At 39.2% G+C, this 72,089-nt stretch overlaps 1 non-coding gene across 1 annotated transcript; it reads right to left on the reverse strand.

The window, feature by feature from the left end:
• Positions 1-70,759: 70,759 nt before the first annotated feature.
• LOC111760132 (U6 spliceosomal RNA) lies at positions 70,760-70,866 on the reverse strand. Its single transcript, XR_002793913.1, has one exon. It is a non-coding gene; the product is annotated as a U6 spliceosomal RNA (small nuclear RNA).
• Between the last annotated feature and the right edge of the window lie 1,223 nt (positions 70,867-72,089).

The following is a 72,089-nucleotide window of genomic DNA, read 5'->3' on the forward strand; positions in this document are numbered from 1 at the left end:
AACTCATTCTTCCCTTTTAAAATTGTAGTACTAGTTCCTTATCTTCCCACAAATCCCTTTGGAATGCCCCGTTGTCTTGGTCATTATAATCCCTGCCCTATACCTGCCCCACAATGCCCATTTGACTTTTTTCCTCTGTTTTTTTTTTTTTTTTAATACTTTCTCTTTCATTTGATATATAAGCACAGTTACAGAACTACTTTTTAAATATGACAGTCAAGTGGCTAGTGAGTGCTTGTTATCCAATAGACACAAAATAACGTTCTTACTGACAGCTATAGCCAGGGAGACCGGGACCTTTTTTTTTTTTCCCATAAAGCATCAGCAATTGGATGTTAATAGTTCACAAAGTGGCATTCATCATTCACATAATCTTAGGTTCTGGGAAATGTGGAAAGCTTAGTGTCTAGTTTTGGTGAACATATGCCATTGCTGGTTATGGCTGCCCCATCTATATCTGCTTCCTAACAATGTCCTGATGGGGGAAGTATTCTTTTCCCATGGCCTATCTTCTTGGATTATGAAAAATCCATACAACTCCCTCTGGCACCATGGAAGCTGGTGGGTCCCCAAAGTCCCTTCTTCAAGCTTTTTCTTCTCACTATCTGAGACCAAATCGACAAGCTGGCCAAGATCCTAGGTTGACACAGATTTTTACTTCTGGTGCATTGAATCTCTAACAAAAATGTACCCAGGGGAAAAAAAATTGCTAGAATTCATTAATTCCAAAGGCATATAGGCGGAGACGAGGTGGTCAATTAATTCCTACTGCCTAGATGCTAGGAGTTTCCCTGCATCCTCTCCTGGGTCCTCTTTTGCTTCCATGTGCTCTTCTAGTCTCCCATTCAGGCTGTGAGCTACATGATATCTCCCACCCCCAAGTAAATTCTTGTTCCCCCTCTTAGACATAAATTAAATACTGTTGCTTACTGTTACTTGCAGCCAACGGTACCTAATGTACATTATTTTCTCTCACCAATTTGCTAAATAACAGTTAAAAATTTCAAGATTAGCCAAGGTTTTAGTTTAACTACCTCAAAAGGAGTTTGGCCTAGCAGGATCATGTGATAAAAGCTAATTTTATTTGAATTGCACAGGATTTGAGGATCTGATTACTTTGAAGAAATAATTCTGTTTTAAACCAAATTCAAGAATAATTTTTTGTGTGCCTTCCTTTGGAGTACAGGACAGACAAACCAAGGAGGCATCCAAAACTTCCTTCTTTCTTTGATTTGCTGGTGAGAAGGGGAAGGCTTCACTTAAATGGAAAGGGCCTGTCACCGTTGGAGCTCTGCTCAGGAAGAGGAACTGCTTGAAGACACTGGGCATGTGGAAAGGACCAGTGATGGATGGGAAAGAGTTAGGGCAAGTCTTTTCCCATAACGAGCAGACCAAAGAAACCCTCAAAGTAGCCAAAAGTCTTTTATTCACCAAAGAATTTCCTGCAGATGTCAGCAGTCCTTCCTAGATAGGAGTTTTGGTGGTTAAAGTACATGTGAGGCTGGCTAGGGACAGTGACCCAGCCTTCCAACTCTGGTAGTGGGTACAAAAATATACTAAGGAAATTATAAAGCTGCATATACCTCTGGAACAAAAAATGTACCTGCTTGTGTAGTTTCTGAAACTTCCACACCTGACTGAGGACCAGGACTTCTGTGACCACAGAGGCTTTGCCAGGAATAATTTGGTAGTTTTCCCCATGCACATAGGCCCAGCTGGCCAGGCCTGGATGGCCACAGTGATGTGTTTCTGGATAAATGAGTCCATGTTGAGACAAATAATGAATCTGCATTGCTGCACCTTATCTCCAAATCGGCTGAGAAAGGCACTGGGCTCAGTAGACTGTTTACATTTATAACTTACAGAGGAGTTGAAGAGGGGAAGAGACTTTGAACATGATGATATGGCTAATTCATTTAAAATATCCACATATTCAGGTAAAAATAAAACAATCACAATGAGACTTAACTTTTGACTATTCCCCTTCAAAAACCCATTTTCTTTTTTTATCTCCCAAATGAAAATTGGAAACAAACCCTCATTGATGTTCAGACAGATGAACAGGCAGGGTTCCTGTTTAAATTTATATTGTAAAAATTTTCCTCATTAACTATTTTGAGCAAGGGAAAAAGTGACAAATATTTTGAACTGCACAAATGATTGATTAACACTGGAGATTAAAAAGTCAAAAAGGATTGTAGACAAATAGGGAGAATGAAAGTGTCTTGATAACTCTTTTGTGTGATGCTTGGAGAGCCCAGGCCTTCTCAGCACCAAGTAGTTAATTGTCTTTGTAGACACCCTTGAGTTTCTCATAGGAAAAGAGGAAAAGGAAGCAACTGGAAGCACTGACTTTTTCCAGAACTGGGCTCTACAGTGAGAAAATGAGGTCCAGGAGGGGAGGGTTCAAGTAATTCACCCAGGGGCCCTCAAGAAGGAGAAAGCTGCAAATGTATGTTCCATTGTATTGCTCAACTCTACTCTGATCTCCTTTGATAGGTTCCCTTGGAAATGGAGACAGCTCTCCAGAGTGGCAAATTCCTCCTAAGAAAGAGTCCACCACTAGGAAATGTCTGGTATAAGAAGATAAGTCCCTTATTATTGCCTCTTACAAAGTGCTTATACCAAGCTTTGGGTCCAAAGCTCGATACTGGTCCAGTTCTCAAGACTGTTGGGAGGTTTGGGATCTCTTTTTTCCATGTGGAATACATATACCCCACTCCTCCTTTCTTAGCCCCCATTTGCTGACCAACCTTCTATGTTCTGCTTGTAGGGATTGGAGATGAATAGTTGCTTTGCTTCTAGATTTAAAGAACCCCCACTCCAGGTTTTCCAGGGGACAAAGTAGGGCCTAAAAAATCAATGTCTGAGATATCTAGGTTCCATAGCTCAGGAACTAGAGTTGTAGTGAGGCATAGAGCTGGCAAAAGGAGACTATTACTGGGTGAAGAATTATGGGGAGGAGTGCAACACAGGGTCAGGGTACCTGGTAGGCTGGCTCTCAAAACAATCCAAACAGAAACAATAAAGCTGTGATTGGTAGCATATACCAATTTCCATGGTATAAATCCTCCTACCACAGCACCATGGCCTGTTTCAAGCTACTGATAGTTTAACACCCAATTCCTGATTATTGAATGAATGGCTTTGCTGAGCTAGTAGGAGCCATCACCAGCATATCCCTGACTCAGTCCCCAAGAACTCATGAACCCAGCTTTGTTCCAACCAACTGCATCAAGAACCTTGCAATTGGAAGAATGTCAAGTCCAAGATGAAGGAAGCAGAAAAGACACAATTCAAACTCATTTCAAAGAGCCATGGGAAAAATAAAACAGCACCTCCTTCCTGAAGTGGTGGGGCAAGGAAGACCATGAAGGGTAGTGTTAGAATCAAAGGTTCAGTTCTTTAAAAATAGCTAACTGTTTTCAAGCACTTACTATGTGATCTGCACAGTCCTAAGTGCTATACCTTTATGAATTCATTTGATTCCCAAACACCCCTGTGGAGTTCCCACTATTATTATCCCCATTTCGAGAATAAAGTGTTTATGTTGAGGAATGGGGGGAAATAATTTTGGAAACCATGAAGGTGCACCACCTCCATTTGTCCATCCATTCTTCTGGCCTGAGGAAAGCCTACTAGGGTTTCTGGGCTCAGTTTTTTCTTTCTCTAGAAGCCTTTGCTGCTTGCCTTGAACTTGTGTGCATATCCTACAAACAGTTGCTGAATGAACACACACTGTGAAAGAATAAAGCGAGGCCAGACCTGTGGCTTCTATGAGATTTGGCTTCTAGCTCCATCTAAATGATCTTGCCCTGGGCGAAAGGCTGAGGAATTTTTTTCCTATTTCCTTAATTTGCACCAATAAGGGTCCTCCTCGGAGGGTCTTAATGTGAATTTCTGAGTAAGGACATGGGTTGAAGAGCGGGTTTTAAGCCCCAGAGAGTTGTGTCTGGCCACTGATTTTGTGAGCACATTCTAGGCATGCAATGCCTTTTGAGTGGCTCAGAAAACGACAATCATGAGGAACATGACGTGAAAGTGCGGTCCTAGCTTTTTCCTTAAAGTTTAAAAAACTGAAACAGGAAACAAAAACAGAATGGCAATAAGGAAACAAACCAAAACTCTAAACCCCCCATGTCCCATCAACAAACACACCAAAACAATACAAAGGCATGAAAGTAATGTAGATACTAAAGTATTATTTTTACAGATGTGCACATTCAAATAATTCTACTCAAGCATGCGTTTCCCCTGCTTATTTGCAGTTGTATTTGTTTGAGGAGCTTTTGGAGAGAAAGGGAGCCGAGATGAGCAGGCATGTAGGAGGTGTGGGGGTTCAGTTGGGAGAAAGACATCCATGTACTTTCTCATGGATGAGAGAGAGACATAAAACCGTGTGTGCTCACAAGCAGCAAGATGGAACGGGTGTTTTCTGCTGATGTCTTTGCAAAAGTGCACAGATCTAAAAAACAGGGATGAGCAATTTATCCAAAGCGAACAAAGAGGTATGAGTGTGTGTGTTAGCAGGTCTGTTTCTAAGTCTAAATATGAACCATGAAAATTAATAAAGCCATTGCTTTATTAATGTTCTTTTTGCTTTTGCTTATGTTCAAATATAACATTTCTATTTTCATTGTCTCTCAGCTAATTTTTACCCTTCATGTAACAGTTGAGCCCAACTGCAAAATCAGTGTTGGCCTAATATGAATACTCTGACTTATGAAAATGAACCAACAAAAACGATTGGGTCTGAGGGCAGAGGACACACTGTTGGTTTCTAACCCTGAATTCAAACTCACCTGCTTCAAAGTGTCTTTGGCCTGACCATTTTCAAATAACTTTCTCTGCCTACTTTGGAGGATATATCATTTCCAAAATACATGAAAAAGTTTTCTCATTGTATTTCAAACCAAAAAATGTTCCATCTACATCTGGAAATACTAAAAAATGTGCTTTCTTACAGTATTTTTTTAACTAGGTATGGACAAGGTTCTGACCCTTATTATTGGAACTGAAATCCAGATGGTGTTTGGTAAGGTTCTAATCATTTGAAGGGTATTCTTTTTTGAAGATTTGTACATCTTTAGGGGAATTTCTACTTTAAAGAAGTTATCATGTGTGGGAGGTCCTTTATGAAGATTTTAAGTAGTTTGGGGGAATTTCTCTTTCTTTGAAGAGTTCTATAATTCAGTGAAAACATTTGCCAACCGAGATGGTCTCATTTCCCTACTACTAAAATCTCTCCTTCGAAAATGAATCAAATCCCTCTTTTAATGTATTGGTTGTAAGTTGGCTTCAGGTTTTTCTTTTCTAATGTTGGAAACACTGAAAAGTATATTCTTGTAATTGAGTGAAAGTGAGATTTAAAGTGTTACAGGGAGAACGAAATAATGAAACGATAAACACATATGTTAATATCTTTGAGTGGAAGCTTCAGAAAATGAACAAAGAAAAGGGTGGGACAATGTGAGACATTTCTTTCTTGCAAAGTATTTTGTCTTTTTGGAATTCTTAATGTCTGCAAAACAAAGGTTCAAAGGCAGATTTTAAAAATGCTTAGTTAAAAGCTAAAACTAGTATAGTTTAAAAGGTAACCAATCTAAAGATGAATTACTAACAGTATCATTTATTTTTCCAGCCTGTAAATGGATACACTCTCTGTTCCAGGGTGTAATGGATTGAAGTCCTACTGCCTGGATGGAGGCAATAGTTCACAATGATGTCAGCCCTCAAGATTCTCAACCTCCGTATTATTTGATCCCTAATAACTGGACCCTTCTAGGCTGCAGATTTACTCTGCTTCAAGGCTACCTGGCCATGGTGATCTGGTTTGCCCTCCACATTTTCCTTATGATGTGATACCAGTATTTGTACTATAGTTAGGTGCAATATGTTAGTCCCGCAGTTCATTCTCCATTCAAAAATATTTACTAAGCAGTTACTGTGCAACAAATATTGTTCTAGGTTCTTGGGCTACCACCACAGAAAATATAAAAAGGCCTGCCCTGGTAGACCTTACCTCTCTCTCAAATGAGGGCTTCAGATCACAAACCAAGTGGCAAATGCCTTTAGTCCATCCATTTCTTCCTTTGACCAACCTTTGATTTCATTTGCACCTGGGAAGGACAGTTCTTGCAAGCTCAGAGTCTTGACTTTGCCAGGAAGTGCCCACCAGGAGGACTTGCAGACTGTCTCTCTGCTTACCTCTTCAAGGACTACTCTAAACTGGGGGATTGGCTGAGAAGGGAAAGGGTGCTCATACCTCCAAGGTATTTCCAAGCCTCTTCTCTGCATATCCAACAAAAGACACCAGACAGAAGAACTGAGATTCTTTTTGTTCCCAAAAGCCATTTTGATTGTCCAGCTTCTAAAAGTATTTAGAGCATGATAATCTCTTAAGAGAATGCTGGATGATAGTCCCAAAGGAGGGAGATGGGAAAATTCAGGCCCATTTCACTTTGGAGATTTCAATTAGCATCCTCTTTTGCTGTTTTATCATCTAACTATGTACTAGAGTATGAGTGTGCTTTAGTGCTTTCTTCTTTCACATATGTTGATTGTACCTATTAAAATTTAAAGTTTAATTTAAAAATTGGTGTTGATGTAGGAATAACTTATTGCTTGATATGTTGTGGCTTTGATATTACTTCTTTTCTGGTGGATTTCTTTTTCCAAATGCAAAATATAGCTTTTAACTTTTGTATTAACAATCATTTGAGAAGCTGAAAGCCTTCCTTCCGTTCACTATCCTTCCCTCCTTCCTTCACTTCCTCCCTTTCTAGACATTTGTCTATCTACACTTAGTAATCTGTACAAAGCATATGTCCCTAGAATTGCATGGAATTCCATACCGTGGAAAACTTATGATTCCAGTGACATCTGTATCTAAACACATCACTCATTAACTATTGATAGAAATATGCATTTGTGTGGGTATATGTTTCAGTATAATTTTGAATGGTGATATGATTACCACAAGTTACCCATTAAAATATGCAGATTTTATATAGCTATGGAAAAGAGCTATGTACAGCTGGTTGTGAATAAGTTACTGAGGCTTTGGGAGATAAAAGGATTATAAGTCATTATTCTCATGAACTAAAGAACTAGAACAAGAAAGAAATGACTTATGAAAACAATGTTATTGATTTCTGGTTGACTAAGATGGCAGCATAAGACATTCCGATGTTCAATTCACACAGAGTCTTTGAACAACTGGCAAAAACTGGCAGAACCATCTTCCTCAAAACTCCAGAAAACAATGAAAGGTTTCCAGTAACTGAATGGTTGCCAAATAATGAAAATGGAACTTAAAAATGTGGAGAAATTCCTCATCCTTCCTCAAACCTCTTTGTGGTAGAATGTCAAGCTGGCCTGTGCTCTCTCTATGGGCCCTTGGCCCTGTTCTGGAGGAATCAGAGTAATCTTTATGTGCATAGTGGGGTGACTGTATGTCAGTATCAATCTATCAGATGGCAGCATGAAAGACTAAACCAGGACTCTTCTCTCTGGCTCATCCTCCCAGAACTTGCCTTTTAGGATGGAGGTGTGAGGGTTTTTTCCTCAGGGGAGGTGTTTATAGGTTTTTCAGGCACATCAGTGTTAATCTTTTCAGGTGGAAGCAGGATAGCTTAGTCCTCAGGACAGGCCATTATGTTTATTTGACAAAGAGGAATCGCAGAATTTAGGATTTCAATGCCCCCCCCCCCCCACATCTTTGTCAGCCTATATGTCCTCATTCCAATTTTTAGGACCCTATTCCTTTCCAAAATATACCCTCACTTTAACAGCAGACATCCTTCAAGATTCAGAATTTGATTTATGTTTTAATTTAGCCATTCACACAATGAGACTTTCAGTCTGGTTTTCAGAAATCTCAAGTCTTCAGTTAAGAGAAGTAAGTTACTTTCAAGGCATGCATACAAACTTTCATGTCCTTCACATGTTGTGTGTTGTGTGAGCTGGGAATTTGAAGCCTTGACCTCATCCCTTTCTTTAACAATATTGTCCAGCGTACCTAGGCTCAACCAGCTAACATCATTATAATTTTTAATTCCACAAATCTGTTAAGGTATCAAATACACTGTCATCCAGAGCTTTGCCTCTTCTATGCATTTGAGTAGCAATATCCAATAGTGGTATTTTGTGTAGTTCTACTGTCAGTTTAAACCATGGACTATCAATGCCATCTTTACCACTGGAAATAGAGTCATTAGTGGCTTTTAATATGACCAGATTAGAGAACTAATTCCCCAAACCCCAGAATCAACTCAGGAATGTCATCCTTATTTTTTTTAAAGACTTATTATTTATTTATTCCCCCCCCCCCCTTGTGGCTTGTTTTGCTGTCTGCTCTCTGTGTCCACTCACCGTGTGTTCTTCTGTGTCTGCTTGTGTCCCTTTGTTGGGTCATCTTGCTGTGCCAGCTCTCCATGGGGTGTGAGCCATCAGCTCTCCATGGGGCATGGGTCATCAGCTCTCCATGGGGTGTGGACCAACTTGTCTTCACAAGAAGACCCTGGGATGCAAACCCAGGGCCTCTCATATGGTAGACCAGAGCCCAATCAGTTCAGCCACAATGCTTCCCTTTTTTTCAAAGATTTATTTTTTATTTATCTTATTTATATATATATTTATTCACTTTTTTAGAAAAGATACATAGATCACAAAACTGCTACATTAAAAAATATGAGGTTTCCATATATCCCCCAACCCCCCCACTCCTCCCACATCAACAACCTGTTTCATCATTGTGGCACATTCATTGCATTTGGTAAATGCTTTTAGAGTACTACTGTACTGCATGGATTATAGTTTACATTGCAGTTTACAGTCTCCCTGAGTCCATTCAGTGAGTTGTGGCAGGATGTATAATGCCCAGCATTTGTCCCTGCAATAACATTTAGGACAACTCTAAGTCCCCCAAATGTGCCTACATCACTTATCTTCTTCCCTCTCTCTGCCCTCAGTAACTACTGTGACCACTGTCTCCACATCAATGATACAATTTCTTCCATTGCTAGAGTCACAACAGTTCTATAGTAGGATACCAGTAAATTCACTCTACTCCATATTTTATTCCTCCATCCTGTGGACCCTGGGATGGTGATGTCCACTCCACCTCTGAGTTGAGAGGTGTCTTAGAACCCATATAGCTGATGGATGTGATTCTCCTGCTTGCAGTTGTAGGCATTCTTGGTACCCTGGTGTGCTAATGGACCATCTTCACCTCCCTGTTAGCTGATCTGGGTAAGTCCAATGAACTGGCGAGTAGGAGTTGTAACTCTGCTGAGGCTCAGGGCCCAGCTGCCACATGGCCAGCCCAGAGATTCAAGTTTTCTGAGTATACACCAACCCCAGAGCCAACAACAAGTTCAGTAAAAGTGACAGAAGAGGCATGTGTAAAAAGGTCACATCTGAGTCCAATGCCATCATACTCAGGAGCACAAATTCCAAAGCAGGGCCCACTGACAAGGCACTGAACTCCAGAGCCGTCTGCCATGACCATAGAACCTGTGTGTCTCCGTAACCCTCAGGAGCACCAGTACCTGGGGTTGCATCTACTTTGGCTGTCTCTGAGATACTGCTGAGAAGTGCATAAGTGTGACCCCTCTGATGACCTCCCAACTCATTTTTAAAAAAAGATTTATTTATTTTTATTTATTTCTCTTCCCCCCCGCCCCATTGTCTGCTGTTTGTGTCCATTTGCTGTGTTTTCTTCTGCATCTGCTTGCATTATCAGGTGGCACTGGGAAACTGCATCACTTTTTGGTTGCATCATCTTGAGTCATCTTGCTGCATCAGCTCTCTGTGTGTAAGGTGCCACTCCTGGGTGGGTTGCGCTTTTTTTCACACAGGGCGGCTCTCCTTGAGGGGTGCACTCCTTGCACATGGGGATCCCCTACGTGGAGGTGCCCCTGTGTGGCAGGGCACTCCTTGTGTGTGGCAGCATTGTGCATGGATCAGGAGGCCCTGAGGATTGAACCCTGGACCCTTCATATGGTAGGCAGACACTCTATCAGTTGAGCCATGTCTGCTTCCCCCAACTCATTTTGAAGTCTCTTAGCCATATAAACTCATTTGCCTTTATCGTTTCCCCTTTTTATTCAAGATCTTTTTATAGTTGCATCATCAGCTGGTGATTGGTAATTACTACCCTCAGTGCCAGGAAGGCTCATCCCGGGAGTCATGTCTCATGCTGGGGGGAAGGTAATGCCTTTACATGCTGAGTTTGGCTTAGAGAGTGGTCACATTTTAGCAACATGGATGCTCTCAGGAGGTAACTCTCAGACACCCTGCAGCTCTCAGCTTAGTTGAAATTTCAGACACACAGGCTCATAAGCATAAGTCATCAGTATCAAGGGCTCATCATTGAGCCATCCTTCTTCACTGGTCTTTGCCCTTGCACTTGGGGGATTGTTGCTGTTCCACTGGGGACTGTAACAGAGCTCCCCTGGCTAGGAACTCAGCACTCCCTCAGTTATCATTTGTAACTCTACCTACTATGCCAATACCCAAGGAGTATCTGAACATTTTTATATACCCTATATACATGCCTTGGAGAATTCCCTCCCAACTATGGTGTACACCATCAATAACACCCCACACCAGTGCTACTCCCCTGCCATAGTTGAACCCCTCTGTGGTCCAAAACTTCTTCAAAAATGAAGCCTAATATATTGCCAAATTCAATTAGTAGGAAAATGAAATAGTAATGATAGGGTTAAAAATTAGAAACGGAATACATACTAATTTAGAAAAACTAAAATAAAGTAAAAAATAAATTGGGGTATTAAAAAATGAAAAATATAATAAACCTTTGTTTTTGATGCTTTGCCTTTTATCACGGTAGTAGGTGTTGCCCTGCATGTACATTCCTTCTTCAGTTTCTGCATCCTTTTTAAATTTTTTTCTTCTAAAAAGTTTTAGATCACATTAAAGTCATATATACAATATAGGGGACTCCCATATATCCAACATCAAACCCTTTTCCCCCTTCCCCAACAATGATCTTTTTACATGTGGATGTTATATTTGCTTCAACTGATGTGCAGATATTGAATCATAGCTACTAACCTTGGTTCCATTTTGATTTACATTGTGGTTTATATTTTAGACTGTACACTTTTGTACATTTTTGGTGAAATTTAACAGGTCCTATATTCATCATTACATGGTTTGTGGCACATTTCCCTTGTCCCCCACTTACCCCTGCTTCTGTCTATTCTATTCCTCTTTCCCCTTCCCCTCAGGGCCCATGGTGACAATCAAAATTCACTGCTTGAAGGAACAGATTCATAGATACTTGCAACAATGCTGAGGGCTTGACTAGACAGAAATGTCATTCTTAAGGCTCTGTTTCTTAAGAACCACTTTTGGTACTAAAATCTGTATCAGTTTGGGTTCTCCAGAGAAACAGAACTGACATGAGGAATTGGCTCACATGATTGTAAGGGTTGGCAAGTCTGATTTCTGTGGTACAGGTGGCAAGTTGGAGATTCTGATGAAGGTTACAATGTATTTCCCAGGAGAAGTTGTCTGGGTGAAGCAGAGATAGAAATTCTCTCTTTTCTTCTGACTACTGAAATCATCAGTTCTCCTTTAAGGACTAACTGATTGGATGAGATTTCTCTCATTGCTGAAGACAATCTTCTTTGTAGACTGTAGATGTAATCATAGATAGAATCAACTCATAATGGTTTAAATCCACAAAATACCTCCACAGAAACAATCAGGTCAGTTCTTGCTTAATCTAGCCAAGTTGACACATAAACTTAACCACCACAGACAGCATATAGTTAGATCATTTTTACAATCCATTATACTAATCTCTCCCTTTAAATTGAATGTCTTGATCCAGTTTGATTTAATATAGTTACTAATAAGGTAAGATTTACTTTTGTCACTTTATTATTTGTTTTCTATGTCTTACATATTTTTGTTCCACTGAATTTTCTTCCTCATTCCTGCCTTCTCTTATGGACTAGATATTTTATAGTGCATTAATATAATTCCATTGTTATTTGCATTAAAATATGAATTATGTCATTCATATTTTAAAAATTAATTTCCCTATGGTAGCCTGGGGACTAATATCTTAATTTATAGCAATCTAGTTCATATTAATACCAAATTAACTTCAATTTTATACAAATATTTGCTCTTCTATAGTTCCATCTCTCCTCCTTTATGCTGTTATTGTCACAAATTCCATCTTTATACATTGTGTGCCATTAACATAGACTTATAATTATTGTTCTTGTAGCATTTTGATATGGTTATGAATTCCAAAAATAGATATTGGATTATGTTTGTAATCTGGTCTGTACCTGGGCATGATTAAGCTATGATTAAGGTTTTGACTGGGCCACATCATTCGGGCCCTATAGGGGTTCGGACTCACGATAAAAGGCATGGCAAAGGACAGAGTTGGGATTTTTTTCTTTTAAAGATTTATTTTTTATTTATTTCTCTCCCCTTCCCCATCTGCCCCCAGTTGTCTGCTCTCTGTGTCCATTTGCTGTGTGTTCTTCTGGGTCCACTTGTATTCTTGTCAGTGGCACCAGGAATCTGTGTCTTTTTTTGTGTCGTCTTGCTGTGTCAGCTTTCTGTGTATGCAATGCCACTCCTGGGCAGGTTGCACTTTTTTCGTGCTGGGCAGCTCTCCTTACAGGGCTCACTCCTTGAGTGTGGGGCTCCCAATTGCAGGGGATACCCCTGCGTGGCATGGGACTCCTTATGCACATCAGCACTGCGCATGGGCCAGCTCATCACATAGGTCAGGAGGCCCTGGGTTTGAACCCTGCACCTCCCATGTGGTAGGTGAACACTCTATCCATTGAGCCAAATCCACTTCCCATAGCTGGGGGTTTTTGTTGTTGGAGTTTTGATGTTGGAGTTTGATGCTGAAGCCTTAAGCTGGAGTCCTGGGAAGTAAGCAGAAGATACAGAAGCAAGCCCCAGGAAGAAAGGAACACTGAACCCAGAGAGAAGCCTGAACCCTCGCAGGCATCGGCAGCCATCTTGCTCCAACGCATGAAAATAGACTTTGGTGAGGGAAGTAACTTATGCTTTATGGCCTGGTATCTGTAAGTTCCTACCCCAAATAAATACCCTTTATAAAAACCAACCAATTTCTGGTATTTTGCATTAGCATCCCTTTGGCTGACTAATACAGCTCTGTATAGTTGTCTTTTCTCTCTCTCTCTCAATCTCTCAGGTGTCCCCTACTGTACATACATAGCTGCTATTTCTGGCTATTCTTGCTTATTTATTTATTTAAAAGTAGTTTTATTGAGATATATTCACATACCATATGATCTATCCAAAGTATATAATTGATGGCTTTCAGTATAATTACAATGTTATGCATTCATCACTAAAAAAGTTTTCAGAACAATTTCATTACTCCAAAAAGAAAAACTCCACACACACCTTAGTAATCACTTCTCAATCCCTCTATCTTTCCACAGCCATACATAAATACTAATCTTATTTTATACTTATAAATTGGTTTAAATTTATGTATTGGATAAATGGAATCATACCTTATATAGTACTTTGTGTCTGGTTTCTTTCACTTAACATAATGTGTTTTTTTTGGTCTGATATTCACATCTTGTAACAATCACATATGTTTGTTTAGTTTTAAAATAGTCTTATATGCAATATTACCCATATTTATATTTCAATGAACTTTTACTATGATATACAGTCCCCTGTTACATTTTTTAAGCTTTCCTTTTAGTAATTTACATGGCTTAACACTTTTCCTTTCAACCACTGTAATACCCAAATAATAGCACTGCTTGTTGCAAACAGTATGACGTGCTTTCACCTTTTCTATTCATTTCCAAAGATTAACACATACCCCTTTTTACCAAGTCTGCACTGGTTAACCCTCAGCTTTTTGTTTTCTAGCCTCATTCTATTTTCTGGTAACCCATATTCAATTCATAAACTCCATAAAATTACACTATATTTAGCTCATAATAATATAATCACACAGTGTTGGTTTTTTTGTGTCTGGCTTGCTTCACTCAACATAATTTCCCCCAGGTTCATCAATGTTGTCATATCTAATTCATTTATGAAGGACAGTTTTGCGAGATGTAGAATTCATAGTTGACAGTTTTCCATTGTTCTCTGGTTTCCAAGATTTATGATGAGAAAATGGCTGATAGTGTTATTGAGGGTCACTTGTAAATGAAGAGTCTTTTCACTCTTACTGCTTTCAAAATTCTCTCTCTTTTTTTAAAGATTTATTTTATTATTTATTTCTCTCCCCTCCTCCTCCCATTGTCTGCTCTTTTTGTCCATTTGCTGTGTGTTCTTCTGTGTCCACTTGCATTCTCAGCAGCACTGGGAATCTGTTGTCTCTTTTTGTTGTGTCATCTTGCTGTGTCAGCTCTCTGTGTGTGCGGTGCCACTCCTGGGCAGGCTGCACTTTTTTTTTTGCCTGGGGCAGCTCAATGTGGGGCACACTCCTTGTGCATGGGGCAGTTTGATTATTGTGTGTCTAGGTGTGGAACTTTTAGATTTATCCTACTTAGAGTTCATCATGTTTCTTGGATGTATAGATTAATCCCAATTTCAATCAAATTTGGAAAGTTTTCTGCCATTATTTCTTCAAATATACTTTCTGCTCCTCCCCCTCCTTCTGGAACTACAATTACACTTATTTTTGTACATTTGTGGGTGTCCCACATGTCTCTGAGGCTCTGTTCATTTTTCATTCTTTTTCCTTTTTGTTACCCAGATTGGATAATCTCAATTGAATTATCATCAAATTTGCTGATTCTTTCCAAAATTTTTATACCATGGATTTTTTGTTTTATGGCACTGTGCTTAGATGAGAGTTGTGAAACTCCTGTTCATTTTTTTGCTACTTCAAGGTTCTACATATGTCTTCATATAATCTTTAGTTTCGAAAGGCTATAGAAATACACATTTCTGCATCTTTTAAAATTGTTGATATCTGAAAAGAGAGTTTAAAGTTGATATCTGTAATGAGAGTTTAGAAGTTTTTCTCTATGATGGTGTTTGTTAAATTTTCCCTTTATTTATGTCAGTTTAGCTTTATTTATATTTTTGTAATATATTATTAGATATATCATGATTAATGACTTGCATATTTTTATAGATTTCACCTTTATCAATATGTGGCATTGCAATTTGTTCCTTTCCTAGAATCCTAGTTTTGTTTAGTAACATGAATGCATCACATATAAATGTAGTGAATTAGAAATAGATATATAATTTTGTACTAAATGTTTGTTCCATAAAAGGTATGCAGCAAGGATTTTTTTTTTTTTTTGGTCAAATATAAGAATTTCTGCCTTTGAATAGATGAGTTTATCCCTTTCCCATTTGTTTCTGGGAAATTTTCTTTTATCATTTCTTTGTAAATTAACCTCCTCCGTATTTTTAAATAGAATTTCTGTTGGTGGATGCTGGAAATTCCAGCTCTATTGTACATTGCTTTCAACTTTTCTTTCACACCTTAAGTCTTTTGGCCTTTTATGCTCTGTTCTATGAGCACTTCTTGGCTTCATATCCAAGCTAATGCTCTTTTATGAATCTACTAGTTTTAAATATGTGTGTGTGTGTTTGTGTGGTTTTAAACAATTTTAATGGAAGCAGAGTTGGCCCAGTAGATAGGGTGTCCGTCTACCACATGGGAGGTCCGTGGTTCAAACCCTGGGTGTCCTTGACCCATGCAGAGCTGGCCCATGTGCAGTGTTCATGCGCGCAAGGAGTGCCATGCCACCTAGGGGTGTCCCCCGCATAGGGGAGCCCCACGCCCAAGGAGCACACCCTGTAAGGAGAGCTGCCCAGTGCAGAAGAAATTTAAGCCTGCCCAGGAATGGTGCTGCACACACGGAGAGCCGATGCAGCAAGATGATGCAACAAAAAGAGACACAAATTCCTGTGCTGCTGACAACAGCAGAAGCAGACAAAAAGAAGAACATGCAGCAAATGGACACAGAGAACAGACAATGGGGGCGGAGGGGAGAGAAATAAATAAAAAATAAACCTTTAAAAAAAATAAACAATTTTAAGCAATGGTGATTTTATTTCCAAAGTCTTTAATTAATTTTTTTCGTGACTACAGGATTCTTCCCTAGATATCTGAGAATAGTAATTACATCTAATATATAATCTCTTCTGTTTGTTTTATTAAGCCTCATTCCTCAGGTCTTATTCCCTCCCTTTGCTTTGAACGTATTGCCTCTGCCTGGTTTTCCTCTAATATTTTCTGATTCTTACTCATGAACTCCTTGTCTGTGTGGAACATGATGTGCTGTTGAGCTACATGGCCTTCCGTGTTTGGAGAGCTCCCATTTATTCTTTGCCCTGCCTCTGTGGAGAGCTCCCATTTCTTCTTTGCCCTGCTTCTGGGGATCAGAGCCCATGCTTACTGCTCTCATTTCTGGGTGGACTCTGCTGCATCTGCTGCACATGGTGGAGCTGGGGGAGGGCTGAAGGCAATTCACCCCTAGTGTAGTTCAGCAACAACTTTCCTGTCAGAGTTATTAGGTCTCCCAGTCATCTCTGAATTTGGAGTAGTCTTGAAGATGTGCCATCTCTGCCATTCTGATCAGATCATTTATAATGTTTATTTTTCTCTTTTTGTGCTTTAGGATAGGGGTCTGCAAACTACAGCTTGTGGGTCAAATCTGTGCCACCACCTGCTTTTGTAAATAAAGTTTTATTGAAATACTTTCATGCTTCTTTGTTTATGTATTGCTTTCATGCTACATGAAACCATATAGTATAAAACATAAAATATTTATTGTCTCTTTACAGAGAAAGTTTACTGACTCCTTGTTTAGGAAGCTTTTAATTAACAGATTTATACTTATAATCCTCAAATAACCAAATTTATATCAATGATGAATTTGCCAGGATGGTGAAAGAGTCTCATCCTGTAAAACATTTGCATATTTTCATATATCTGATTTTCCTGCCCTGCCATGCTTAATGAACAAGTGAATATGGAGAAGGCTAGTTACAAAGGTAGGGGCTGTTAGCATATTAGAGCACTCAGAAGCTTATTCCTTAACCTTAGGAGCACATGTAATTTAGTTGGAGAGAGAATACCCCCACTTTAATCAGAAAACAATACCTAGAAGAATTTATCTAAGATCTGTTTGATATGTCACTATCTAAATATATCATGAGAATTCTCAGAAGGGAGAGACATCAGAAGGGCTAATGATTTAGGGGATTTTGATTTGAACACTGAAAAGTGAACGCCTTCATTTTACCCTCAAAATATGCCAAAGGACACATTTAGGTTTGTGTATCAAAATAATAGGTGTCATTTATTTACCTCATTTAAAAATGCACTTCACCTGTATTTGTTCAATTAATAAATAACTATATTTCTAGATCAATAAATAAATAACATTTGCAAACTCAAACCTTAGTTTTCATCCTCTTTTCTCCATTTAGTTATTTTATTTTATTTATTTATTTCTCCCCAACCCCTCATTGTTTGTATTTGCTGGGTCTGTTTGCTGTTTGCTGGTCTTTTTTTTTTTAAGGAGGTACCAGAAATCAACCAAACCTGGGACCTCCCATGTGGGAGGGAGGTGCTTAATTGCCTGAGCCACCTCTTCTCCCTCCATTCAGTTTTATGTAATTGAAAACCAAAGCCTCACTCTCCATGCCTGTAAGGTAGAAAGGTTTGACAATTCAAATAGAAATAATTAAAACTAGAAGCTACAAGGCTCTGATTCCATGGGCAGACGATTGACGTTTTGTGGAAAGCAGGAGTGGATTCTTAGCTGGATGAAATTTGTGTAAAAATTAGCTGCATAGCTAAGAACCCAAATCTTTCCCTTTTTCTGTAGTACAAAGAGAGCAAAAAGGTCATTGCAATGTTTTCAGAGAGTGGCTTCTCTTGGAAAAAGTCCCTGAAAATACCATGGAGCGGTGTCAACTGTAATATAAAATGTCCTAGAAATTTTGCAATTTAAGAGTTTAATGGCACACCTGAGGATTACGAGCTTTTTTCCATCCGCCTGTAATAGCCCAATGACTGATTTAGCAGAGCGGGAGCAAGATGAATAATCCTGATCACCTTCTAACATTTTTCCTCTCTTGCTGACTTCAGAGATTTAGGGGTACAAAACTTGCAGGATTTGAATGAATTTTGGCGATATTTTAGAATTAAAACCAAGAGCTGAAGAGGAAGAATGGATCTTAGATAGTTATAAATATTTCATTATTTGCAAATGGGATTATATGGGGGATATCAAGTGCTTTATTGCTCAGCTGTTTTTCAGTTCAATGATCTGATTATAAAAGTGTTAAGACTTCTTGACATTGTTTTTCCTCACTGTTAACACTATTGGCCTGAGAACTGAGAAATATTGTAGTGACAGTATGTAGGTTCAATTCTGTATCTCCTTCTTACTTTCTCTTTCCAGCTATCATTTCTTTAAAAATCTGTAAATGGGAATGATAATAAGGGTACTTTTTTCATAGGGTTGTTTTGAAGATATTTTGAATTAATAATGTGAAGCACTAGGCATTTAATTAGTACTCAGGTATATTTGTTATTTTAACATACATATAATTAGTTATCTCTAGTGTATAGAATCATGAGTAAGAACGATTTAAGATTAATGTAATATTCACATATGGCAATAAATAATAATATTTTGTTTGCAGAGCTCACATTACCAATTCTATGGTTCTAATGATGCGGAAACCACCTTTTTAAAAAAAATTTTTCAGAAATTAGAGTATTTGCACCGTTCTTTTATTTTTAATGTATTCATCTTTGTGTGTGTTCATTTATCCAGTAGATAAAATTCTAAGGAAATAAGTGCCATAGAGGTATTCAAGTGTTTAAATGTTGTGTTTGCCTCTCCTAGTTACTCCCAGCAGCCCTGGCACTGACAGAGAGTGGAGAAAGACGAGTTACTCTTATTCCTCATTCCAAGTTGCATCTCCAGAATATAAAACTTAATAATGCTCAATTTTGCGTGAATTTTTCTCTAGCATTATTAATCTCTCTTCGTAACCTTGTATTTCATTTCCAGAGACAACACCGTTTGGGTTGCTTGATTTGGCAGATTAATGAGGAAGGATAACTAATGGAAGTTTGAAAGTATCCATTAAACCAATCTGCTTCAACTCCCCTTCATGCCAGATGCAATTATAAACACTGATACCATAATTTTCTGACCTCTCTTCCCATACATAAGAGGACAGTTAAATACCTTGAGTTCATGTAGTTGGTCTATGATAAGCAAACTCTAACTGTTATCTGGGTATATCTCTGTATCACTTATTTGCTTGATATTGGTCAAGATTGTTTGTGAATAGCAACCACAAAAAGGACACAAATGACATGAATGAGCCATTCAAACAGAGAAAATTAAGAAATGACCAAGTAATATGTTCCAAAAGGGTTCAGCCTCACATCTAGTGAAGTAATGTAAAATGAAGCCACAATGAGATATCTTTCTGCCTGCAGATTTGGTGCAGATTAGAATATGTGTTTAACATACAGTGAAAATGAGGTCTAAGGAAATGGACACTTCCTACACTCTGTAGTGTAGGCGTAAATTCAGACAGTTTTTTGGAGAACAGTTGACAACAGGTATCAAAATCTTAGAAAAATCTCTAGGTAGAAATATTCTTTTCTAGAAATTTAGTCTCGGGAAATAATGTGTGGAAAAATGTAGCCAAAAGGAAATTTACTATAGTTCTTTTTATAATAGAAAAAAATAAATGACATGTCTAGTAATAAGAGATTATTGTCTTGCAATGGAATATTTGTAAATTCATTAAAATTACATTACTGAAAAATGGAAAATGTTTATGAAATATGAAGGAAAAATCGCAGGTTATTAAATAACCTTACAGTATGATTCCATTTTGGTTAAATTATATAATTGCACACACACACTCTTGCACTCACATTCATATACACACACATTCTGAAAATATTTATATTGAAATGATAATAGTTTTAGTGTATAATGGGAATTTGAGGGATGTTAATTATTTTTTCCTGACATCCATATTTTTTTCCAAATTTCTACAGTAAGATGCTCTTATTTTGAATAAAAGAATCTGTAAGAATATTTTATTTTTTCATGCAGAAATTCCAAGTCTCTCTGAGCTCAGATTCAGTATGTGAAATACCAGATTGTAAACACTATAGATAAATCTGATTTTCATAGCAGCTGATTTGACCATCAATGGGCTTTAAAAATCTTTTAGAAGATGACTTTTACTTAATGGTTTGTTTTTCAGCTAAGTTGATTATTTTTCTAAAGCAGTCTGTATATATTTCTGAGTAAAGATTAACTATTTTAAAAATTCATATTTTCCTTTTGTTGAATAAAACAAATAACAATGATGCAATTAATTATAAGGGATAAATAAAAACCACAGAGGGGCAAGCTTGTTTGGAAAATATTTATGAACAATCTGTTTTCAAAGGTCTAAGACCAACATTGCTTCTTTCTTTTCCTTGTGGGTATTTCTGATGCAAATGAATAAATAGAAAGTCTTAAGAAAAAAATCCTACTTGTCATCTCATTTAAGCATGTCGATTTCTTGGTTCCAGCCAAATGTTGCTTGAGTATTTGCCAATATTTCACCTGAAGTTATTGAGATTAAAATTATTCCCTGAAAAGATGTTATCTAAAAGCCTACTTCCTAAAGAAGAAATTAGGATTAGTTGCTTGTGGACAGGATAGTAAATTCTATGTCCTGGGTGTATGAATTTGGCAAGTGAGAATATGTGGTCAATTTGTGTGAATTAATTAATTTTTGTGGATCCTTTTAGTGTGGGGTAATATATGTCACAACTGTTTTCTAAGTAAATTGAAGACATTTACATACTTTTTCATTGATTGTGTCTCTGGCTACCCACTCAGTTAACTCCGTGCACCACTGCGAGTTTCATAGATCAGTATGTGGTGAGAAATTCACCATTCGTTGGAAGAATCACAGGAAAAAGGAAAATAACTCTTTCACTTCTAATTCATTACTTTTAAGAAAGATTGAAAGTATCTGAGGGCCAAAGTAGGGAAATCTCTACTTATCAATTCCCTACCCTGGAGACTACCTGGGATTTGAAAAAAAAAAAATGTTTTCCTCTACTGACACTCTGAATTTACTGCACATTGCAGCCTTTTATATCAAAGTCATGGTCACACCATCCTAACAGTGATGGGTCAATATTGAATAATTCATTGTGGTTGGGAAATGGTGGGAAGGGTATCTCCTTTTGTCTTTTTTTCTCTAGAAATAAACTTTTGTCCAATATTTGTATTAAGGACAGTGGGACTTTAGTTTATGTCTATTTTCTTTCATAGCTCAAAACATGTAGCAGTACAGTTCTAATCTTGCAAAAACTGCATGAAGTTGATAAGTTGAAGATTTTTTAATCAACACAATGCGGTATCTTTTATTATAAAAGAATTTCCCCCTTAATTCAAACCAATTGTACAGTGTATTTGTGGTTCTCTGTGTGTATGCATGTCTCTGTGTGTCTTTGTGTTTTCTTGTGCTGCCTGAAGACAATATGCCCTTTCTATGGATAGAAAGAATTTTTAACTCAAGGTGATAAATATCTAAATTTCAAGGTCTAACATGGAAATGCCACCTCTGACTTATCGATAGTTTCTAGCTTGTTCTTCTACAAAACACAAAGCACATATTTTCTAACCACAATTGAAACCATTTTAAAATAGCTTTTTTAATGCGGTGAATCTATGTGAAACTTCTGTAAGCCATTTGTAGAGAAAGCCATGAAAATCCTAAGCATTGTATGTATTGGATTTCCCGCCCCCACCCCCTTCCCTCAGGAAGATTTTCTTTAGGTTAATGTTAGAAAATTGGGACAATTTATTCTTGAGGGTTAGTGAAATAGCTAAAGGAGATACTGGATATCAGAACATATCATGTGGCCTTCTGAGGGTGGAAGAAACTAGGAACAAGTTCTATATTATTCTTATTCCATGAGACAACTCCCAGAACACAAGGTCTGAAATTGTCCAGGTAGACCCTTCCTTGTGAGAAGACCACCAAAAGATCAGCTCTCTCCTGGGGCCCCATTTCATTGTGATTCACTAAGGTTAACAGAACTTCCAGAAGTTTCTGTCTGGTGGCTCAGAATTTAAACATGTGTTAATACCCAGTTCTTTGTCCTTACTCTCAGACTCCTCTGAGTGACTCATTCTGAAAGTCAGGTGTGGAAGAGAGAGGGACATGAAGGAAAAAGTTGGGTCAGGATTTATATTTGTCTAATGGTACATGTTCCAAAGTATTTCTGGACTATTTTAAAAGTGGGCTGCACAGATATTCATCTCTGTGACCATATGTCTGAAGCATTTCATCACTGGGGAACAGCTGAAAGTAGTTGGTGGTTCACATACTCCACGTTAGGTGTTATAAGTACGGTCAGAAGAGGGACATATGTCTGAGGTTCGTGGGGCTGTGATGAGAAATGCCTGTGCCTCCTGTTATGTATCTTTGGACTTGGTTGCATGACTGCAATTGCTCAATTCCAGGTAAGTTTATTCTCCAAAAGTAAGGGCTGGGTGGCTGTAAGGATTAACTTGAGCAGGACATGAGGCCAGTCACAGTTTTTATGGGATCATCCTGTGTCACCTGTTTACCTTTTATTCACCTTTTATTTTTTAAGGCATCACACCCCTGTGAATTACTTTTGCAGACTGTGTTTTCCCCAAAGTATAAGCTCACGCGAAAGAACATTCAAAGTAAGAGAAATATACACTGTGTCTAGGAGAGAGATCACAGTGGCTGAATTTCATTTTTTTTTTTCATCAAGATCCAAGTAGCTCCTATAGGAGTAAACCTCCCATTCCCTGTAACTAAGACTAGTAGATAGCTGGTTAATCCAAATATTTGATTAACTTTTGGGGGTGGTCATAAATCTGAGGCATACATACCTTTAACATTTTTGTTTTAACTTAAAGCATACAGCCATGAAATCATGCACTAATCTTTTTGATGTAGGGCCAACGTTTTACTATGAATGTGTCGTAGTTGGTTTGAGTTCTGCTTTGCCTTTCTTGCAAAAACCACACCCGTAATATATCTTTTGCAATTTCCGGTCTGGGTTTCTTTAAAGCATAGCAAGAATTTAAAGATATATGCAAAGAGATTGGAGTTCAGAATCATCTTCTATTTTTTCACAATGCATACCCCATCCTAATGTTGTCTTGGCCGCACCTAATTCATTTTAGCAACTTATCTTTATTAAGTCTTTTCAAAACATTCAACTGAGTTTTTATAGATACAATGGTCTCTTTCTTTTTCCACTCCCATTTCATCAGTTTGTGCAATGCTTAGTTAAACTTAATAATGATTACAACTGGCATAAACTATTTGGGAATAAACACAACTGATACTTGTGAGGCATACAAATGTATTGGTGCGTGGAGAGGGCTTCAGGTGTTGGAGATATAAGCCTGCTAGGACCTGAGTATTCCACATCTATGGACATCAATGAGTGTATTTTAAGAGAATGGAAGGAATTAGTTAACCCGACAGAGGCCCTTAAGCAGGTGGCAGTTGAGATGGTGTATCACTCAGGATAGGCTAGATAATGCTGCAGTAAGAAGCAATTCCCAAATCTTGATGATGTGCAGAAATACGTTTTACGTTTTTCTCATACTATGTGTCCATTTTGGCTGAAAGTCTTGCCCCGGGACCTGGGCACATGCTGCAGCCACAATTTGAGCAAATAGAGCACTCACTCTTCAAGTTTCATTGGCCAAAGTAAGCTGACAACCACATCTGTCTTTATGGGGACAAAGAAACACAATCCTACCCTGTGCCTAGAAGGAAGAAAGAAGGAAATCTTTTGTTGATGGCTGGAATGACTTCCACGGGTTCCTTTTATTTTAATTCTGAAAAATAATAATTCTTTCTTTCAATGTTCCTACAGTCACTATTCTAATTGCTTTAAAGCATAACCTCAAATCATCCTCTAAACATTTGTATGAGGTTAGTACTATTATACACATTTTACAGATGAGGAAATGAAACATACAGAGGAGGAATGGTTACCAAAGGGTGATTGCACAGCAGAAATCAGGATTTGAGCTCAGGTAGCTTGATTCCAGAGTCCATGCTCTGGACACTTAGCCTCAGCTGCCTCTTTGAAGGCAGTAGAATAACAAATGGAGGAAGTAAACCAATATTTGAAGTGGTGATCGAGTCAGCTCAATGGACTTAGTTTTTCACCTATAATTCTACAATTCTTATCATTTTCTCTGTAAAAGTGGGACTAATTGTTTTTGTTCTACTGTTTACCACAGATTTTTTTTTTTTTTATTAATTACTGGGGCCAGGGATTAAACCTGGTACCTGTATGCAGGAAGCCGGTGCTCAACCACTGAGCCACATCAACTCTTTTGAGTCAGCTTTTTCGTTTGTTTGCCTGCTTGTTGTTTGTTTTTAGGAGCTGAACCCAGGAGCCGAACCCGGGACCTCCCATGTGGGAAACAGACTCTCAACAGTTTGAGCCACATCCTCTCCCCTACCCCTAGATGGTTTTAAGAGCCATTTCTTTTTTATCTTCAACTACTGTGCTACCTTTGTACTGACCAGGCTACCTTGTGCACCTAGAGCTGTGCCATCCAATAGACTAGCCATGGGTTACATGTACTATGCACTTGAAATGTGGTTAGTCCAAGATGAGATGGCTTGTAAGCATAAAACACACATGTGGATTTCCAAGACTTGGTATGAAAAAAATAATATAATATCTCTCACCAATAATTTTTCACATTGCTTATTTGTTGAAGTAGTAAGAGTTTGGATATATTGGATAAAATAAAATAAATTATCAATGTTAATTTTACCTATTTTTAACAATGCTTTAAAAAACCCAAGTCACATATGTAACTTACATTGTATTCTTTTGGACAGCAAGGCCTTAGACTCTAGGGTTGTGATGAGAGATGGATTGGACTGACATCAGTCAGCAATTATATTTTCTACCTAGAGTTGAGGAAATGTAAACATCTTAGTGAACAAATAAAATCTTTAATCAAAATTCTCAAGGGAAAATAAGAATTAAATTGTATGATTCCTAAAGCCTACAACCTATTGAAGGATAAATATTATGTATTTATTTAACAGTATGCCTCATGCAAGGTCATATTTTTTTTTTACCTGTTTTAGATGAATTCATGAACTCTGAGTTCATTTTCACTCATTAAGGAATTCAGCAAACATTTACTAAGAGTGTAGGTGCTCTGTGTGCTAGAAGTAGGAACTGCAACCTGATAGGAGATACAGCCTTTGCATCAGAAATATAAAATAACTGGCTAACTCACAAAAAAGATGTTGTTCCTTGCTGTAACACATGCAATAAAAAGGGTTGCTTTCTCCAACTTTAAAAATAATTTGTGCTGACATGCTGAAGATCCTGCCAGGTGTGTATACATAGGAGTCCATTCCATGCTAGATGGGATCCAATTCCTTATAACCAGCCCAGCAAACTCTTGGTCCTCTTAGATGAGTGCTGAGCCTCTAATTGCTCATTGGATCCAGCATTATCCTTGCTATTTCTTTACAAGAATGATAATTAATTGGCAAACCAAATAGAGCATAGAGAATACTTTAACAAGAAGCTTCTTTCTTGCACTTTGTTCCCACCAAAGACATGCTTCTCTTAGATGGAAGCTCGAAGTCATGCGAATGACATAGCCCTATGCCTGTCAGCCTGATTAGGAGCAAAGCAGGACAGGGCAGTCAGCTACACAGATTTGCTGTGTAACTTAGGGGAACTTATCATCCTCTTTAGGCTCAGGTGCTAAGGTCAGCTGGGACCGTACCTGGTCTATGAAATCGCTGCATTAGAATTACCAGGCATCCCCCCAGCGTGGGACATGACACCCGGGGATGAGCCTCCCTGGCACCGAGGGACCACTATCAACTACCAACTGATGATGCAACTGGAAAATGACCTCATACGGAAGGTTCAACGCGGATCAGCAGAATATCCCTGTCTACATAAAATAACATGACTTTAAAATGCTGTTTGACCTAATGTAAGGGGGAAATGGAAAGGAGAAATGAGTTTATATGGCTACGAGTCTCTAAAAAAGAGTCTGGAGGCTGTCAGAAGGATTGCCCTTATGCACAACTGAGCAGAGACTGAGAGACAGATAAAGCAGATACAACCCCCAGATATCGGTTCCTTCGAGGGCTAAAGAGACCCATGGTAGTTATGGTCATGGCCGATGGGGTTAACTACCAGGTCAGATGGCCCCTCTTTGGAACTGGTGTTTATGTGTGATGAATCTGGACTCAGATGGGATCTCTCTTCATAAGACTTTCATGCTAATGTGCTGGAGGTGCAGTTAGTGTCGGGGTTTAAGATATATTTAGGGGATTTGAATCTCTGGACTGACAATGTGATAGCCAGGTCCTGAGCCTCAACAGACTCCAGCACCTACAATCTGACTTATTGGGCTCACCACACTCAGCTAAGATGGAGTTGAAGAAGGACAACCACCACACCATGGAGCCTAGAGTGATTACAACTAAAAGTGGGAGGATTGCATCCAGCATCCATGTGGAATCTGAGCCTCCTCTTGACATAGAGGTGCAATGGACACAACCAATCCAATGTCCACATAGAAAAGGTGGCATTGGATTGAGAAAAGTGGACATGATGGCTGATGGGTATGGGGAAAGGCAGGAAGAGATGAGAGGTGGAGGAGTCTTTGGGACATGGAGCTGCCCTGGATGATGCTTCAGGGGCAATCACCGGACATTGTAAATCCTCACAGGGCCCACTGGATGTAATGGGGGAGAGTATGGGCCATGATGTGGACCATTGACCATGAGGTGCAGAGGTGCCCAAAGATGTACTAACCAAATGCAATGGATATGTCATGATGATGGGAAGGAGTGTTGCTGGGGGGGGGGGGGTGAGGTGGGGGTGGTAGGGTTCAAAGGGATCTCATATATATATATTTTTAATGTAATATTATTACAAAATCATTTAAAAAAATGCAAAAAAAAAAAAAAAAAAGAATTACCAGGCAGACTGCAAGGATCCACTTCCAGACAGTCTGATGCGTTAGACTTGAGTAAGGTCCAGGGAATATGTATTTTATAAATATCTCCAGGAGATTCCGACAGCCTCCTACTCCCTCCTCTAGGGACTGGAAACCCATTTGTCATTTCCAAAATTTTTTGTCCATGACCCACAGTGAGAAATTATTTTTGAGATCTAGTACATGTACATGAATAACTAAAACAGAAATGTCCAAACAATATTTACTTTTCACAATGGGTGATGCTCTCTAAGTTCTGTTCCTTTGTATTTCTATTTTTCTTCCATTTATATAAAAATTTTTTTGTGTGGCCCAGAAATTGATCACACAATGGTTTCCAGTCTGTCATTTGAAAAAAAAAAACATGGGAAAATACAGTCCTTTTCATCTCTAAGGGATTAAATCAAACTTGGAAATCAGAGATTAAAAACTCTGAATTCAGAGATGATTAAATTCCACTTTGGGATTTTTATCTTGAAAATCATCCCTTTGACTTTATTAAAGGTCCAATAAATCTGTCCCAACTCTATTTACTGTGAGAGCAGTATCTCCTAGATTGTAATGTATATCATGTTCTTGATGACTTAATTTGGGTGATAAATGGTGAAAGTCAGGAAGAATTCAGTGGAAATCTGTGTAAAGTGCATCAAATCTGGGAAAGCAGAAGAACTGTTCCACTCACAGAAGCCTCTTCTTCCTGAATTCTCTACCTTCCATTTGATTTCTTGACACCTTCTTTGTTTACCCCTGGCCTTTGCCTCCAGTCATAATCCTTTCTTTTAGCTAAAGAAATAAGGACAAATCTTTCGATTCATCAGTGCCGGGCTTCCCAGGTGGTCAGAGAGTTGGCTGCAGTCTTTTCATTCCCCAGGGGCTCTCTCTGCCCCGTCATGTCTTCTTGGGAGCAGCCGGCAGTGGAGGGAAGGACCCTGTCTTTTGTCTTGCAGTACCTTATTTTATAAGGATGTCCAGGAACTCATTGGGCTCCCAGGCTATATGGTGGAGAGTGAGGGTGCTTTGCCCCTGTCAAGCTAAATGGCAACTCTGGCCCTTGTCTTCAGGTTTTGGGATCCGGCCGCATGTTGAAGTCACCAGCTGCTCCTTTAACCCTGCTCACACTGCCCATCTTTTGGATAAATCTGTTAGTTCTTCAGACCACACAAGTGAAAAGGGTACTTGCAAATAACTCCTCTGCCCTCTGACTTCACTTTAACAGCCCTCCAAGGAAATAAGGTCGCAAGTTCACTGATGGCAGGAAAGACCCACTGGTGGCCTGAATGATCCCCCACATTTACAGTACCAGTCCTAATTCATAAGGAAACTACAGTGCCTTTCCTTTAGAGCTCAATGACTTTCCCATGTGTTTGATATTTTTAGTTCTAAGCACTGTCTTCAGTGCTCCTCCAACATGTGTTTGAGAAGGACCCAGCGGTCTCATATTAAGATAATTGTTTTAACTGCTGTTTTGAAACACCACGGCATTGCACCAAGAAACTTCCTATTCAGTAACCTGCACAGTTGGTTAAATAAAAATTGATCCCTAGTCAATCAAATGAATCTAATAAGTTGTAGATAAATACATGATTTCATCACCTACAATATGAGTGCCCAAAGGGAAATAAGTGACCTCACTCGAGGTGTTGATACTCCTTGTAATAAATGGATCAGCTGTATGCGTGAGCTAAGCGATCAATGATCTCACAAGGCTTGCTGCTACAATCCACTGAAACAATACCAGTCCAAGAACGTGGGACGGGAAATGCTACCCAGAGGGAGCAGGACTACCCGGAATATGTCTTAACAGACTCAAACATAAATTAGCCTCTATAAATCTCATTGCTTGTTATTTTACTGACATATATATCCTGCCAAAATATTACATTCTTGAAAGGGCTGTATAAGTAGATTAAATGGCTTCTGTCCTCGGGAATGTGGAAGCCTTTATTTGTTTTGTTAAGAGTCTTTAAAATATCCTTAGGTTATGCGTCAAACAGATGTCCAGGGTAAATGTTCCTGACCCATTTAAACATTTCTTAGCTTGAATCGAGGTCCACTTTCGGCAGCTTGTGTACAGTTTGACTCACTGGCCAGCACCTGACAAAACTGTGAGTCTGGTAATGCTAGGCTTTAATGGCTCTATGGTGTGACTTTTAATGGCAGGGCTGAGGAAACTAAGATAAATTAAAACCTAATTGGGTACGTTAACAGTTTTAGCAGTCTGCACATATGGATCCCAGGAGAACACTTTAAAAGATGTTACAGTTTAGCTCCTGTTGCAGCGTTTAGCTGCAGAATGTGAACTAAACAGTCTTTTTCCAATCCATTGCTCAAGGTTGAGTTTGCTTTTTATTTTGAATGTTATGTTCACTGAGTGTGGATGTCACATGCACTTTTCTACCCCTGACTAGTTCAGAACATGACAAGAGGGCTTAGGATACAAGTGCCCCAACATGAAATCCACAGAACATTCATCAGAGAAGGAAAATTCCTTAAGGCTTTTAAGGTGATTTGCTCCATGTTAGAAGGGCAGGGATTTCAAGGAGTCTCAGTTGCCTTGAAGTCCTCCATCGCTTCCTTGCTGTCCAAATGGCCCAAATTCGCCAGCCAGCTTTGTTTGTTTTGTAACTTGAGATCACCTGTCAGGGGGAAAAAACCTCCCTGGGTGCCTTACAATGAAAACAAAATTAATTCTACTTGGATCGTCAACCAACTCTAGCCCCCATGGTTTTTCTCTCTTAATCATTCCTCAGCAATATTTTGCTCCATTCCTTTGGTCGCTGACATGGAGTGAGCTAGAGAAGACGGATGCTTGGATACAGCTTTGTCCATAGGCATCGAAACAGGTTCCTTTAACCTTTGAGCAAAAACTTAATATCAACTGGGTACAATTGCACCTAGAAAGGATCTGAGAAAGAACTTGAAGAAGATATTCTCTTTTCTTGCATAAAAGAGAGAACCAAAGAAATTACTTATTAGTGTGTTTAAAGTTTCCTAATATAACTTTTCCATGGCCAATAGAATCAACTCACAAATCTTGTAAAAGTCTCTTGATATTGGTTGAGCCAGGTTTTCACTACTTTTTAAAAATTTCCTAATTAAAAGTTCTCCGAGTTTCTCCTCTTTTGACTTACCCAAAGATGTGAGGACAAGAGGAGTGAAGTGATTTTTAAAAATCAGTTTGAATTGATTTAGGACTCTGTAGATAGCACAGTGCTGGGGAGTGAGTCATGCCTTAATCTGCATTCCTGCGAGTGTGAGCCTATTTGTAAACAGGACTTCTGCAGATGCTGTTACTATGTAAGGAGTGGGCTCATGTGTGAATAGGTCTCCAAAGAGTCTATTAAGGCCCATGTTGAATCCGGTGGGTCTTAATCAAATGACTGCGGGCCTCTAAGGCAAATTCAGACCCAGAGGAAATTCAGACCCTGTCAGTAGAAGCCAGGAAGCAGTGGAAATCACTGGAGCAGATACAGGAAAGAGAGAGAGATGGCCCTGCAATGGAGGATTGCTGGAACGCTGAGGACTTTGGAGGAAGTAAACCTTGCCAAAACCTTGATGTTGGACTTCTTGCTTCCAAAACCATGAGAAATAAATTCCTGTTTTTTAAACCAGTACACTGTGTGGTATTTGTCAAAGCAGCCCTGGCGAACTGAAACAGCAATAATGTGCACTTAGAGAGGTTTTTAAATCTCTTTTGTTTAATACAAATGAAGTACATGTCATTACAACTGAGTGTAATTAACTAGAATTGTCTAAGTGTGTGAAAAAATGTTTCCATGATCACTTTCCATTTCCTACTTCGTTGGCTAAACTGAAGTCCTCTGGTGGGGTAGTTGGGTATGCAATTCTTCAAAACTGCTGTATCTTTGATTTACAGAATCTAAGAATCATAGATAAGCTTATACATTTGGCTCTCAGAGATGAGAAAATATTAGATGAAACTATTGAAACTAGTGGTTTCTATTTCAAATATGTATATTTTTCATAGATTTATTGCTTATCATTGCACCAAGTATAAACTTGGACATACCTGAAAATATTCCTTCCTTCTCCTTTTTCTAATGCCTTCTTTCCCCCCCTCTTTATTTTTTTTAAATGTTACATTAAAAAAATATGAGGTCCCCATATACCCCCCATCCCCCTCATTCTAATGCATTCTTAACCAGTGTGAATACAAACATAAAAGGTAATAGGGCATGCAAGCACACAAGCATGCATAATTCACACACCTTTTTGGATCAAGGGGAAAGAAATTCCCATTGAATATTGGAATATGGTACAAATATATAGGCATTTGTTCGAATTTCACCAAAGGCTGAAATTTGATCTCCTCAATCAACACTGTCTAAGAAATAACCTAAGGGAACCCAATGAATCTGCTTTCTGAAGATTCTATTATTGCATTTTAATAGGAGGCATCTCTATTTTAGTCAATGTGCAACCCAGCTCTATGAGTATGGATGAATATCTTTATGGAGAGAGGTAGCTGAAACTTGCAACCTCAAATATCTTGTGTTTTCTTTACAAAAGTTGGGGAAACTGCTTCCCTTTTAAACAGGGACTGAGTATAGACTGAATATAGATACCCAGCCTTTCCATTAGTGCTCCAAAGCAATGATGAGATAGCCTGATATCTTTAAATAGGACCGCTAAATTTAGGGGATAACACAAAAGAAATAAATGTAGAAAGTAACTTGAAACTAGACAAATCTGGAATAAAAGATATGACTTGTTTTTAGGCCTGTTCCCTCCTTATGAGATTCTGGGAAAAGATCCTCTGCTCACCCCTTCCCCTCTACAACTGGACCCCTCCTCTTTCTAAGGAAGAGTCCCATAGGGTATATATCCACCAGAGAACAATCTTTGCCTAGTTAATAGCTATGTTTGTATGGCCAGCTAATGAGGAAGTTCATTTAAGTGGTTGATTTAACTTTTCCAGTTTTAAAATGTGAAATGGCATAGTCTGAATAGGTATGAATTAGAATAAGATCTAAACTATTTGCAAAGAAAGCCTTGGATTTGAAGTGGACTGTGCTAACATCAAAGAATGTCAGAGTCAAAATACTGTTAGATTTAACCTGGACCGTATGCATTCCTTCTCATCTGTGTGCATGTGTGTGCATGTGTGTGTGTGTGTGTGTATGTGTGTTGAAAGGAGAAGGGGTGAGGAAGATCAGAATCTCATGTAGATTTTTTGGTAACATATCCTTCTCCCCAAATTCTCATTTATCTGCCTCTCTATCCCTCACTGGCTTAAGAATTACTGCTAAAAATGAGGCAGTTGCTAATTGGACTATGGTATTGATCCAATACCTCTTATCTCATGGGGAATAAAATAAGTTAGCAACCATGGCATGCTATCTCCTTGAGGAAAAGCTGGTGCCCAGAGAAGCTAAATGTCTTCCTCCAGGCACCTTCCCATTCTGTCACATTGCCAGGGTTGACATTTGTTAACCTTTTCTTCTTTGGAGCTCAGCCCCATGGGCACAATCATAGCCAGATAGGAATTCCCACTTTGAAACACTAGCATATATGTTTCTTCACACCAAAGAAAACACATCATAAAGTGGATCCTTTTTTCCCAAATGCACTTTCTCCCTATGTTTTCAGTGAGTTCTGTGTGGATGACAAGTTTCTATTAAAATACCCCCTAGCTGCCTAGAAGAGAAAACCTAGAAACATTGACCTTTCCATCGCACTGGACAATTGTGCTATTTACTCTGGCTTCAGGTGACACTTGGGTGTGGAGTCCTATCTTTTCACTTGCCTGTGTTTGGATGAGGTTACTTGGAGGCAGTGGTTCAGGATTGTGTAGAGTTATTTAGCATAACAACTATTCTGGGACTTAAGAAGACCACTTACAGTATTTTCCAGAGAGGATGAGAAAATCTAAGTTTCACGGGAAATTTTAAGAGTGAATACTCTGTACATTTGAGTCATGGAAAAACGTGTACAAATAGCACCCATTAATTTTTTTTTTTAAGATTTATTTATTTGTTTATTTCTCTCCCCTTCTCCCCTCCTCCCACCCCAGTTGTCTGTTCTCTGTGTCTGTTTTGCTGCGTGTTCTTTGTCCGCTTCTGTTGTTGTCAGAGGCACGGGAATCTGTGTGTTTCTTTTTGTTGCATCATCTTGTTGTGTCAGCTCTCCGTGTGGCACCATTCCCTGGGCAGGCTGCACTTTCTTTTGCGCTGAGCAGCTCTCCTTACAGGGCACACTCCTTGCGTGTGGGGCTCCCCTACACGGGGGACACCACTGCGTGGCACGGCACTCCTTGTGCGCATCAGAACTGTGCATGGGTCAACTCCACACGGGTCAAGGAGGCCCGGGGTTTGAACCACAGACCTCCCATGTGGTAGGTGGACGCCCTAACCACTGGGCCAAGTCCGCTTCCCATTAATTTTTATTTTCTTTTTGTCATTGAGAATAATACATCAATTTATTGTTTGTGCATTTGGTGACCTCTTTTATTAATAGCTTTTTTTTTTTTATGAAGAGCATTTTCTCACCTGTCTTTGATTCTGATTGGCTCATGGTGGATCAGTGGGTGAACCGTTTCCCTCTTCCCTGAACATTGGCCTCCTACTTCCTTTCCTGCTTCTTGTCTAGCCTTCTCCAAACCATCCTTTCCCTATAGCTAGAAGATTCTTTCTGAAATGAAAATGCATGTCCAGCTTCTCTCTTGCATTAATCCATCATTGGTCATTCCCCCATTGATTGTAGCCTAGGCCCACGCTTATGTCATGGCTTGTGAGGCTCTGTAGGAACCAGCATCCACCTTCACTTCTGGCCTCAGTTGGTGCTGCTCTCCTTTTATGCTCTGTGAGCCATCCTTTCCCAACTGCTTGGACTTTCCGCTTTCTCTTTGGAATTTTGCCTGCAGCGCTCTTCTGCTGAGCCTGGCATTGGTAGATTGCTTTGCTGGTTCCAACTCTTTTCCCTTCCTTTAATCCACACCCTTGCAATTGCCTCATCATAGGCCAAGTATATTTTCCCGGCTCTTGACTTTGGTCTCAACCCTGTGACTTGCTTTGACTAATCCTACATGACAGGAAATGACCATATCCTTGCTCCTAGTTTAGGCCTCAAGGTGTTGCGCAAGTTTCCACTTCCTCTCTTGCACCATGGGAAGAATTACTCTTCGGTGACTGCTGATCCCTCAGCCTGGACTCCAGAATGAGCCCATGTGGAGCAGACCTGAGCCCAAACCTTAGCAAGGAGTCAAGACCAATCTGATCTGTAGCTTAAAGCAGAGCTGCCCAGCAGAACCCAACCTACTTCAGCAGACCATCTGACCCCTAGCTAACCTGTGGATACATGAGCAATAATAAGTCATTGGTGGGACATTGCAAAGATAAGTAGAGGACATTATAGATCCTGTCATAGCTTGTAGAATGAAGTGGGAGAGAGTACAAACTACAATGTAGACTATAATCCATGCTGAGTGGAAATGCTCCAAAATGTGTTCATCAATCGCAATGAATGTACCACACTAATGAAAGAAGTTGTTAATGTGGGAAAAGTGGGAGATGTTGGGAATGGGCATAAAAAATATATTTAAAAAATAAGTCATTGGTGGGTCATTACACAGTCAAAGCTAATGGAGATGTTGGCTGATGGTGACTTATGCATAGATCATAGCTGGTCACCTCATCTCTTCTAGGAGTCTGTGATGGTTGACACTCAGAAATGCTTTAGTAGAGGACTTACTCTACTCTATTGTATCTTTCCTCCAGAAACCCTGAAAACACAGACCTCACTGGTGTTATTTACTACTGTGTCATGGGACACAGAACCTTCATTCCCTCTGCAAACCTTTACTGAAACTTTACCAAGTTCCAGGCACTGTCTTAGGAAGTGACAAAACTTGAGCTGTAATGGAGCTTACATTCTATTGGGGAGACAGGAGAAAAATACACACACAAACACACCACATACTGTATACACCCCCACTCTCCCTCCACAACACATACCACACGCACACATACACACCCACAGTAGTAAAAGAGAAAATAAAATAGTAAAACATGAAAATAAAGGAAAAGGGAGTTCTGGAGAAGTGCTGTGGACAGGGCAGGAAGGAAGACAAAGAGCAGGTGTGTACTGATATTGAGATTTTGTGGCAGTGAACATGTGCAACTGCTTTTTCTCATTGCATCTATTTTCTCACTTAAATAGAAAAGCACAACTAACAGTGCCCTGCTTTACAGGTATTTGTTGAAAGGGCGATTAAGTGAGTTTCACATTTAATGAAAAGTATATTTGTACAGTTTGAAATAGAAATAATTAAGAGATAATGAGAGGTTAGCCCACAGAGGTTAGCAAGAACATAAGTAAATAACCATGTACTTGTAGCTAATCAGTATATCTATAGAAAAATTCCATGACAGGTGGAAGAAACAGAAAGTGGGACAATGCTAAAATATATGGGAAATTTGTTGTATAAATATCTTTGGAGCCAATTTATTCTGAGTTAGAATATCTTGGTTTCAAGAAAGAGAAGCCCTCTTGGATCTGTTCAGGAATACATAGTGGGGGGATGGTTGAAAGGCTGCCTGGAGAACTCATTGAAGCTGGCAGTCCTCTGGAAGCTAGGCAGTGGAGCTTTCAAAAATCAAGGCAGATACCTACCGTCTCCTCTTCTCTCTCCCAGGCACTCATGAGCTGGCTCTCAACTCCTCTCTGCTCATCTCACTTAATCTTTCCCCTTTCTTGCAATGGGTTTCCTTTGTTCACATGTAAGGTCCAACTAGGCTTGGAATCCCCAAGTCTGCAAGACCCTTATTTTCTACTACTGTCTGGGCATGTTGCCAGTGTCTCTTCCTTCTTGAGAGAAAGAGAAACAGAGGCTCAACTCAGTCTATTAATTGTTCTTTTGTGGGTCAGAGGACCATACTGATCCAACTGGTTATTGTAAAGGGACTGGGTAGGGATCCTACAATTGATCAGTAGATTGGGAACTACAGGTGAGCCAATCTTAGATCAACTGCCCTGTCTGGTAGAGTTTATGGGCTCTGGAACACCCTCAATTTTGTGTGCTTTCACAGATCTCACGAAATTATAGAGAATGCTAATTTTATCATAGAGTGACAGTGTATTATGCCCCATTTTATGTCTGTTAAGTTCATCTTTTACTTCCCATGTTTTGTATAGATGCCAGTTTTGTGCATAAGACAATTGGATGAAAAGAACTTTATATCTGACTGCTGGCCTGACATAAGGACAAGTCATGGTCTGTCCAGGTACCAACAGAAGACCATCTCTACTGTCATTAGTCTAAGGTCACTGTTTCCAGGCTCCTAAGTCAAGGCATGGAAACATAATGCAATCTGAAATCCGAAGACTTGCATTCAAGTTTTCACAATGCCAAGTAAAAATACTATTTTACTAACCTGGCAAGGCCCATATTTTCTCAAAGCCTCAGTTTCCAAATTGGTAAAAGACAAAAACAACACCACGTAGAATCCCTCTAGGACTTAAATGATGCAATGAATACAAATATTTGGCAAACGTTTTGGTAAAGTGCATTATAAATATTATTGTATTGCAGATGAGGATACTATCTCTGCTAACCATCAAGACTTTGCTCACAAACCAAAAGGAATCATTGTGTACATGCCTGGAAAGAGCTCATCATGAGTCACATATATTCCAAGAGCAGGAATATGTCTTTATATTGTCTTAAAATTTTATACTTGTGAAAAAGTCAGAATCAACAGAGAAGAAATAATCAGTATTTTAGTGAAAGATTGAAACAGACAATTTAAGGTCTTTGGTATTTTATAATATTTGAGAAATGCTTTGGCTGCTTGAAAATGATGTTGCGTATGATTGAATACATAGATTTTTTGACCCTAAGTATTCTGTGCTTAATAGCAAAATTTCTTTCGTCTGCATGTGCTGGAGAATGTGGAGTTATGAGAAAAGAAAAAATTATCCACATCTGCATTTGAAGTTCAGCTATATTCATGTATATCTGGAGGGAGGAAGGCCCCAAACAAGCCAAATCCATGAAGGGATGCAAGTGTTCTGAAAGAAAATTCACCAATTGAAAGGAACTTGGCAAGTTCAACCAGACTCAGCTATAGGCAGTATATCTGTTCCAAGACTTTGTCCTAGCTAACATGTGGATCTGAGTCACCCGGTGACCCAGGTGACATACAAGTACCCTGGGGATAAAGGGACCATATTCGTGAATTGAAAAAAACCACCTCAGTCAACTCCGCAACTCTTTGGGGTCCAAGGGATACTGCTATGGGGTCCCAGAGTACAACATGGAGGAGGAAACTTTCCCCGTTCTACTGGGCAAGGTGCTGCTAAGCCATCATGATGGCAGGAATCCAAAGAGGCTGATGACCACGTACATCTTTAGAGATTTACACTACATTGGGAACATTTTAGTGACATGAGGAACGAATTTGTGAGGTAGTTTAGACAGAGGGACTGTCGATGTCTACAAGCAGGTGGAGGTTATAGCTCAGAAAAGTTTACTATCATAGGCTGAGTCCTCAGGTGTGCCCTGGAGACTGGTGAGACAATGAAAGTTTGGAGTCTATTAGAACTTAAGTTGCAAATTTCCCCCTAGAAAAACAAAACAAGTAAAACGTTACTTTATTTATTTATTTTTGTTAGAGAAGATGCAAGTTTACAGAAAACTCATACTTAAAGAGTTTCCACATATCACCCTAGTATTAATACTTTGTAGTAGTGTGGTCCATTTGGTACAACTTATAAAGAAACAGTTTTATAATTGTGCTTTTAACTGTCATTCACTGTTTACAATAGGGTTCACTGCTTGTGTTGTACAGTCCTATGTTGTTGATGTTGTTTTAAAAGATACTCTCTTGAATGGGTGAATAGCATCATCTTTCTCCCAAGCTTGCATTTCTTAGTCAGGATGTGTGGAGCCCAGAGGCTCTTGTGGAGTCATGAGGATAAGGGGATTTGGAAAGTCTCGAGGCCAAGTCTTGCAGGGGAAGGTTACCCGCTCCAAGGGGGAGGGAGCAGGGTGTCAGCAGTCGGGTCAGAACGCCATTGCCATGAAAAGAATTGAAGCAACCCTAGAGAGGATGGCTGGAAGTTCAGGTAGCAGGAGAGGTGAGGTGGTTCCTCTAAGGGTGGCCAATCCAAGGCCTTTTGTGGCAACCTTTATTTGCAGAGAAGAGCAGTCAGGTCCCAGAGATTGGAAAGGCAAGGAGTTCTGCCCAAGAGGACAACTGGCAGGCCCAGCTTTGCTGTGATGGTGAGTGAGAAGTGTTCCAGACCTCCAGGCCCACATTGCCCCAGCACACACTGCTTCCATGGCAAGTGGGATGAATTCTACTGCAGGTGGCTGCTTGTGCTTGGGGCAGGCTGGAAGTTCTGGGCAGTTAACATCTCCAGAAAAAATCTTCAGCCAATGATGGAGGGGGTGGGGGATTGAATACATTGGTTGGCAGAGTAACGGGCACCTCTCCTGCCCCTCCCTCCCCTCTGCTCCCAAGATGTCTGTATCCCAGAACCTATGAATATGATATGGAACATGGTAAGAGGGAATTAAGATTGTACATGGAATTAAGGTTGCTAATCAGCTGACTTTCAGATGAGGAGGTCCCCCTGCCTTATCCAAGTGAGCCCTCTGTAATCACCAGGAGCCTTAAAAGTGGGAGAGGGAAGCAGGAGAGTCAGTGTCAGTGTGAAGTAGTATGAGAAAAACTCAACTGGCCATTGGTGACTTTAAAGGTCTGAGGGGGCCATGAGCTAAGGAATGTGGCAGCTTCTAGGACCTGGAAAAGGTAAGGGAATGGATCCTGTCCTACCTCCAGAAGGAACACAATCTGCCAATGTCTTGATTTTAGCCCCATGAAAACTATTTTGGACTTATGTCCTCCAGAATTGCAAGGTAATAAATTTGTATTAAGTTACTAAGTTTGTGATAATTTGTTCTGGCAGCAGTTGGAAACTAATACAAACATTATACCCCAGCTTCCTTGCTGCTAGGGTGGAACAACTCTGAGGCATGTTCCATACTAAGCCCTAAAGGGCCCCAGAGGGACAGAGTCTCCACTGCCCACTGCAATACACTGCTTCTTAGCCCACTCTGTAATGACTTTTTCTCTTCACTATCTCATCCCCACTTCCCTTCCATGCTTCCTGGGATCATTTTCCAGATAAACTCTTTGCACATACATTCTTGCCTAAGGGTCTCCTTCTAGCAGAATCCAAACTAAGAGAAAGGACATAAACATGAGCCAAAAATTCCGGGCAAAATTCTGCTTAAAAGACTGCAAGATTTTGTGTTGCTACCTATAGGACTTTGGGATGGTTGTGGGTGATTTCTGCCTGCCCTATATCATTTCACTTTGTTTTGATACCAGCATCTCAGCTTTTCTTTAAGGATACCTGTTGTCAAACTGTGTATGTCTCCGGGTCTTGATGTACACAGCCTTGACACAAAAACATTCTCTGGATCTTGGTGATTGGCTTCAAGGAAGGGCAGGTAGAACCTTAGCACGAATAATTTTCTGTTTCCTCTGGGGCTGCTTGGTTGTGTGGATCTGAGCCAGAAGTTTCCTGAAGCTATGTGGAACCTCAGAGGAAGGGACTTCTTGGGAATGAAGCTGGCAGGGAAGAAAGGAGAGGAAGAGAGTGAGAGTGAGAGTGAGAGTGAAAAGGTGTATCTCTGTGGCTCATTGGGACCCTGGGTGCAGCCACACCTGATGCAAGCTCTACCTCTGGACTCTTCAGAACTTTCCATGAGACAATAAAACATTTTTTTATTTCCATTTGAGTTTGGCTTTCTGTCACTTACACCCAAAAAAGTCCTAATTAATACAGATTTGATCAGACAGCAGGTCCTTACAGAAGACCTGTGTCAATCAATAAAATGTTTCACCAAGTGGGTGGCACTGGAGTTGACTTACTGAGCCTAATGGCATGTGCCCTGCAAAGCTGTTCTGGGTGGGACCAACCCAGTCACTGGGTGCAAGGAGTGTACCTTCTGCAGTGGAGAAGTGAGGGGTGGAGAATCTAGGAAGACCCTCTACCATGTGAGGTGGTGCTAGCAGCTTGCCATCCAGAGAACAAAAGGTTTAGGCTAGTAAGTTACACTTCATACAGCCCAGTCTCCTGTGAGCAGGAGAAGCATTATTAAGTGGGCATTAGCAGGAGCCAAATTTGGGCAATAAGCATAGCAAGAATAATGTATTTTTAATGAGGGAAGAAAGGAACAACTCAAATGACTGCTGGCATTATCAGAAACGATGGAGGCCAGAAGCCAGTTAAACAACAGCTTTAAAGTGCTGGAAGGTAAACAAAACAAAACAAAACAACTGTTAAATTATAATTTTATATCCTGTGAAAACATCCTTCAAAATGAAAGTGAAATAAAGACATTTTCAGATAAAAGAAAACAGAAAGTATCAATCACCAGCAGACCTGTGCTAAGGCAGTCCTCAGGTTGAAGAGAAATGATCACAGGCAGAAGCGCACATCTTCAGGAAAGGATGAAGAGCTCTAGAAATAATAAATATGTAGGCAAACACAAAAGTCTATTTTTTTCTTAATTTATCAATATACACATTACTGTTTAAAGTAATTTTTCTCTTAATTTATCAATATACACATTACTGTTTAAAGTAGTAGTAGTTGGCTAAGCACAGTCTGTGGGCCAAATCCAGCCAACTGCTTGTTTTATATAAATAAAGTTTTATTGGAACACAGCCACATTCATTCCCTTATGTATTGTCTAAGGCTTCTTTTGTGCTACAACATCACAGTTGAGCAGCTGTGATGGAATCTGTAAGGCCCGCAGAGTCAAAAATATTTACTATCTGGCCTTTTACAGAAAAAGTTTGTCAACTCTTAGTTTAAAGCAAAAATAATGGCATTGTTTTGCAGGGTTTATAACATATATAGTGACAACTTTAGGAGTCTTACATTGTTTGCAAAATGGCACAATATTAACTCTAGTAGACAGTGAAAAGCTAAGGATGCACATTTTAAACCTTACAGCAAGCACTAAGTAATACTGCAGAGAAACAGCTATAAAACCCATACATAAATTTGAAATGAAATTCTAATATTGGGAATGGAAAGGAATCTTCAGGGCCATTTTGCCCAACCCACATCCTATGTCAGTTGTTCTCTCATATTTTCATAAATGGGATCCAGCTTTTGCCTGAACCACCTGTGAACATAGTCCCCTCTCTCTGAAAGAAATAGATATTAAAGGAGGGGCATGTTTGGGTGTAATAGAAAATGTTTTCAGTAGAAAATTGACACATTTGGAGAACTGATCCCTTGATAGTCAAGTGATTTTGTTTTTCCTTCCTTGACACTTGGTATATCTGATAAAGACATCCAGTACCTGCTGGAATAATTTACTATCTTTATATTTGTTTTGGGTTCAGGCCCCAGATGAACCATAAAAAGTTGTGGCTCTCCTGGGAAAATGGAATAATAATACACAGACCTTCTTGAAATCTTTTTCTTATTTTTCAAACATGCTTTAATTTGTAATCATCTAAGGCATGAAATATTTTTTTAAGATATGTGTTCTAATTTTCACCTAGTTGGAAGAGTTCTTTCTCTTTTTCTATGAATATATCAGGGGAAATACTATTTAAAATTTTATTCTCTATTTTTTGAGTCAATAAAGTATTATTTTGAATAACTTGTACATTCAAACTAAATGATGTAAATAACCTTAGATTCTCATTAAAAGCTTATAAAATAAGTCAGTAGAACATGCTGTGGAAGACTATTCTATAATAAAAACTTGTAGAATGTTTTGAGGCTTCTCATATTAATGAGAGTTATAAAAGGGAACTGTGAATTCTTTTGAAGTTTATCCTCTGTCAGGTCAGCTGGAATTCAGATGACCACCCTGATAGGGTTAGTTCATTGGACTTATTTCCATTTTATTCTAAAAGGCCAAAGTTGCATACAAAATGGGTTTTTAGTAAAACCTAGCATAGTGAGGTATCCAAATGTTGTTTTCAAGTGAATGTATGACAAAATCCCTCCCAAGCCATAATTACATCTATGGACAGTTTAGGGAAGCACTTCCAGCTTTCATTAAAGCACAGTTCGGGGAACCCCTGGCCCTTTTAGTGACCAATGAATACAGTGCTATTACCAGATGCAAAAATTCATGCTTACCGCTCAGCTGTAGCTTATTTTATGTTTCTCTGAATTCATTAGAAATTATTTTATATGTAAAATGACATTTTTAACATAAAATTTACAAATTCCTGCCTCTGTGGAACCAATGGTCTATGGGATTTCCCAAAATGTTACGTTGTGGATCATAATTTTCCATACTTTCTTGGTAAAGAGAAACATTTCACAGGATAGAGATGATTAACTTGGTTAAATTAGTACAGTATTCGAGAGTGAGTATTAAGTACAAGTACTTTATTTAATGCCTGATACCATGTTAGAGTTTAAGTGGAGTGGGCTTTTCATTATAATTCACCCATTTGATAGCTTGGTGTATGAACTTTCAATTCTGAAAGAGATACTTGAGGGGAAATACCTATTTACACGGTTTTTACCCACAAATATTGACCTGCAGCACCACTGGAACCCCCACTGTGCCACATGTGGATGCAGCTCGGCTCAGTAGGAGGAATTCAATGCCTACAACTCCAGGAAAACACGACTCTCTGGGAAACGCTATGCATGGAATATTTGTATTGCCGTCATATGGAATTCATGCTAGAGGTTTGAAGAAGTTCAACTGTGCTTCTCTAAAGCCAAGCCAGACATTCTGCTTGATTGATGTAAACCAGCTTGTGAGTAGCCTGTCATTTTCCGTACTATGAAACAACTTTTAAAGTTTTCCCCAAATTTCTAAAAACTGTATGATAACATTAACTGAAGTACTTCCAATACTTGATAATATAATAGCAAGTATTAGTAAATAAGCTAGGTACTTTATAGGAATTATCTATTTTATTCCTTATAATCCTATAATGAAGATAGAATATTATCCTTATTTTAAATTGAGGCATAAGGCAATTAAAGAACTTGTTTAAGATCTTAGAGTTAACAACTGGAATGAGATTTAAACCTAGGAAGCCTGACTCTAGAGTCCACATTCTTACCCATTATGTCACTAGCTTAATTTAGGAAACTCTCCATAAGTTTATGTCCAAGAAGTATACTAGTCACCTTCAGTGGATGACAGTTAATAATTCAACTATTAGTGAACATCTGGTGAGATTTCAGTAGAAGAGAACTGCTAAACGTCCATCAGGGCCATCATAGTCTCAACTGAAATTTGCTGAATGATAATTTTGACTGCAAAGGCATTTTCTCATTGAGTCCCCAGGTTCACAGTTACATCTGTTTCCCAACAGCTGAGACTTCCTTTTCTTGGCCATTGTTAGACATTCAAAAAATATGTACCAGGTACCTCTGATGCATCAGGCATTGGGCTAGAAAGTGTAGGAGACTGAAAGATGAGTAAAGAGAATACTTGTTCTTTAGGCACTTAGGCTGTAGCAGGGGAGATGAAGGAGAGAGTTATTGTTAAATACACAGCAAAATAATGACTACCTTTTTATAGACAATGAATGCTTTCAACAACCCTGCAAGACTAGTGGCACAGGTGCCACTGTACCCATTTCATTGATAAGCATGATGCAGTTCCTCCTCCTAATATGATAATTTATACCACACTTTGTTGAACAACTGTCCAGGGGAGGCGAGTGGGCTGGAAATCAAAATTTGATTTCCCTGTCCATGTGCCAGTTGGTCCCTGAATTTCAGCAGAGTTGTAGCACCTACTCTCCAGTTCATTGGACTTACCCAAGACAACTAACAAGGATATGATGATGGAAATGCCCCTCCCAAGGAACAGACAGTAGCTGCAACAGCAAGCAAGCGTCCGTCTACCCCATGCGCTCTAAGTTCCCTCTTAATTAGAAGCAGAGGAGGCATCACCAACCCCAAATCTTCAAGACCGGGGTGTGAACAGTGGACTAAAGTAGACTTATTATTATTATACCAATGGGAGAACTCTTATCTTTGATATAAAAGCAGTGGCCATCAGAGCTTCTGAAGGATGAGACAAGGAAAACTAAGTGTAATATGGGGGAATTTTCAGGACATTGGATTTGTCCTGCATGACATTGTAGTGACAGATACAGGCCACTGTATTTTTTTGTCATAACCTACATGATTGTGCAGGACTGATGTAAACTGTAACGTAAACTGTAGCCCATGGTTAGTAACAATACTTCAATATGTTTCATCAATTGTAACAAATGTACAACACTAATGAGGACTGTTGTTGATGTGGGAAAGTGGGAGGAGGAGGGAGTGGGGTATATGGGAATCCCTTATATTTTTTATGTAATATTTATGTAATCTAAAGCAACTTTTAAAAAAATTATTTAAAAAATTGATAAAAAAATTTGGTAATGAATGGCAGTGATGGTTGCACACCTTTGTAAATGTAATTAATGCCTCCTGAATTGTACAATTAGAAGTGGTTAAAATAGAAAATTTTATGTTACCACAATAAAACTATTTTTAAAAAGAAAGCCTTAAAAAAACCCCACAAAACCTTGATTTCCACGAATGCAGACTTCCCCCTCCCAGGATCTAGAAACTCTACTATCTGAAGTATGAGTGACATGGAGTGAGGAAATAAATTCTCAAGGTGGGATCACCCATCTTTTTCCTATCTCAACTTAGAAAAATCTAGAAATTAAAGTATTCTTAAAAATTAGTGTTGTCCCTGGGATCTCCCAGGGGTAAGTGACTCCTCAACTAAATGATCCATTTATTTTCTGTTTCCCTTCTTTCAAATGGGATAGCACTGGAGATAAAAGGTAGCACAGATTTCTAAGATTAGCATGTTCAGTATCAGACCTAAAAAGATGCCTTAGGTTGCCGTCATCATCACCGCCATCACCATCACCATCACCATTATTATCATCCTCACTATCCTTTTTCAAGCTTTCTATGTGCCAAACATTGAGCTACAGTTTGATTTCCACCACAATCTCAGGTAGCTGCATTATCCTTATTTTACAGGTGAGGAAACAGTAGTCTTAATAAGCATCAATAATTTGCCCACAGTCACTCATCTTGAAAGGGACAGAGCTGAGATTAAACCCAGATCTTCTTGATTTCAAAGTATATGGCCTCAACACAGAGCTGAAAAGCCAGCATGATGGGGTCTTCTACCATTCTATCACTTGTGCTCACCAAAACTGCCCTGGATTGCAGCTATAACTAAACCAGCCACAGCAAACGTGAAAGGTAAAGTTACAAAGTGAAGACAATTGCACCATGCCAGTCTTTGTCCCTCAGCTTTCCAGAAGCTTTTGGGCAAGGATCCCAAGAAAAAGAAATATGAACCCTCACACCTGACTGAGGTGCTGAGACTATTGACTCCCAGGCAGTTAACATCTTGGCTTTTCATCATCACCTTTTTAATCTTCAAGGGGCAGGAAGCACAATTCTGTTTGACAAGCAACAGAGAGCAGAGAACAGTTGTTGGACTAAGATGTACTGTGTGCTTAGAAATGCATAGAAACATATTTTGAAAGATGCCTGCACTGTGGTTAGTATTATCAATACCTGTTTGCAAAATCAGCACGCATCTCCCCTTCTGGACTTGTCCAAGATGACTAATGACAAACATGTGTGAACATACTGAGAGATGCAGCACTTCCTTTGTGATCAATGATTAGCTGTCAGTGGGAAAATATACTGCAAACTTCTCATGAATTATTTTCTTCACATCATTGCTTTTTTCTAACCTTTTCTTTTCTTTGGTAAAAACCCTCTTTCTGCTCCATAGCATCCCTAGTCTTGTCAGGAGTAGATGAATTTGAATACAAACTCTCCAGTATTTCCTTTCTTAGTACAAGGAACTCTCAAAAAATGGTCATGTGATAGAAGATAGTTCCCATTAGAATTAGTAAGTTGTTTTGAAGGACTTGTTCATAGATCCTTTGAGATGCATGCTTGGCGGTCTTGGGAATTTCACTTTCCTTTTCTGGACATCAGTTTTCTTAGCTGCAAAATGCAGTGACTGGATGAGATGAATTTCAAAGGTCTCCTCCAGCAATGAGATCTACACTGAAAATAGAATTTGAGTTCTCCTGAACTTACACTCTAAGATTTATGTATGGCAGGCACTGCATGGGGTGCAAAATAATCTAGGAGAACACTTTTTTGTCAGGGTCATGGGCCACAGAGTCATGACTGTACCAACTCAGTATGCAAAAGACAAGTTGACAGTCACCCCCGCAAAAATGCAATCACTTTCATTGCTGCAGCTCTTTCCCAAATGTCAGTACGCAAGAGTGTTTTTCATCTTCATGCCCCATAGTCTATAAGAATGCTTGATGCATAGGAAGTACTCTCTACACACTCAGTGAAACCCAGTGACTTGCCTTGCCTGGCACATAATAGATGTTTTGAAAAACTGTAAATGTTTAAATGAGTAGGATTAAATGGATAGGTGGATGGATGGTAGAAATCACATCTACCCTGGAGTATGGGCGCAGAACAAAACTAGCATTTAGAGAGACTGAATTCCTTGTTGCAGCTAAACTTCTTTGCCTCTGGATGCTGGGTTTCTTGGTGTGTTGAAATCTGTTTGCCCTGATCTCTTCCTGCTGTTCTCACTGAAGGTACAATTATCAGCCATGCATTTATGTATCCCTTTCTGGTGTTTCCTCAATTGATTTCTCCTGAGGTAGGTTAATCTTCAGACACCACGGTTGGGTTTCCTTCCATCAAAGTCATCCATCTCGGTAATGTCTCCTTGGGGCTGCCAGTCCAAAGTCCCAGTGGCACCAGTGTTAATATGTGACATAGAGCCCAGATGGAGTTTCTCCTCATGCACAATGGCTTTATTTCATCCTAGGGATGTAGAAGATCTAGAAGGAAATATGGCAGCTCAGGACAGCAGAGGGATTGTTGACACTGTGAGGCCAAAGCTAGACATAATGGAGTACAACCAACAAAATTTCTAAAATCCTGGCAATTGAAAAGCATCTGAACAGAAGCTAGAAACATCAGAGTGGCAATAAAAGGTCAGGCCTACTGATGAAAGCTGTGCTTCTCATTTTTTCATGCCCTTTGTTAGAGGAAAGGAGCAGGACAAATTAATAATAAATCACAAAACAATAGAGGAAAAATGAAAAAGCAGCCTTCTAGATTCTTCCAATTCATGTCTCCATTGCAAGGCAAACAAAGAGAAAGATTTCTTATACCACAAACTGACATACATTTGACAAATATGATTAAAGCTGACCTAAAGCAGCTGAGCCTTATGGGTTAATAGAGTATTGGTATTTGTTTGTTCCTTTTCCCAGGATGGTGGCATCCCCAGATTTAAGTAGCGCTGAGCCTACGTGTTGGATCTCTGTCACCATGTTTTCCTTCTGAGGAGGGTGTATCATTTCATGCCAACACCTACTGAAGCAGGCATAGATGTGTGACAAAAGAGGGAAATGCAATTACCAAATAACTACCATTAAATGGGGCATTATACCATCACTTCATATAAACAAAGTTAAGTGTGTTACAGGCCCACAAAAATCCTCCATTTTTTTCTTGCTGGTGTAAATCACGCAATTTTCCTTTAACAAATATATTTTGGAGAGTGTGTTTCTTGGAAATGAAAGTAGTGTATTCATAAAAAAAATTTCCAAATCTGTCAGAGCATCAGTATTAAAGTTATTTAAAAAATGCACATCTTTGTAACCAGCTATTATAGCCATCAAATATAATCACACTGAACTGGTTAACAGCTCTGTTTTTAATGTGTACATAAATATAGCTATAAGGGCAAAATTGTCTCTTGGCTGGAAAATGTGTATGCCTTATTTCCAAAACAATGTAATATTTATCATGAATCTCTATCATCAACATCATCAAGATGTCAAAAGGACAGTGATACTGTTGCATTTATGGTGAAATTTAAATTTGTGATTGATATTTCTAAAGTGGAAAATCCCAGGCCTCCAAGCCTGTCCAGAAGGAGGTCCATTCCCGACATGTCTCTCCTCTACATGACAGCAAGTGTGGCTTTATTGCACCAGCATATTTTCCTTCACCCTTTGCACTCAGTCTGAGTGGGCTGGCCTGACTCATTTGGTTTCTGCTAATGAAGCAGCAGTCACTGGTTCAGTTTCCCCGTGGGGTTCATCAGTAGTGCAAAGAGCAAAAGTCCCTGTCACAGGAACATTCAACAGCCCCATCCTTGCCTGCAGAAGTGTGTCCTTTCTTACAACAGTTGGAGGAGGCTGGGGACGGGGTGCAGATTGTTACAAAATCAACTCTGCTCTTGGAAGACCAACAAAATGGGCCATTTCTGATGCTGGGGCTCAGGGATGCTTGCTCCAATCTTACCAAATGACACCTAACTCATGCATTTTTAAAAAAACTGGTGCTATCAAAGGCATCCATTAATTATTTATTTGAATGAGTATAAAGATCAAACATAAGGACTCATGTGCATCTCTGTCATTTTGGCAAGCTGTAACCATAATGGCGCTGTGGCCACCATTGGGATTTTTCCACATCAGAAAAATGAAGGGAATGCTTTCCTGTGCATGTTATTAAACAGACTCCATTGGTGTTATCCAGAAGGAGTGCTTTCAAGAACCCTGGTGGGGCTGAGGATGGGAGTGGGTGTCAGGTTGGTTAAATGATTAATAATCAAAATGAAACATCATCCAATTATTTTTGGGCAATGAAACAAACCATGTAAGGCCATGTCAATTGCCTTATTCCTAATTAGAAAACAGCAGAGGAATTCACTACTTAACCCCAAAACATGATAAATTTCATAATTCTTCAGGCAATTTCTTCATGTACCATGGCAAATGGAGCTAAGAGTTTTAGTTTTCTCCTGAAAAAAAAAGAAAGAAAAAATAGAGACATATTGACTATGCAGAATGTGTTACTGTGAAGAGCTCTAGAGGAAAGATTGCTTGGGATCTTGATAGCTGAAAAATGACATTGAATGAAATAGTTTTAAATGATCGTCTTTATTGAAGTTAAATCACTATATCTAACCCTACATTTATTGTATGTGTGCCATTATATTTTGATTTAATGTTTAACCAGCCACCACATTTGAGCACCTATTAATCCCGTGTTCTCAAAGTGGTGAAGGACTAGTTTTGAAAATATATAATCCATTGCAGGTTAATGTGTGGCCCCATAACATGTGACTAGTAGGTGACTTTCACCACCTGCACTGGGCAGCATCTAATCTAGTCTGTATTCATTTCCATGAAGAATTCACTGATAATAAGCTTGGGAGTTGCAACAATGTCAATTTGCTTTAAAATTTTCTTAATAAATCTTCCTCTCAATTTCTTGCTTTGTTGCAAACCAGTCGTAAGCAGTTAGCATATTGGTGCTGATCCATGGGCCACAGTTTGAATAGCACTCTACAACCCATGACATATCTGATGCCTTGGAGGTATTGAGGAAGGTATTATGGGGAATTCTAAAATGTTACTGATGGGGGGATGCCATATTCAGAGTGATGTTTTATGAACATGAATTCATTTGGTATTTAGTACCAAAGCAACTGAGCTTGAGGGAGGCATGAAGTTTTATAACCTGTAGAAATCCAAGTAAGAGTTTATAAAAAGTAAAAAGAACAGTGTTGTTGTCACAGAAGGTGGTAAAGGGTGAGTAGGGTCTACTAAATTCTGTGCAGTATCTATTCAGGGTGTTTTATGATTAGACAGAGAATGCCAGGACTGTTTGTATAAGTTGGAGGTTATAAACTCAGTGGCTGTAGAGGCCTCTCAATAATCACAGGGAGGTGTAGTAATAGGGAATGGTGGGGACTGTGGTGAACTGGAGAACAAAAGTCAGTTTAAAAGAGACAACAATTACTCTACTCTAGGTAAATCTGATTTGCAAGAAAAAATAAACAGAAATTCTAATTTTGTGTGACAGCTCCTAATTGCTCAATTTTTATTAGCTATCAACTAATTTAAATTATTTAAAACTTTTGTGGAAGCCACACACACAAGTGAATTAAAAAACACATGAACTGATAGCTTGTGAGTGACCCCTGAGAACTCTCTTGCAGTTTCTAGCAATGAAACACATTTTAACAAGTTTCATGGAATGTCAATTTGTTTGAATTGACATACTTTCATGATAATATGGATAGGGAAATATAAACGGAAGTAAAAAGTAAAATTTCCAGGAGTTCTTAAGAAAGAATAGACTTCAAATAAACATGAAGGTTCTGTCAGAGGAGTTGGCTTCAGTCTGAGCCCCACAAAAGTGGGATAATTATTTTCCTTCTGCCCTCATGGGTTCCTTGGAGGAACATTTTGAGAGGCACTGACGTTTGTAGTTTTTATGGAAACATTCTTAAACTGCTGAGACCATCCTGAGAAATGCAGTTTATTCGGTTTAAAAAACCTAAGTGGTTTAAAATATACTATGAGATATTTCATGTTAGGAACAAAGCACAAGAAAGAGAGCACAGAATTTTGAGAAGCACCACCCCCAAGGAAAATAAATATTGTTTTATAATGTAATCTACTATTTCAGATACATTTTGATGTAAACCTATCAGAAATATCCACTAAAACAACAAGAGTTGCACTATTTTGAGAGATCATGGTACCTGCCTTACTGAGGAAACTTCACTTTGTTGAAAATTGCTAAAGAAACTCTTAACAAATAAATGTACTTGCTCACATTTCTCTCTAGGATATTAACCGAAGGCTGGCACCACCCAGACCTCTGTGGCTGCCAGTTGACTCATTTACAGATGACAATTCCTTGACAGGCAAGCATTAGACTAATGGCTCCAGATCCTGTAAATATACACTGCTTTATGTTCTTCCTAATGCACCTCTTGTAGGCATGCCACCAGTCCATTCTGGCCTCCTGAGGACTGTGAGAGGCTTTGTTCTGTCTGAAATAGAAATGAAAGTAAATATTGGAGGTGCCAGGAGTAAAGTGGGGAATGAACGTGAACTAAGTGTTCCTGAGTGTCAGATGCCACAGTAGGCAGCTGTGGATAACACCAGCCATGAGTAAATGGAAATCCATGGAGATTGACCCCACAACCAGTGGGGAGCCAACATGAGGTACTTAACCCCAAAGTATGGATGGAGATAAGAGTGTCCAGGAAGATTAGATGGGCTCCAGGTCTTTCTTAGTTTGGGATTTCTCAGAAACAAATTCTGAGACAAGGTTTTGATTGCAAGTAGCTTATATCTGGGCTCTGAAAGAAATACCAGCAGGGGTGGAAGGGAGTGGGCCAGGAAAGGAAAGAAGCCAGTCAAAGCTATATCATCGAATCAGCTACAACTCTGAGCAACTGGAGTGTAAGCCCTTTGGGAAACACAGAGCCAAGGTAGACCCTATGTCTCAGAGTTATCCCATCTGTAGGGAAAGGGAGATGGGATATTTATCTACCAACTCAATTTCCAGTTTGCTGATGGCTGGAAAGCCCTTAGGCAAAAGAATGCAGAAGCTAGCAGAGCCTGAAGGTCAGGGGAGATGTCTTACAGCAGAGGTTCTTAACCAGAGGTTAAGATTTCAGGGGGCATGGATGGAACCAATGTAACTGTGTGGGCAATAGAAGTGTTCCACAAGAGTACGAAAGGATGGATATAAGACATGTAAAATTATACCAAAAATACATAGGGGCTGATAGGCTAAAATGTAAATCATAATGTAAAACATAAAATAACTAAAAATTTAGAAAATTGTATAGTCTAAAATATAAACCACAATGTAAACCCAAATGTTACTTGTTTGAAAGCTATTGTCTCAATATCTGTACATCAGTTTCAGTAAATATAGTATGAATATATAAAAAGATTATTGCTGTGGAAGGGAAAAGGTTTTATGTTGGATATGTGGGAGTACTGTATATTGTATATACGAACTACTGTGATCTAAAACTCTAGTGAAGATGAGCTTAATAATTAGAAAAAAGAAAAGAAAAAGTTAGGACGTGGACACTGAGGAAAAGACGGAAGTAGTTGCCTTGCCAATTTGCATACAGGGCAACACTTATTGCAGTGATTGAAGGCAAAACATCAAAAACAAAACTTTTGCATTTTAAAATTTTTTGATACCCCAATTTATTTTTACCTTAATTTTCCCAAATTAATATGTATTCTATATCTAACCTTTAAACTCATCGCTATATTCCATTTTACTATTAATGGAACCTGGCAATATATTGGGCTTCACTTTTCAGGAAGTTTTGGATCACAGAGAGGTTCAACAATGGCAGGGGAGGAATGCTGGTGTGGAATGTTATTGACAAGGGACACATGGTTGGCAGAGAGTTCTACAGGGCATATATCCAGGGTACATAAAAATGTTTGGATATTTTCATAGTGGATAAAATTAAAAAAACAACTGAGGGAGTGCTGAGTTCCTAGCCAGGGGAGCTCTATCACTGTCCCTAAAGGAACAGCAACAAACCCCCAAGTGCAATGGCAAAGACCAAAAAAGAAGGAAGGTCCAACAATGAGCCCTTGATACTAATGACTATGCTTGTGAGCCTGTGCACCTGAAATAAGAACAACGCCTAGAGCTGCAGGGTGCCTAAGAGTTCCCTCCTGAGAGCCTCCATGTTGCTCAAATGTGGCCAGTCTCAAGGCCAAACTCAACATGTAAATGTGTTGCCTTCCCCCCAGCGTGGGACGTGACTCCCGGGAATGAGGCTCCCTGGCACCAAGGGATTACTACCAAGTACCAGCTGATGATGTAACTAGAAAATGACCTTGAATAAAGGGGTCAACTAGAACCAGCAGAGTGTCTAAGTCTACATATAATACCAAGAGTTAAAAATGCTTTTTGACCTGAATCTAGGGGGAAATGGAAAGGACAAATGAGTTTATATGGCTATGAGTCTCCAAAAAGAGCCAGGAGGTTATCAGAGGGGTTGCCCTTATGCACACCTCAGTCCCAGAGACAGATAAAGTAGATACAACCCCGGGTATTGGTTCTTCTGAGGGCTACAGAGACCTACATGTTCTATGGTAATGGCAGATGGAGTTCAGTGCCATGTCAGTTGGCTCTTCTTTGGAGTTTGTGTTTCTGTGTGATGGAACTGGGTTCAGATGTGATCTTTTTTCACAAACCTCTCTTGTTACTTTTACCAGAACTGTAGTTGGTGCTGGGGTTTAATATATACCCAGGGGACCTGAATCTCTGGACTGACCACATGATAGCCAGGCTCTGAGCCTCAACAGACTTCAGCTCCTACACTCTGATTTATTGGACTTACCCCACTCAGCTAACATGGAGTTGAAGAAGGTCAACCACCACTACATGGAGCCAAGAGTGCCTACAACTGAAAGCAGGAGGATTGCATCCAGCATCCATGTGGAATCTAAGCCCCCTCTTGATATAGATGTGGAGTGGTCACAACATTCCAAGGTCCACAGGATGGAAGAATAGAATATGGATTAGAGTGGACTTACTGATATTCTATTCATGAGCTATTGTGATTAGTAATCAAAGAAAATGTGGCATTGGTGTGGAGAAAGTGGCCATGGTGGCTGCTGGGGGTGGGGAATGGGAGGAAGAGATGAGATGTGGAGGCATTTTCAGGACTTGGAGTTGTCCTGGGTGGTACTGCAGGGACAGTTACCGGACATTGTATGTCCTCCCATAGCCCACTGGATGGAATGTGAGAGAGTGTGGGCTATGATGTGGACCATTGACCATGAGGTGCAGCGGTGCTCAGAGATGTATTCACCAAGTGCAATGAATGTCTCAGGATGATGGAGGAGATTGTTGCTATGGGGGGAGGAGTAGGGTGAGGGGGGTGGGGGGTATATGGGGACCTCATATTTTTTTAATGTAATATTAAAAAAATAAATAAATTAAAAAAAAGATTTCAGGGTGCTACCATGAGCTTGAATTGAAAAAATCAACTTATTATCTTTATTTTCTCTGACTTCTAACTGAAATCTAGCATTTCCTTCAATTAGGAATGTATGCAATAAGTTACAGTAGTATTCATTTCATATCACATTACAGTTGTTGCATATCTCAAAAAATCACTTACACTCATCCATAGTTCAAAATTAGGGTGGTTGTTAGACCCTACCCTAGTTAAGAATCATAAAACTATCTGCCATTACATTTTGAGAAGGGGTCTGTGGTTTTCACCTGACTGACAAAGGGGTCTGTGGAACACAAAAGGTTAAGAACTCCTGCCTTAGAGGGATAAGGGCGAGGGGTAAGGCTCACCTCTAGGTTACCCTTAAGAAACAGAATTCCAAAACACAAGAATAAACTGTGCATGTTTAGGGAGATTCAAATTGCTTCTCTCTATTTTCTAGTAGCAAATTTCTGGATTTGGTCCATGGATCTAAATTTTCTTCCATCTCCTTTTCGTCCTTCTTCTTCAGTTTTTGCTTTTGGGGCCCTTGATCTTGCAGTGCCTTAGGTAGATGATTAGTCTTCCTCTTGCACAATTGATCACTGTTTGAAGGGGAACATGGAAGTAGGCATAAAGGAGACTTGACACATCTCAACTGGAGATGAAAAGCCAAAATCATTTTCCCAGTTGGCTCTGAGCAGTGTAACATGACTAGGTTACCTTCACCAACCACGACCCACAGCTTTGGTCCCCACTGCCTGACGGTGCGCCCTATGCCAGGCCCTTGTATCAACCCCTGAGCTGTCAGAGGAACTACTTGTCTGTGCCAAAGTCTCTGTTCTTCAGCAACGACCTTACCAGCTGTGATGTTTTGAAGCTTAATGGACCCCAGAAAGTACATTCTTAAAAGTTAACCCATTCTTGAGGGTGTGGGCACGTTGTAGGTAGGATCTTTGTTGAGTAGGATCTTAAGTTAAAATGTGACCTACCTCATTCAGATTGAGCCTTAATTGTCTTACTAGAATCCTTTATAAGGGAATGAAATTCAGATGAGAGAGAGAAGGCCATGGAAGCCAGAAGTTGGAAGCAATGAAACCTGGAAGAGAAGGCAAAGGCCAGCAGATGCCACCATGTGCCTTGGCATGGGACAAAGTCCAGGATCACCAGCAGTTGATCTTTGGCGAAAAAACAATGCCTGGTGATGCCTTAATTTGGAGATTTTTCTCAGCCCCAAAACTATAAGCTTGTAGATTAATAAATTCCCATTTTTAAAAGGCAACCCATTTTATTGTATCTGTTTGAGCAACTTTAGCAAACTAAAACATCATCCCATATCCCTTGATGACATTGGCCTTTAGTAAAGGCAGATAAGGATAATGGTTAATATTTATTGAGAGTTTATGTATGCCAGAGACTGCTCTGAGTGCTTTGTATGGGTGAACATATTTAGTGTATGCAACAAATTTCTGAAGGAGGGCGCATTATTATCTTTTCTTTGCAGATGAGGAAACAGGCACACAGAGGTTGAATGACCTGCCAATGCCACACACAGCTAAAAGTGCCAGTCTAGACTTGAACTCATGTCGTCTGTGTTCAGAGGCTCCCCTCCCCACCCCTGCACCACATTGCCTCGAGCCACTCACCACCTAGCTGGATAACTAGCTGATGAGGAAAGACGCTGTAAATAGATTTTGTTGGCTATAAATCTCAAAGGTCTCTTGGCTTCAGGAACCAGTTGATGTCACTGCTAGCTCTTCAGTTAATATCAGAGAAAACACCACATTTACAGACAAATATTCAGCAGGCAATTTGCCTAGAAAACTGGGAAAGGAAGCAGATTTCTGGATCTGTGAGTAGGAATGGGAAGGAGCTGCTCCAATTTTAAAGGTAAGAGACTTAGGGAATTGATTCAGTGCTTCATGAAGCTGAACACCTTCTAATACTGTGGCTTTGGTAGAACTGCCTTCCCAGGTTGGAAGGTCATGCAGGGTAGATGGTAGCCTTGATCACGCATATTTAATTTTCTTGTACTTGAAGAGTGGTCCAGCCTTAGGATTCTGGGTGCTTATTTAATCTGGAGGAGCTTGGGCAGCATTTAAGTAAAATGATTGTACAAATCCAGATGGGAAGGACTTCTGGGCCTGTGATAATGGAACATCATCCTTTAATGTCATTGCACTTAGGCAAGAAGATATATAAGAAGATACCTTTTGCCATCAAAATTCTGAAGACTGATTTTAGGTAAAGGAAACACAATTGATAGCAATGTCACCCTATATCAGACATCCCTGTAGCAACTGAGTGCTTTCCCTTCTAAGTAGCAACTTCCAACCCTTGAAGTCTACTCTTCATAAACCTCTCTTCCAGGCTCCTATACTTGGAATTTCAAGCACTGGTGTCCCACCCCCCCACCCCCACCTCTCTTCTTCATCTTCAGTTTTATTCCCAGTGATGGTTTAGCTGATAGACTCCCCCTAAACTGATCTCAGACAAAAATTGTTTGTCCTGAAATACACAATACTTAAAGAGCTGCTACAAAATTTCTGGAAAATGAATTTCTCTTAGTTTTTGTGTAAGACAAGAACATCCACGTGGGTTGGAAGAAAACATTTCAAAGTTAACCTAAGCATGACAGTTTGAAGCTGGATGGACCCCAGAAAATCATGTTTTTAAAGTTAATCCAGGGAAGTGGATGTGGCTCAAGTGATAGAGCTTCCACCTACCTTATGGAGGACTCAGGATCCCTGGGGCATCTTGGTGAAAAAGAAGAGACAGCATGCCTGCGAAGCAAGCCAGTGCCTGCACAAGTGAGTCACGCACCAAGATGATGATGCATCAGAAGAGAAACAAGGGGAGAGTCAAGTGAAGTGCAGAAGAGACCAGGAACTGAAGTGGCGCAACTGACAGGGAACCTCTCTTCACATCAGGGGTTCTCCAGGATTGAACCCCAGTGAATCCTACAGGAGAGAAAATGAGAAGAGAAGACAACACAGACAGCAAAAACATTAGGATGGGAGGAGGGGAAGGGGGGGAAATAAATAAATAAATAAATCTTAAAAAAAAAAGTTAATCCATTCCTAGTGGTGTGAAACTATTGTAAGTAGGGAATTTTTATTAGGTTACTTCATTTAAGGAGTGGCCCTTGGAAGGTCTTAATCTTCTTATTGGAGTCCTTTTTAAGAGAATGAAATTTAGATAAAGAGAGAGAAAGCCCAGAAGCCAGAAGTTGGAAGCAATGAAATCTGGAAGAGAAGGGAGAGACCAACAATGTCTGCCATATGACTTGCCATGTGAGAGGAATCAAGAGTCACGAGCAGCCTGTGTTTAGTGAGAAAGCAATACCCAATGATGCCTTGCTTTGGACATTTTTCTCAGCCTTGAAACTATAAGCTTGTAAACTAGTAAATCTCTATTTTAAAAGTCAACCCATTTCTGATATATTGCATTTTGGCACTCTGGCAGATTAAAACATCCCATTTTACACTGTGCCCAGAGAATGGAAATGTCTTCTGGATGTAGACTGAATTTGGAGCTGAAATGTCCACACCACCCAGAGCTTGCAGGATTTTCATATATTTCCTTGTTACCAGACAACCCAGTGTTCCTTAGTAGTTGCTGCTTCCAGATGCCCAGCAAAACCTGTGTAAAGGGAAATGTAGTTCACCATCATTCTCCTAAGCCTTTAAACTTCACTGATGCATAGCTCCTGAGATACACCCTTATCAATTTGTATGGATGCTCACAATATGGTGTTTCTTGGGATGGAAGCATTTTCAGACTCAGATAATTTAGCAACTTAAGTCAACACTGTACTGAGGTCACATTAGAGCAATTTGTTCTAAACTCATTATCATTAATGTGCAAAGCAGCTGCAGGAAATTATACAGCTGAAAAGCACTTAAAAATTTTCTGATGCTGATATCTGGGCTGTTTGATCCAGAAACAAAGGGAAATTATGATCTTGTCGGCCACAGCCTTACCAAGAGTTTTGCTTTTCTTAACAATCATTTTTAATCTAGGTTATTTTTATTTCTGTGAAACTAGTACTAGCCAGTGCTTTTGGGTTGATAATAAGAATCATGTCCATGGGTTGGAAGTAAACTGCCAGGACTGTAAGGATTATATAAATGCATACCTTCATGTTTGGAATGACCTCTGAAAATAAGAGTGAACCAGAAGCTAGGAGGAAATAACTAAGGAATAAAGAAATCTTCTCATCTATAAAAAGAGGTGAATACATGGTAAAATATGAATGCATGAAATGAGTTGAGACCACCTGACTCCAAAAAAACAAAAAATTACATGATTTTTGATGTAAAACAATTGCCAGGATCTCTGAGGTATACAGCTCAGCATATTTGGCAATAAGTCAAATGACCTTTTGGAAGGAATGTGAGTTTTGTGAGGTTCTGTACTTAGACCAACAACATAGGTTTTGAATGGTGCCAGTTTTGGATTTGTGTGTTTTAAAAATTCTTGATGAAAAGACATACCGGTTTCTGGGAAAAGGAGCGGGAACAAATTGGAAGACGAGATAAGCAATATCGAACAACTGGGATGTCTCTCTTCTAGAGGGTCCATGCCAAGCTCATTAAAAGTGTACCAGATGTCAAATTCCAGGGTTCGAGGTTTGGTCTGGTTTGTGGCTTTTGCTCACCTCATCTCTACTTTCTTATTTAAAGGTTCCCAAAGTCATGGGAATCAGAATAAGTGTCCCTGTCTTAATTTGCTACTCATATAAGGTTTAGAAGCTCTGAAAAAAGCCATGTATTGAAACGCCTGAAATTCCCTTCACTAATTACTCCCATGTGTTAAGGACTCTGAAAAAATAAAAATACCCCAATTGAAAGTGGCAGAGATTTTTTCTAGGTAGGTGAATGTAGAGAGAAAACTTGTCTCACCCATTTAGGAGTAAACCCTATATCCAGAAGCTCTGAAGTTCTGAGGGAATTGGACAGACAAGCAAGTGTTGTCAGCAGATGGAGCCTGGGAAGGCTGTTGTGGGAGACTGGGCAGCTGGGGACAGTGCCAGGGCATCAAGACCTAGAATTTAGAGACAGAGGAGTCGCAGAATGACTAGAAGTCGGAAGGTAGGATGCTTTCATGACTAATATAGCTTAACTCAGGAATTTTGCCTATGGTACCTCTAACAATATTTTTAAGTGGGTTTGTTTATATATCTTTCATCTAGTTTCATCTAGTTGCCTGTGTGTGGATCCCTCTAGATATTTGTTGTGCTATTTCTTATATTTCTAATGTAAAGCATTAAAGTCTCCAGTTATAAAAGCTGTACTTCATTTACTTGGGCGTCCACTAGGCCTATTCCTAACACATGTGGGGCTAGGGGCACCAGTACACATGGAGGCTCACATACCATGTGTCTGACATTAGAAGTTATCAATCAAGCTAGTAAGCTGTTAAATTAAACAGATTCTATTCTCCTACATTGACAAATACATCTTCACAATGATAAAATAGAAAAAATATGCCTAAACTATGATTTTGCAGTGACAGAAAGCCAGAAAATATTAAAGATGATCGAATTTTATTATTGTGCACATGCCAGTAATATTTAGATGAGTAATTAAAGTGACAGAAATCATAAATTCTAAAAAGGGCATTTTTTATTTAAAAAAATGTTGCCATCATTTCAGCAGAATCATTAATTCTATTTTCATAATCATGATTTTATATGCTATCTTTTATAGAAAATGGTGACAAGTTGGCAAATGTCTACAGTCAATGTCCTCTTTAATAACTTCCTAAAATCAATGTCCATTTAGAGAGACTTTCTTCTGCTAAGGCTGAGCAAATGGATTGTCAGTAAAATTCTTAAAGTGGTATTTAGATAGGAAATGAAGTATGAAGTTTGCATGTCAAATTCAAACACTGTAATGTTGGCACTATAATATGTTATCATAGCAATTATTTAAATAGTTTAATTTAATTTTATATATTGTTATCACTTATATTGAAGTTACCACTTTTTTTCCAAAGTAAAATCTTTCTTTTCTTTTTTTTTGACTTTTTTTGTCTTTATTTTTTTTAATGTTATATTAAAAAAATATGAGGTCCCCATATAGCCCCCACCCCCCTCACCCCACTCCTCCCACATCAACAACCTCTTTCATCATTGTGGCACATTCATTGCATTTGGCTACCACTTTTTAAAAGCCACATAGAATCATGCAGAGAAGATATGTAATTCTCAGGTTCTTCTTCCAAATTTTTCAGTACTAGGATATTATAAAGAAAACAAAAAAAAGCCATCTGCTATTCAATGCATTTAAATTTCTCTTCAAGAAACACTATAGTGTCCATAAGACACTCTATATAGAAATTTATTTTGAGATTACATGCACTTGAATCTTCTCCATCATAAACGCAAATATTTTCATTTCCTTAGATCTAATCTCTCTTTTTCCTGGAAAGTTACTTTGTTATATAGTTGACATGCACTTTCAGTTTATATAAAAAAAAAAATTGTCCAAAACTTTTAAAAAATTAATCCTTTATAAAGTAAAATAGCCAAGGTGGGGTCTGTTTTCGTAAAACCTATCGGTAATGTTAATTTCAGTCATAATTTATGCCAAATGACTGAAGATAATGCAAATTCAAAATTAATTTTATTTCCTTCCCCAATCACAATTTGCTCTTCATTTCGATATCTTCTGCTTTCACTTCCCTGCTTTTCTGATGAATTTTGTATCTCATCTCAGTTCAATCTTATTTCCCTATAACATTTGGTCAGCACACCCTTGTGTGTCCAAGAGGGGTTGGAGAGTCAAAATTGATAGTGTTTCTTCAAGATGTTCCATTCTGGGGGCAAGTCCAGACTATCGTATACAATTCTGAATCGTTCCGAAAGATGTCATCGTTATGGGTGCAGCCGAGACTATACCTCACAGTAACAAATTCAAACCATGTGCTGTGAGTGGCATAGGCAGTGCTGCTGATTTTCAGCCAAATTTAGGGCTTGTGCATCTTTTCCCTTACCAACCAAGTCAGCACTATTACCACAGATTTTCCCTGTACAATCGTTTAAGTTAAATAAAGCCTGCATTTCCAAATTTAGCAAAATCATATGAAAATGTTTTATAAACTATAACTCATCACAATTCTAGTGCTCTAAACAATGCATATTTAATCAAACACTTTTCATATCCAGACCTGCATGGGTACAACTTTAAGAGTAATATCCTTTTTTTAAATAAAATTTAAAAAAAATTATTGTATTTATTTACTTCCCCCCTCCCTGCCGTTTGTGTTCCCTCTCTGCTCTCCGTGTCCATTTGCTGTGTGCTCATATTCTCTTTAATAGGCACAGGAACCTAACCTGGGACACCCTAGTGGGAGAGAGGCACTCAATCGCTTGAGCCAACTTTTTAATCTCTTCCTCAGACACCAAACACAACTGTTGTAAAAAGCGTGCTAATCTACATATCTCTCTGAATCAGTGACTGGAAGATAAAGAGAAGAATCTCTCTTTGCTATCTGAGGAAGGATTTGACAGATTAATTGTCTTTTCTCTAGCCAAATGCTTCCACTACTCAAATTCTTCCCACTTCTGAGTGGTGTATGTTTCTGACTTTGGCAGCCACATGATCCAAAAACCTTCATGGCATTTGGGAGCAGCAACATTTTGTTTCAAGTCCTTAGGGCAAGAGATGCAAGGTCATCTGATTATACTATCTGGCTCCAAACTGACTGCCAGAATTGTTTTGCCTAGGCCAGCTGGCTGGACTGTTGACCCATGAGTTTTCCTGTTGACTTGCAAATTCAGTCCAAGATGGCTGCCTTCTCACATTCTTATAGGCCATGCATTGGAACTGTGTGATGACTATTTTTCTTTTCTTTTAAATTGTTGTATTTACAGGGCCTAATACAGTGCCCGGTATCTATTAGTTACTTACTAAAGAATTTTTGAATAGAATAATATCAAAATATGTCTGCTACCAGAGGTTGTTTTATTTTGTAAGAGTATTCTGCATCTGGAATTAGAATGTATGCATAGAAAAGGTTCTGATATACAGGTCACATTGGCAGACAAACATATTTAATTTATACAGTGATTATTTATAGGTAAATTGTGGACCTGCAGGCCTGAATCAGCATTTAATATTGTGTTATAAAAAAAAAAAATAACACAGGTGAAAATGCCTACCATGGTCAATGGCTATTGATTCAGATTTAAATTCTCTCACCTTTCTTCCTTTATATTGCTAAATAAGACTCTCTCCATGAATTTCAGCTGCTATTCATGAATACAGTGATGAAGGGCAACAAGAAACTCTTATAAGACTAATGGAAATGAAACACAATGTCAAGGAGAAACAAGTAAACCATGGGAGTTGTGAAGTGAGACTTAGCTGATGTCACATAGTCCCCCAAAATGATGCTCCAGCAAATTCAGAAAACAAATTGGCAAAAAAATAAGTATTTGGATGACAATTGTCCCTACTAAGCAAGCTGTGCATGAACAAAAACTTGTGTTTCTATTCATAAGATGTTTGAGCAGCAGCAGTGAAAACAGCAACAGCAACAAAAATGAGATGAATGTGGATAGGAACCTGCCAAGAAAAGGACATTGCTTCTTACTATTCACAATGTCCCATTGTTTTGCCAACTGACGTTTGATGTGTAATTCCACCTTGTGTTCCAGATACCAATAGAAAAACAGTGGTGAGACATGTAAAGAGTAAACAAGGAAGAAATTATTTATTTCAAAGTCATTAAATCATTAACAAAGTTTGAAACAGCTTGTCCCATTAGGTTTTTCTAATACCAATGAGATAGTGTTCCTATTTCTTGGGAGGGCAATTGCTCTGAAGCTTCTGGTGCCTGGTTAGAAGAAAAAATTTAATGGAATTCTTTTAGAAATTAAAATATAACATTGATTCAGGAAGTAAAGAAATCTTCTACTTCTCTTTTATCTTCTCCCCCTTCTCCTCTTTCTCCATCTCCTTTTCCTCCTTCTTCTTTTTATTTCGCTAACTTCAGGTATTCAAGGAAAAACCTGTCATAATACTAGCTAGATACAAGTTTAAGGAACAGACACTGCAGAATCTAAATTGCAATGATAACATATTAAAGTATCCAGCATTCAATAAAAGACTACAAAACATACAAAGAAACATAAAGTGATGACACAGGCAAAGAAGAAGATTAAAACATAAGAAATCATCAATGAGGAGGATAAGGCTTGAGACATTAAAAAAGTCTTTTAAAAAATGGTCCTTATTATGTTCAAAGAGTTAGGGGAAAACATGAACAAAAAACTAAGGGAAATCAGGAAAACAATAGATGAACAAAAAGAGAGTATTAATAGAGATGGAAATTATGAAAAGGAACCAAACAGAGCTAAAGACCACAGTAACAGAAACTGAAAGTTCCCTTTCCTTAGAGAGATTCAACATCATAATGGAGATAAGAGAAGAAGGGATCAGTGAACTTGAAGACATGACAATTGAAATCACCCAGTCTGAGGAGCAGAAAGAGGAAAGAATGAAGAAAAGTGAACAGAGGCTGAACAACCTGTGGGACACCATCAAGTGTACCAATATAAGCATTGTGGTACTTCCAGGAGAAAAGGGAAAGGGGCAATGAGAACATTCAAAGAAATAATGGCTGAAAACTTCTGAATTTAATGAACAACTTGAATATACACATCCAAGATGCTCAATGAATGTCAAACAGGATAAACTGTCAAATGCCAAAGATAGAGAATTCTGAAAATCACAAGAGAGAAGCAATGTGTCACATACCAGGGAGCCTCAGTAGGATTTAGTGTTAATTTCTCATCAGAAATAATAGAGGCAAGAGTCACTGGGAAGATATATTTAAAGTACTGAAAGAAAAAAAATTGCCAACAAAGAATTTTGCATCTGGCAAAACCATCTTTCTAAAATGAGGGAGGAACTGAGATATTCCCAGATAAAGCCTAAGGGATTTTATCACCACTAGACTGGCCTTACAAGAAATGCTAAAGAGTGTCCTACAGATTGAAAGGAAAGGGCACTAGACAATTGACTGGAGCCATGAAGAAATAAATATCTCCAGCAAAGATGGGTAAAAAAAAAAGGTAAAAATAGCAACACTATTATATTTTTTATTTGTAACTCCACTTTAGACTTTGCAGGATCTAAAAAGCAAATGCATAAAATGTAATGAAAAATCAATGGTTTAGGACTCATAATATATAAATTCATAATCTGTGACAAGAACAGCACAAAGGTAGAGGGACAGAGGCTATAGGAACATAGTTTATGTATGCTGCTGAAGTTGTTAAATCGGTATCTATGACAGTTTGAGGTTTTGTGGAATCCCAGAAAAGATCCTGTTCTTTGAACTAATACATTCTGGTGGATGTGGGGTACTTTGATTGCATTAGTTTCAGGTAAGGAAGGGGCCTATTGGTTAGCGTGCTGGTTAGGCTAATGTGTCAACTCAGCCAGGTAATTGTACCCAGTTGTTTGGTCAAGCAAGCATGGGGCTAACTGCAATACAAGAACATTTATGGACTTTAGTCACCATTGACTTTACTGCAGTGGTAAATCACAAATAGCTGATTAAAATTACATCAATCAGGGAGATTGCCATCAGCAATGAGTGACACTTTATCCAATCACTTGAATCCTTAAAAGGGGAAGTGGACTCTGGCATTGAGTGAGAATTTCTCAGTTCATCTTTGGACAGCCAACGTCTCCCAGAACTCATCAAGAACCTTCACTGGACTTACATTGGAGCCCCTGATTGCAGCCTGCCTGTGGAACCTGGACTTGTGCATCCCCATGGTCACATAAGAGACTGTCATAGAATCACATACTATTGACAGATATCTCATGTTGATTCTGTTTCCCTAGAGAACCCTGATTGATACAGTTAGATAATTTGATTATATCACTTTAGGAACTTTGATTGGACTACTTCAGTAAGGGGTGACCCAGATTGGATCTCCACCCTTTTGCTGGGGTCTTATATAAACTGAGGACTGAAAGCAGAAACACAGACAACAACACCTGCCATTTTTACCCTGCCACATGAAAAAGGACTCCAAGATCAGCTATAGCTGAGACAGAGGCCAAGAGAAACCCTGAGAAGCTAAGAGAGAGGCTAGGGGCTTGTAGTAGTTTGGTATTATTTATGAATTCCAAAAATAGATACTGAATTATGTTTGTAAACTGGCCTGTTTGCACATTAGATTGTATTAGATTCAGAGGTTTCACTTTTACTTGATTAAATAATGATTAAGGCTTTGATTGAGTTATGTCAATAAGACATTGAGTCCCTGCCCCCTTGGTGGGTGGGAACTCACAGAGAGAACTACATGGCACAGAAGAGGAGTTAGTTGGTGTTTTGATGCTGGAGTTTTGATATTTGGAGCCCTGGGAAATAAACACACAGGAGAAGAAGACAGAGGAATAGAGACAGCTCATAGACATTGCAGAGACCCTGGAAAGAGAGAGAGGAGCCTGATAGTCTACAGCTGGCCCTGTGGATAGTGCGGAACAGCTGAGCCTGAAGAGAATGAAGCCCAGAGAGAGAGATGAGACTTGTCCCAGCCTGTGGCTGAGATTGAAAGAAGCTGGGACCCTGGAGTCTTAAGAAGAAGAGGAAGCCTGAACCCTTGCAGAGACTGGCAGCCATCTTGCTCCAACATAGGGCAATAGACTTTGGTGAGGGAAGTAACTTCTGCTTTATGGCCTTGTGACTGTAAGCTTCTACCCCAAATAAATACCCTTTATAAAAGCCAGCAGATTTCTGGTACTTTGCATCAGCACCCCTTTTGCTGACTAATGCAGAATTTGGTACCAGAAGTGGGGTCTTGCTTTTGCAATTAACCAAAATGCTGGAATGATTTTATAAATGGTAAGGGGCATTTTTTTTTTTTAGGAATTGTGAGATGCTTGATGGAAAAAGTTTAAATTGTTTTGAAGTGACTGTTGATAAGAATATGAGTGCTTACACTTTTTATGATGTCTTAGAAATAAATGATGAAGCTTACACTTTTTATGATGTCTTAGAAATAAATGATGCAACTATTATTGGAAACTGGAGGAAAGGCAATCTGTGTTTTAAAGTTGCAGAGAACTTAGCAAGATTAACTCCTGGTGTTTTAAGGAAGGCAGAATTTGAAAATGGCAAGCCTGTGCATTTAGCTAAAGAACTTTGCAAAGTAAACTTGGAGAATGCAGCTTGGCTTCTTCTTGAATCTTATGGCAAAATGATAATGAGAGAGAATTTCCCAGCTCATCTTTGGACAGCAAACATAGCAAACATCTCCCAGACACTCATCAAGGACTTTCATTGGACTTTCATTGGAGCACCTGGTTTGTAGCCTGCCTGTGGAAACTGGACTTGTACATCCCCACAGTGACATGAGAGACTTATAAAATCTCATACTATTTACATATATGTCCTGTTGATTCTGTTTCCCTAGAGAACTCTGACTAATACAGACTGGAATCAGCAGAGAAACCCTGAAGTAAGGAGAAGGGAGAGACCAGTCATGCGCCTGATTGCTCACAGCTGAGATTGGGGAGAAAGCAGCCTAGAGAAGAAGGCAGAGATCCAGACAGAGAACTGCCATTTTGCCTTGCTATATGCCAGGAGTCTAGGATCTGCCAGGCAGCCAATCTTGGTGAGACAGCATCTCCGATGATGCCTTGATTTGGACATTTGTTCCACCTTGGAATTGTAAGTTTTCACCCTAATAAACTCCCTTTGTAAACGTCAACCCATTTCTGGTATTTTGTATTGGCAACCTTAGCAAACTAAAACAGCATCAAAGGAAACAAGATTGTTATAGATTAAAGTTAAGCGCCGTGCTAACCATGGAGAAAGTATCAGAGAAAAGGCAAACTCATAGAAACAGAAAGTAGAGTACAGATTACCAGGGCTGGGCTGGGGGAGCAGGGATAATTGGGATTACTGAAAAATGAGTGTAGGGTTTCTGTTTGGGGTAAGGGGGATTTATAGTAATGGATGGTGGTATGGATACTGCAACATTGTGAATTTGATTAATCCCATTGAATGATATGCTTGGGAGGGGTTGGGATGGAAGATTTATGTTTTTCATATATATATATATTTCCACAATTAAAAATAAGGAACATAAACTAAAGAGATAATGACAATTAAATGCAAAACATGATACAGGATGGGATGTAAGAGTGGAGGAGAAAAGGCTCAAAAGTACATTATGGGACACAGAAAAAAATGGAATATAGACCATAAGCTTTATATCAACATTAAATTTCTTGAACTTGATAACTGTACTTAAGGTGATTACATAAATGAATATCTTGTTCCTTGGAAATGTTCATGGAAGTATTACATGTTCAAGGAGAGTGATATGTGCAACCTGTTCTCAAATGCTCAGAAAGCAGTTTAGATGGAGAGATCAATTGATAGAAGATAATTAGAATGATACAGAAAAGGTGACAAAATGTTAAAATTGGATCTGGGTATCCATTGGAGGGCTTTGTGGGTGGTCTCTACACAGGGTTAGTATTATTTTTGCAATTGTCCTATAAGTATGAAATTATTTAAAAATAAAAAGTTAAAAAAATCAAGACATAGAATATTACCAGTTCTTATAAGTACACTTCTACCCGCACACATCCCCCCATAATCCTCCAAATAGTAATCACTATCTTGAATTCTAATACCATGGATTCATTTTGCTTATTTTAGAAATTTATATATTGAAATTACACAGTATATACTTTTGTGCATATGGCTTTTTCTCAACAATATATGTTTTTTAAAAAAGATTTATTTATTTATTTATTTCTCTCCCCTTCCACCCCCACCTCCCCGGTTGTCTGTTCTCTGTGTCTATTTGCTGCATCTTCTTTGTCCACTTCTGTTGTTGTCAGCAGCACAGGAATCTGTGTTTCTTTTTGTTGCATCATCTTGTTGTGTCAGCTCTCTGTGTGTGCGGCCCCATTCCTGGCAGGCTGCACTTTCTTTCGTCCTGGGCGGCTCTCCTTACAGGGCGCACTCCTTGTGCATGGGGTTCCCCTACACGGGGGACACCCCTGCTTGGCAGGGCACTCCTTGTGTGCATCAGCACTGAGCATGGGCCAGCTCCACACGGGTCAAGGAGAACTGGGGTTTGAACTGTGGACCTCCCATGTGGTAGGCAGACGCCCTAACCACTGGGCTAAGTCCACCGCCAACATATATGTTTTATTTATTTTGTTGTATATAGTTAGATTTCATTCATGCTTATGACTGTATAGTGTTCAATTATATCATTATACCACAGTGTTTTACTGTTGATGAATTTTGGAGTGCTTCCCGGTTTAGGGCCATTTCAAATAATTCTAAAATAGACATTCTTAAACATGGTGAAACATGGACGTATCTTTATTGGATAAATACCTCAGAGTCGAATTGCTGAGTCCTAGATTATATATTTGCTTTGTTTTAATTAAAACTGACAGTTTTCCAAGTGTTTTCAATCAATTTTCACTCCCACTATCTGCGTATGAAAATTCCAGTTGCTCCATCCATCACCAACACAATATTTGTCTTGGACTTTCCTTTTAACAATTTTAATTTGCAGGTCCCTCATGACTAATAAAATTAAGTATCTTTTCATATGCCTATTGGTTATTTGAATGTCTTCTTTGTACTGTGCTTGATGAGTTCTTTCATTTTTCTTTTTGAGTAGTGTGCTCTCTATATAGCAAAAAGTACATTCTATTTATAGGTATAGGTGCCTGGGCTGGAAACTCAAGGGCTATGTCTGATGATTTCAACTCAGAACTCAAGATGTGGCTACTACACTGCTATTTGGAATTTAAAAGTCCCTAAGAAAATAGCATCCCCTCTTCCTCTTCCTTTTTTACCTAGGACATCCAACCATTTGATGCATGCCAGCACCTCATGCCTGCAATTAGCTGTCACTTCAGTTCTTTGTCATGAAAGACTTTGAAAGGCAGACTGTCTACATTTTGGATGTTTTATCGGACACGTGTAAATCTTATGCAAATTGTGTCAGGGAATTCATTAACCTTGTTCTGACCCATGGGGGTTCCTAGTCAGTTCATTTCAACCCACTGCACCCTTTCCTTCCCCAATATGGGTTTGAAGGTGGATTGCCTCTACTATGGCCTCCAAAGGAGATGCGTGACTGTTCTTTCCCTTCTTCCTTTGTCTCATCTTCTCTTTACTGGACATGTGGGTCTCTCTGGCAACCAGGAGGGCATGTGCACACAGGTAGTTGCTGGAGAGTCAGGCAGTGAGGAGGATGGATGTAAGTGTAGGCAAAAGAGGAGACAAGACAGATGTGGACCATAGCGGGCTGGGTGCAGGCTGGGCAGCTGGTGGGTCCTGGTCATTCCAACAAATCCTTTCCAAAGGTCCTTAACCAGGTTCTTGGAAAAGTCACATAGGACACCAGCTGACATTCTTATTTTTCTCTATTTCTTTCTATTCCATCTAATTCAGAAGGAATGTCTTTTTAATCGTGTTCAAATCTGTCTCCTTTTGAGTTATTGCCTAAAATACTCCATGTGAGAAATCTCCTTTGCAGAAGGAAATGGATCTTTGGAATCCCAAACCCATAGCCTTTTAGTTTGCTTTTTCTGGTCTGCTCAGGCTACTCCTTAAGAAAAAAGCAAAGAGCAGATCACCTATTTGAATGGAAAACACTAGGAAAATATTATCTGGGCACACACATGATTAAAAATCAAGGAGTAAGAGTAGGTTGAGCATGTTGGGGATGGCTATCAGGATGAAGGGATGATATCCATTTCCTAGGTCCTGTGGAATAGAATGGAATTGGGAGAAGACTAGTGATACTATAGTGCTATAGATAGGATTTGTCCTTGTGAGTAAATGATGTGATTACTTGACTCTAAGAGTTACTTGGAACTTTTGCCTATATTTAGAAAATTTGCCTATATTACTATTAATGGGGAATATTAATGTCCAATTATTTATTGTGTTTTACTTGTGTTTGAATTGAGAATGATATGGAGAAATAAGAAAACACATTCATTGTTGGAGGAAATGTATGATGGTGCAGCCACTGTGAAAACTAGTTAGGTGGTTCCTCAGAAAGTTAAGTTCGGTATCATCGGGAAGCTGGTTAGAGATGCAAAATCTTAAACCTACACCAGATCTACTGAATCAGAATCTGTGTTTTAACTAGATCCCCAAAGTAATGATATATGCTTTGCATTTTGAGAAGATTTGTATTATGTATATGATCCCAGAGAATGGGGATTTCTTGTTTTTCTTTGTAGTTTCCCACACAAATCATAGTTGCACAAACAGTTGAATAATCTGCAACATGATGAGGAAAGGACCTTTAAAAAGCAGATGAACCCCACACTTTCAGATGTTTTCACTGAAATAAATATTGACCTTTAATATGTAATCCTCATATTCAGGCTAATTACAGGCTTGCCATTGTTCAATTCCCAGTTACTTGGGAAAAGATCTCCTTTGAGAAGCTCCATTAACTAGTACTGATTCCCCATTTGCAAGTATGTATGTGCTAAATCTGAAATAGGAGAGTTGTTAACCAGGCTCGAGTGTGTGATAATGGACACTGGTGACTGGGAAACTCAGTCAAGGATAGCTCTGCCCAAGCATTAATGCTATTGATTGGGTCCATCTGGGCTGAGCTGCATCTGGTTCGTATTACCTGAATATAATTCTGATTTTTGGAAACAAAAGGATTAATTTAGAAGAACCATTGTGATAACTGTCGATGAACTTTACTTGTTAATTTAAATATTTTTATTACTAATTACAATATAGTTATGTCTATACATAGTGCAGAAACACCTTTTAAAGCTTTTCTTTTTTTTACAAAAATACGGAACACTTCATGAATTTGCATGCTAACCTTGCTCAGGATCCACGCCAATCCTCTCTGTATTGTTCCAATTCTAGTATATGTGCTGCAGAAGCGAGCATTCTTCTTTTTAAAGCCATGGTTCTCAAGCTTGAGCATGCGTCAGAATCCCCTTGAGGGCTAGTTAAAACACAGATTCCTGTGCCCTGCTCCCAGAATTTCTGGATCAGTAGGTCTGGGGAGGGGGCCAAGAATCTACACATTGAGTAAACTAGAGGAGGCAGATGCTCCTGGGCCAGGACCACCCTTTGAGACCCACTGCCTTAAAGAACACGCAAACTAGTAACCAGTGGGGGTAGAAAGCAAATTCTTTGACTTTTTGTTTTCCATAACTTGTCCCTTGCACTTGTCTGTTCCTGGCCTGCTGGTTGTCTTCTCTCATAGTTGGAATACCTCTGGAAGCCACTGATGAGCGGTGTGGGGGGAGGGGGCTTCTACTCTCCTCAGACTCTCTCTGCAGTTTACTTCTGTTTCCAATTTACAAGACTTTCTTGCCATATGTGATCTTGTACAGCAAAACCTAGGTGTGGTCCAGGAATGGCTACTGACTCTAGCCACTACCCATATCTGTCTTAGAAGATAAGTGGACATGAGAGTGACCCGAGGCTCAGAGATGGGGAAAAATAGAACAGGTCCTATTTCTTTCCTATCTACCCCAAATAAAATACTTCTGTTCTTGATTTCATGAAAGTTTATTTTGGTTTGCCTCCATCTTCTAGAGAGTTGAAGAGAGGTATTTCTACTACTAACACAGTTGGGGGTTTCCAATGGGCATGGTACCTGATCTAGGGCTCTAAACTGAGTCATGAAACCCCTGGGAAGGATGAGTCCCCAAAGGTCCCCAAAGGTCAACCCAAACACCATAACTACATTGGCACACTCTCACCTCAGGAGCAACCATATTATTGCAAATAATGGTCAAGGGTAAGTTTTGGCAGTTGTAAGACATCATCCCTATGCCACTTCCTATGGTAGCATAGGTTGTAGTCTTACAACTGGCAAAAAAGAATGATCCTTTGGGACTCAGACAAAAATGCCTGTTCAGAAAAATTAGAATGGACAAGAGTGATAGTTCTTCAACAACACAAAGGATCTAAGACTATTAAGAATAGAAGAGGCACATGGTTTCTTCTGATCCTTTTGCAAGGCTCAGAGTGGTAGGAGGGCTCAAGGCGGAAAAACCAGCATGTGAAGAACAGCCTGGACATCAGGGATGAGTCTCTAAAAGCCTCCTGTAGCAGACCTGCAAGGTTCCTAATCATAAGCCATCCATATTGGCCATTTC

Source organism: Dasypus novemcinctus, chromosome 24, assembly GCF_030445035.2.
Source record: "Dasypus novemcinctus isolate mDasNov1 chromosome 24, mDasNov1.1.hap2, whole genome shotgun sequence".
NCBI lineage: Eukaryota > Metazoa > Chordata > Mammalia > Cingulata > Dasypodidae > Dasypus > Dasypus novemcinctus.